General features: G+C 43.1%; 1 protein-coding gene across 1 annotated transcript; it reads left to right on the plus strand.

Annotated features, from left to right (window-relative positions):
• The first annotated feature begins 16,283 nt into the window (after nucleotides 1-16,283).
• Nucleotides 16,284-43,815, plus strand: Riok3 (RIO kinase 3). Its single transcript, XM_008847612.3, has 13 exons — nucleotides 16,284-16,524; nucleotides 24,499-24,614; nucleotides 25,391-25,536; nucleotides 25,630-25,737; nucleotides 25,933-26,042; nucleotides 28,652-28,795; nucleotides 32,286-32,413; nucleotides 36,825-37,022; nucleotides 37,570-37,729; nucleotides 39,550-39,630; nucleotides 39,723-39,812; nucleotides 40,657-40,764; nucleotides 42,228-43,815. The coding sequence occupies exons 1-13, from the start codon at nucleotides 16,462-16,464 to the stop codon at nucleotides 42,333-42,335; spliced, it is 1,560 nt and encodes a 519-aa protein (XP_008845834.1). The 5' UTR covers nucleotides 16,284-16,461; the 3' UTR covers nucleotides 42,336-43,815.
• Nucleotides 43,816-60,823: the final 17,008 nt, after the last annotated feature.

Raw genomic sequence — 60,823 nt, forward strand, 5'->3', positions numbered from 1 at the left:
AATGTTCCTGACACACCCATAAGCTACCTTTTGGCCTCCTGGTCTGTATACACGAGGGGCCTTAGGGCTGACCCCACTCACCCCATCTTGGACACTATGCCCAGTGACCACCTGGCTGCCCCAGCAGTTTGAAGAAGGATGTCCATCATTTGTTTGTTTTTTTCTTGGTCTTTTTGAGACAGGGGCTCCCTGTAGCCCCCGCAGCTGTCCTGGAACTCACTGTGTAGACCAGGCTGGCCTCGAGCTCACAAAGATCCACTTGCTTCTGCCTCCCAAGTGCTGGGATAAAAGGTGAGTGCCACCACGCCCGACTTCTTAAAATATTTTTAAAGAAGTCAAGCTGCTGAGGAAGACACTAAGATGACTAGGATTTCAAGAAAAATTCCATTGTGTTGAAATATCAGTAAAGAGATCTTATCTGGATGTGGGCCTGGAGGGCTGTGATCCCAGTCCTCTGGGTATGGAGGCAGGTGCTTCAGATGATCAAGGTTCAAAGGGGCCTGGCGGCGCATGCCTTTGATCCCAGCACTCAGGACGCACGCAGAGGCAGGCGGTCTCTGTGAGTTCAAGGTCAGCTTGGTCTACATATCAACTTCCAGGCCAGCTGGAAATACAGGAAGCCCCTGTCTCAAAAAGACCAAAAGAAAAAAAAAAGATTCATCCCCTGCTACTGCTACATAGGGAATTTGAAGCCAACCTTGGTTGGGTACCTGAGACTTTGGTGGAAAGGGAAAGAGAGTGGGGTGGGGGCTCTTTTCCAAAGACAAGTTTTAAGCACAACTTCTATTCCTAGGATAGAAAATTAACCCAGGTTCTGACAAATAGTAGGAAATATACATGAAAACGTATTATTGTACTGGGCCAGTAAATAAAAGGTGCAGGTGGGCGGAGAGATGGCTCAGCAGGTAAAGAGCCTGAGGCCAAACCTGATGACTTGAGTTTGATCCTCAGACCCCACATGATGGAAAGTGAGACCGAATTTCACAGGCTGTCCTCTCACCTCCACCTGTGCACTATGGCACACAAACATAAAATTTTAGAGAGAGAGAGAGAGAGAGAGAGAGAGAGAGAGAGAGAACTTCTCCAGCATAGACGTACACAGGTTTTTTTTTTTTTAAACACCTATCTTCAATCTTCAATCTTTTCTCTCAAACCATACATGCATCCACATTGTGAACCTCAGTGTAGAGCTGTGGATGGGAAAAGTTACACTTGGGTAACTTTTATATTTATCTGAAGGCATACTCTGTTTCTCTTAACTCTCTCAAGCAGCATAGAAAAGCTGGCTTCAGCCTGTCTCTTTGAAATCTCATCACAGAACTGCACTTCCCATTTTTCCACAGGTCTCTGCCTGGACCTAATCATTGGTCATGGGAAGGGACCAGGAGAGAGATGGAGGTGGACCTGGTTACCCATCCCTATGCTCCCTGCCCTCTTCCTCCTTCAAGCCATCTGGACAAATTGTACGGGGTGGGGGGGTGCAACTGTCTTTACGTTATTAAAAAGAGGAAATACGGAGTAGGCAAAGAGGAGATGAAGCTTAGCATGCACTTCATTTTCCTTCCCGAAGCGCACACACAATGGAACTCCCTTCACAAAGGCACGCTCACTTCCCACTTGATAGGTGAAAGTAGGCGATGGATGAATCCGGTTGCTAGGGAGAAAGCACCAGGACATAGATAAAACTCCATCGGAATAGAGTTTATTAGCAAAGGAACACATGAGACAGAGAGTCCCTCCCCGGCCGGGAAAATGTCTGCCCAGGTCGTGAGCTGGGGTCTTTTTAAAGGGGGAGGCTTCTGGGAGGGGGGTACAAAAGGGGGAAGATATATTTTTTTAAAGTTAGGCTGGGGGTCGCGTGACTGTTAAAACCTGCTCCCTTTAGAGATCAAAGGGGAAGCCTGCTGTGTTGGCCAAACAGTGGAGAAAAGTCTGCTTCACTTAACTTCAAAGACCAGGGTGCTTATCAACTCCATTCCCTTTTCTCAGGGGCTTGTGAGGTTGTGAGGCCCAGTTGGTGAGGGGGCGGGGCTATCTGAACCTTAACACCACTCATCAGTTTAAGCCACAGATTTGTGCCTCCCTCTCCAAAACATCAACCTTCAATAATAAGAAGAAAAAGGTTATTGGGCTAGACGTAGTGGGTGTGGTGGTTTCCATAAGAAATGTCCTCCATGGGCTCAGGTATTTGAACACTTGGTCTCCAGTTTGTGATGCTGTTTGAGGAGGTTATGGAACCTTTAGGAGGTGGAGGTTTGCCAGAGGAAGTGCATCACTAGGGGTAGGCTTTGAGGGTTTATAGCCTCATCCCACTTCTAGTTTTCTCTCTCTGCTTCTTGAGTGTGGCTAGAAATGTGATTAGCCAGCTACCTGCTCTGGTCACAGCCTGCCATGCCTCCCCCAGCATTATGACTCTCCCTCTGGAACCACAAGCCAAAGTAAACTTTCTTCTGTAAGTAGCTTTTGGCCATGGTGTTCTATCATAGCATCAAAAAGTAACTAATACAACAAACATTGGTACCAGGAGACATGAGTTTGTTGCTATAAAAAACCTGACCCCCTTCCCATCACTGGGGTTATAGACACAAGCCATGAGCCAGCATACTCAGCTTTTACCATGATGCTTGGCACCAGAACCTGGGTCCTTGTGTTTGTACAATAAGCACTTTATCAGTTGAGCTATCTCTCCAGTCCAGGATTGAATTTTTTGAGACTGAGTTATAGGGACTTTTGAGGTTGTACTAAATACATTTTGCATGATATGGCCAGGAGTGGACTGTGATGGTTTGAATGGGGGCAGGAGCTCGTGTCTTTGAACACTGGTGGTGCTGTTCGAGGAGGTTATGAACCTTTAGGATGTGGAGCCTTGCTGGAAGAAGTACATCACTAGGGTGAGCTTGAGAGTTCATAGCCTCACCTCACTCCCAGTTCAATCTCTCTGCTTCATGTTTGTGGTTGAAGATGTGATCTCTCATCTTCCTGCTCTTGCCACCATGTCTGTAGCTTATTCCCCCACTAGGATGGATTAATATTCTTCAGGAACCATAACCCAAAATAAACTTTCATCCTTAAGTTGCCTTTGGTCATTGCATTTTATCACAGCAACAAAAAGTAATACAGTGGAACACTTCTATAATTTCAACTATTTGGGAGACTGAAGCCAGTTGACCTCAAATTCAAGGCCAGCCTTGGCAACATAGACTCTACCTTGAAAAAATTATAGAAGACTAGAAAAAATGAAACTTTCCAAACCGCATGAAACACATGAAGAAATAAATCCAACGATATATGAATGGAATCTTAAAATGTCACCACACCATGGGCATGAAACAAAATATTCCCATACCATGGCATCTCTCATAAAATATTACCTTTAGAAGGTTTGTTAAAAGGATAAAATGTCTGCAATCAAGACTTAAATCTCATTGCTAGGAAACACTGGCTTTGATAGAATCCTGTGGTATTTTCTTTCTGTTTCCCTTTGGCCCAAGCCTTGTACAGTACTGCCTGAAAAACAATGGATATGCCAGCTTAGTTCCTTTTTAAAAGGGAACATTGAGGAAGAGGGGGGCAGAAAGAATGTAAAAATCAGATAGGGAGCAGTGCTGTGAAACGCTGTCTTGTGGAAATGACACTGCTACTGTACTCATAAACCCACAGAAGCTATGGTTATTTGCATAAGACCCACACAAGATTAAGCCAACAAGATCAGTCAGCATTCTATCCGGCAACACTAATTGGACTCAGTGGGCAAAGAAAAAAGATATGAAGGTGTGAAGGAGACGTGTTAAAGGGTGTCCAGGAGGGGTGAGAGTGGATAATTGGGGAAGGATATGATCAAGGTACATTGAATACATGTACTAAATAGCCAAAGAATAAATAAAAGTATTATTTTAAAATTTGTTCATATGGTATTAAGTTTAATTTCTGCGATAGTGTCAATTGTCAACCTGATGGAATCTAGAATCATCCAGGGGGTATAGGTCTCTGGGCATGTCCATGGGGGATTATCTTAATTACATTCATTGAGGGGAGAATATCCACCCAGTATGGGTGACACCAATCCCTGACTGGGATCCTGGACTGTATAAGTGGAAAAGGGGAAGGGTGATGGGGAGATGGCTCAGTGATTAAGAGCACTGACTATTCTTGCAAAAGACCCAGGTTCAAGTCCCAGCACCCATACAGTGGCTAACACGCATCTTTAAGTACAGTTCCTGGAGAACAGTTCCTGGAGATCTGAAGGCCTCTTCTGGCCTTCACAGGCATTGTATGACACAGATTCACTTACATCCATGCAGGCAAACACTCATACACATAAAATTGAAATAAATGAATAAAAATAAATATTTTGATCTTTTTGAGACAGAGTCTCCCTGTAGCCCCAGTTGGCTTGAAACTTGTTATGTAGATCAGGCTTGCCACCATCTCACAGAGATCTGCCTGCTTCTGCCTCCCTAAGTGCTGGCATTAAAGATATATATCACCATACCTGACTGTAAATAAAAATTTGTAATGGAGAAGGGAGCTGTGCTGCAGCTCATTATTCTGTTCTTGGTTGTGTGAGGTGACCAGCTGCTTCAATGCCCTGCTGTCCTGATTTCCCCACAATGAAGGGCTTCATCCTTGGACCATGAGCCAAAATAAACCCTTTGTCCCTTAAGTTGCTTTTGTCACAGTATTTTATCACAGCAACAGGAAAAGAAACTAAGACAATCTCATTTCTGTTATGCATTGTCATGAAGATACCAAAGAGTTTTAGTATGTGGTTTAATATTTTAGTGCCTGATTTTATTTTTAAGGATCACAGTAATAAAATAATTCAGAATCTGGACCTGGCTTCTGGTCAGATGCAAAAAAATGCCAACTAAATATTATTTATAAACAAATGTTATGGAAGATCAATGTTGTTCCCAAACATGGCCAGAAATTCTAATCAAGTCAAAACAGAGAAATTGGGAGACTATGCTGGTTAAGAAACTTTCTATCACATCAGAACATACAACACATACTAGCTTAAATAACAATACATTGATTCGTGCAATTGAAAAGTCCACTAGCACTGGAAAAGGGAAAAAGCCCAGAAATCAATCAAGCTTCAAGTATAGTTTGATCCAGGTGTTCAGCAGTGTCCATAGGGTGTGGGGTATCACTGTGAACTAGAGTGAACACAGATGCTGACTTCACTAAAATAGTTATGATTTGGTTTTGTGGTCACATAGTTCTTTTTTTATTTTTTATTTTTATTTTATGTGTATGAATGTATTGCCTGCATGTATGTAGTGCACCCATGCCATGCAATGCCCACGGAGGACAGAAGAGGCTGTTGGATCCCCTAGAACTGGAGTTACAGACAGTTGTTAGCTGCCATGTGGAATGTATTGCCTGCATGTATGTAGGTGCACCCATGTTGTGCAATGCCCACGGAGGACAGAAGACACTGTCGGATACCCCAGAACTGGAGTTACAGAGAGTTGTTAGCTGCCACGTGGGTGCTGGGATTTGAACCTGGGTCTTCTGCAAGAACAGTCAGTGTTCTTAACTGTTGAGCCCCAACTCACACAATTCTTAACAGCAACCTTTTCACCCCTATGGGCTTACTGGTCTGGATGATAAATTGTATGGTGATCAACACTATTAGCTTCTCCATCACTGTAACAAATAGCTGAGAAAACACTTTACAAAGGAAAGGTTTCTTTGGGCTTAGTTCAGAGGTTTCAGTTCACCATGGCTGGGAGGACACAAGCAAGGCCAGGAAGCACACAGAGAAAGAATGCCTGCCCTGGGGAGCCTCTTCCTTCTTGCCTCTTTATTCCTTTCCAGCCCCTGCCTAGTAGGTGATGCTGCCTGCCTTCCCCTCCCCTTAGCTAATCTTCTCTAGAAATATCCTCAGACATACGCAGAGGTGTGCATTACTTCTCACCCTAATAAGGTCGACAATCAATGTTAATCATCCTATCAGGCCAGCAAGATGGCTCAGAAGGAAAAAGGTGCTTGCCCCATAACCCTGGCAACCTGAGTTTGATCTCTGGAACCCATGTAAAGGTAGCAGGAGAAAACTAACTCCCACAAGTTGTGCCACTGACTTCCACATAAATGTGCACGCATGCGCACGCACACACACACACACACACACACACACACACACACACACGAACCCAGTTTCTTCCTGTCCTCTGTTGAGAATGCTTGGGTTCCCATGAGATTGTTGCTGTCATCAGTGACCAGGGCTGCAAATCCCTTCATTCAGCCTTAGAATAGAAAACTTCTTTCTCCATTTAACAAACTATAATCTTGTTCTTCAAAACCAGGCATCTCTCAAGACAAATGTCCATCTGGAAATGACCACATCTAAGACAGTTTGATGCATTGACTTCTTTATGCCTGTTTATGACATATGTCATGATTTGGAACACACACAACCAATAAACAAAGAACCGTGGGCCGGGGAGATGGTTCAATGGATAAAGCACCTGCCATAGAAGTGTGAGGATCTGCATTCAGGTCCCCAGAATCCACATGAATCCAGACATGGTATTGCACATCTGTAATTGCAGAACTTCTAAGGCAACATGGGAGACAGAGACAGGAGAATCCACAAAATCTCACGGAGCAGCTAGTCTGTTGTACACAGCAGCAAACAACAAAAGATCCTGCCTCAAGGCAGAAGGCAAGGACTGGCCCGTGAGGTGGTCGTCTGCCCTCCATATGCATGCCACACACAGACACATACACATCACACACGAACCACCCCCCCCCACACACACAAATTAGTAACGTAATCACTAAGCAAAATTGGTTGTCAAACTGTACTGTCTAAGCAAATCCAAGATATAGTCAAGATGGTTAAGATAAACAAACTAAAAATTACTTCTCCTGGTAGTTATTTAAGGAAATCTATTTCAGGGCTAAATAGTCCTTACAAAGAACATTTTGATCTAGCAGAACCGGCTGGAGGCTAATGATTAATGTTTACCGGAGATTTTCTAAGCTCTTTCAGTAAATGAACAAATTCAATTGATCCTGCATTGTTTCCTAGGTATTGCTTATCTTATTTTCTTTTAGAGAATTTGCTTATCAAGCAGAAACTGCCAGAATAGTGAAGAGCAATGCAAACAGAAATTGATGTTAGCATTAAATGTGCTGATAGATCTTGCCAGAGTTGTTGACTTTTCTAAAACTGTATTATTCTGCTCCACAAAGCAAACAAAGTAATAAAATCAAATAAAAGCAAAGTCAGCAGCATTGGCATTCAAACGACAAGCTATTATGTGTGAGACTGAGGTAGACCTACACACATGAAAAGAATGTTAGACTTTTGAGACTCAAGTTAGTATTAGTTGGTTTTCTTTTAATTTTTAAAATTTTATTTTATGTGTATGCGTGTATTGCCTGCATGTAGGTAAGTGCACCCGTGCCCTGCAATGCCTGCAGAAGACAGAAGAGGCTGTCAGATCCCCTGGAACTGGAGTTACAGACAGTTGTTAGCTGCCATGTGGGTGCTGGGATTCAAACCCGGGTCTTCTGCAAGAACAATCAGTTTTCTTAACCACTGAGCCATCTATCCAGCCCCAGTATTAGCTGTTTTTTAATAATGCATCCATAAGGGCCGGGCGTGGTGCTGTACACCTTTAATCCCAGCACTCAGGAGGCAGAGGCAGGCGGATCTCTGTGAATTCAAGGCCAGCCTGGTCTGCACAGCGAGTTCCAGGACAGCTAGGGTTATATAGTGAGACCCTGTCCCAAAAATCCAAAAACAATTTTAGGGTTCTAGGTAGTAGTTCAATGCCTACATTTGAGACCTGGCTAAAAAGAGGAGTTTAGATAAAATGATGTCTTGTGTAATTTCCACTCTCAAATATTTTTAAAAAGTTTTTGATTACATTTTTTTATTTGGGGGTGTGTCTGTATGCACATGCACACATGTGTATGTGTATGGATGTGCATGTGGAGGTCAAAGGACAATTTGTGAGAGTCCATTCCCTCCTTCTATCATGTGGGTCTCAGGGATTGAACTCAGGTCATCAGGTTTGGCAGAAAGTGCCCACTGAAACGTCTCACTAGGCCCTTAAATATTTTTAATGAGTTTTTATGATAGCACATGTTGATGGATGAAAAGACTCAACAATGTTACCATGGCAGTGTTCCCCAAACCAATTTATAGACTCTGTTCATCCCTATAGGTTCCAGCGGCTTTGCTTTCTTTGCAGACATTAACAAGATCCTAAAATTCAATACACCCATTATAGTCAAAAGCCCTGAAAAAGAGCAAAGGTAAAGGACTTGAAATTTGGGGGTTCATAGATTACTACAAAGCTACAACAGCCAGTCTAGTATAGGATTGGTATCAGATATACATATTGATCAGTGGAATCAAACTGATAGTCCAAAAATAAACCCTCACATTCACGGCCAATTGATTTTGACAAGACAACCAAATGAACAAAGAATAGCACTTTTCAGCAAATGGTGCAGGGACAACTGGATCCATGAAGGCAGAATGAACGGAGACCTTACCTCATACATCAGGGGAGAATTAAATGTAATGGAAATGGAAAAGGCCAGTCTCAAAAGCCACATATTGTATAACTATATTTATATTAAATATCCTTAATAGGCAAATCTACATAGAGGAAAAACAGAATAGTAATTGCCCGGGATTGGGGAGGGGAGTAGATTGCCTGCTAACAGGCAGTGTTTCTTTATAGCATTGATGAAAGCACTACGTGTTGATGGCTACACAGCTTAGTAATAGTCTAAAACTCATTGAATTGGACACTTCTGTTCTACTCATTTTCTATTGCTATGATAGAACTGTGACCAAAACCAACCCAGAGAGGAAGGGATTTATTTGGCTTACACATTCCAATCATAGTTCATTCTTGAGGGAAGCCAGAACAGGAAGTCAGGGCAGGAACCTGGAGGTAGGAACTGAAGCACTGACCACAGAGGAACACAGCTTCTGCCTTGCTCCCCTGGTTTATCCTCAGCCTGCTTTCGTATACAACCCATTGTCCACAATGGCCTGGGCCCTCCCACAGCAATTAGAAATTAAGACAATGCCTCACAGACAGACACAGGCCTAACTGCTAGAGGAAATTCCCCAATTGAGGGTCCCTCTTCCCAGGTGTGTCAAATTGAAAACTGACGCAATCCAGCACAGCTTTAAATGAATCAATTTATATGGCGTGTGAATTATATGTCAGTACCATTATTTTTTTTGTTTGTTTGTTTTTTAAAAAGCACAGCTGGGGCTGGAGAGATGGCTCAGCAGTTAAGAGCACTGACTGCTCTTACAGAGGACTCAGGTTTGATTCCCGGCACCCACATGGTGGCTATGAACCATCCTTAACTCCAGTTCCAGGGGAATCCGATGCCCTCTTCTGACCTCCACAGCATTACACAACTTGGGTGCACTCACATACATGCAGGCATATACTCATACACACAAAATAAAAATAATAAATAAAATATTTTTTAAAAAGCACAGTCTGTGAGATGGTGAGATGGCTTAGTGGGTAAAGGCACTTGTGCGCCTCAAGGTGGCAAGAGAGAACTGACTTCCTGAGAGTTGTCCTCCAACTTCAACAGACTCTTGGTGGCACACACCTACAAACACGAGAGAGAGAGAGAGAGAGAGAGAGAGAGAGAGAGAGAGAGAGGAACAGGGGCCTAAGAAATGGCTCAATGAGTAAAGGCACCTTCCACCAAGCTTGGCCTCTGCCCTCATTCTGTGACACATCTGTGTCCATACTCTTATATACATACATACACAAATAGAAATGTAATAATTTTTTCAATTTACATTTTATTGAAATTTTGTGCATTTCATACATCTTAATCATATTTAGACCTACTCCCCTATCTGCACCCCCCATATACTGCCCACGATTTCATGTATTTTGTCATATATGTTAAGGCCTATTGAGTCAAGTTTGTGTACCCAGATGTCTCTCAGTATTGAACTGGCTCAGCAAACTTACCTAAGTTACTCCATTTTGTTCAGAGCCATTTTAGCAACAACTTTGCTCCACACCAAAAGGAAAAGGGGGGCAACGTTGGGTCTTGGGAAACTGTCCTAGCCATGAACCACGGAATGTGCTAATTCCAGACATTTTACATCTTGGCTAACTGCTTGTTTTTGCTTCTGTAACTTGCTTGCTATTTTAGGTCACCTTGACACAAAGTATAAGACCACCCTGTTATTGTATGACCACCCGGTAACTGCTGATTTCAGCTGTCTTACTATACTTGTTCTGGCTAGAAAGTTGACTAATTTTAAAATTACAAAGTTGACTGCCAAGTTATATGACTATCACTTGTCTGTATAATGACTGGTTGTTGAGTAATAGAGTCAAAGTTCTGCTATGTTGTACAAACATCATTGGTTCACAAGTGTCCTGTTTGAATGATATTTCTGAAATCCTATAAAAACTCTGACACAACAATCATCAGGGCTGCTTCTACTCCCAAGATAGACAGCCCGGCTGGTCGAAAAATAAAATTTACCTTGCTACTTTTCTTAAAATGGTGTTGGTGATTTTTTGCAAACTCCGTCCTGTAACAGGTATGAGTTCATTCACTTGAGCCTTTTCAGCCTAGGGTCACTACCTTAAAGAAGATAGACTCTCCCTCAACCAGCAATGATCAGCTGCCAATAGTTCCTCAGCTATGGTTGAGGCCTCCTGCCCATTTCCCCAGTTCTATGCTGGTTTATTGTCTGAGTTTGCATGAGTCTTGTGCATGCTGCCACTACTGTTGTAAGTTCATATGAGCAAGTTTCCAGAAAAATCTGGAAGATTCTGTTTCCTTATGGTCATGCACCACCTCTGGCTCTTCCAGTCTTTCCACCCCAAACATGTAATAAAAATTAAAAAACCAACAACAGCAAAAAACCCAAAACCTTTAGCAAAACTAAGGGGCAAAGGGGCTGGAGAGATGGCTCAATGGGTAAAGGTACATACTGCTCTTGCAGAGGACCTAGTTTCCATTCCTAGCACCTATATGGTGGCTCTCAACCATCTGTAACTGCAGCTGTAGAGGATCCAATGTCCTCTTTTGGCCTCCATAGGCATTGCATACATGTGGTGAATATACATACATGCAGGCAAAACACTCAAGTACACATAATAAAAATAAATCTTTTTTTAAAAAACTGAATACTAAGGGACAAAGTAGATTATGGCTGCCCTTAATGGTGGCCATGACTGTCATTACTGTCCCGGGTATAAATGGTATTTCCAGGGGCCTGGCAATATTCAGCTTCTGATTGGGGTGCTGGCTCCAAGGTGTGCCCATGTGTAAATACTCATTATGGCTTACGCTTATTATTTGGAATGTACATGACTTATTTTAATAAAAATCTCAGATCACAAAAAGGCAAAGATACAGAAAATAGGAAGTAAAAGTTAAGGAATAGCAAAATGGTTCAGCAGGTAAAAGGGCTTGCAGCCAAGCCTAACAACCTGAGTTCAATCCCTGGGACCTATATGGTGAAAGGATAGGACTGACACCTGTAATTTGTCTTCTGACCTCAACATGTACTTGTGCTCTCTCTCTCTCTCTCTGAATGAATAAAATGTACATTAAAATTTTTCTTAAGAAAATAAAGGTTAAGTCAGGCATAGTGACGCACCCCTTTAGTCCCAGCACTCAGGATGCAGAGGCAGGTGGATCTCTGTGAGTTCAAGGCAAGCCTGGTCTACACAGTGAGTACCAGGCTAGCTGCAGCTACAGGGAGACCCTGTCTCAAAAAACCAAAAAAGAAGAAGACGAAGAAGAAGGAGGAGGGGAAGGAGGAGGAGGGGAGGAAGAGGAGGAGGGGGAGGAGGAGGAGGAGAGGAAGAGGAGGAGGGGGAGGAGGAGGAGAGGAAGAGGAGAGGGAGGAGGAAGAAGAAGAGGAAGAAGAAGAGGAGGAAGAGGAAGAAGAAAATAAAAATTAAGAGTCTAAGAGTCATGGAGATAAAGTAAGAAGGTGTGCCCTTTTTTTGGTATTTTTGAGACAGAGTCTCCCTGTAGCCCCAGCTGATCTGGAACTCACTATGTAAACCAGGCTGACCTCAGTCTCACTGAGATCCACTTGCCTCTGTCTCTTAAGTGTTGGGCTTAAAGGCATGTACCACCACGCCCAGCGACAGGTATACCCATTTTTAATTTGTGTTCCATAAAAAGAGATGTGAGTGATGCAGTTTCCCCCAAAAACTAATGTAAGGCATGAATCCTCAGAGACAGGGGACAGTGATCCTAAGCAAACTAAATGAAATAAATCAACTCGGACATACCTACAGGTTCAAATATATCTTTATCATAGTAGCCACATACAAAATAAAACTTATCACCTTAATATATAAGGGCACAGTGAAATAATTCTACCTATATATACACTGAATTGTATCAAGCAAGATCAGGCAGGATACTGGGAGTATACAGGAAGCAGGTATTTTATTTAGGCTACATCCTGGTCCAGCGGGCTTAAGTTTCAAAATCTGGGCCCTGAAGGGAAGTAGCACATACCTTTTATACCTTAGGCATTGGGTTACAGTGAGCAGGAAACTTACAGATTGATTGGGTGTGAGTAAAGTCTCAAACCAAGCAAATTATAAATTTAGGAAAGAAAAAAAATGCTAAAAAAAAAAAAAATCCTGTCTGAAAGTCATTGCAGAAGCCTGAGGTAGAAAGAGGAACCATCTGTGAAAAGGGGACTAAAACCATAGGCTAGAAACTGCTAGCATCCCAATCACTAGGCTTGCCAGCAAACATCCTCCTACACATTGGTATAAACACATGAAGAAAGAGAAAACAAGGATTAAAATCCTTATTTCCCTTGAATACATCATCAGACTCTACATCAAAATGAAAAATCTCTAAAGTATTTTTAAACTAATGGTTTTTTAATTTTTGATTTTTTAATGTGTATGAGTGTATTGCCTGCATGTGTGTAAGTGCACCCATGTCATGCAATGCCCATGGAGGTCAGAAGAAGGTGTTGGATCCCCTGGAACTGGAGTCACCGATGGTTGTTAGCCACCATGTGGGTGCTGGGGATTGAAACCTGGATCCTCTGCAAGAGTACTCAGTATTCTTAACCGGTGAGCCATTTCTCCAGTCCTGAACTGTTTTTTAAGATTTATTTTTATTTTACATGTATGTTTTTTTCCTACACATATGTAAATGTAACATGTACATGCAGTGCCCATGGAAACATGAGGGTGTTGGATTCCCTGGAACTGGAGTTACAGATGAGATGCTTGTTAGCTGCCATGTGGGTGCTAGGAATCAAACCTGGGTCCTCTGCAAGTGCAGCCAGTGCAGCCCAGCATAGTGGTGCATGCCTTTAATCCTAGCACTCAACTCCAGATGCAGAGGCAGGAGGATCTCTGTGAGTTCAAGGCCAGCTTGGTCTACATAGTGAGTTCCAGGCCAGCTGGGGGTACAGGAAGAACCTGTTTCAAAAGACCAAATAAATAAATAAATAAATAAATAAATAAATAAATAAACAAATAAATATCTCATACGTCTTTTCCACAAAACTTTAGAGGTATTGTAAGGGACTAAATCCTTAATAAGCAAACAGGGTCACTGAGAAGTAATAAGGATGGCACATTTCTGTTTCTTGGTCTCTGGCAAGAAGGCCTTATTTTTAACTCCAACCAAGCCCCTTTGACTTCCGGGCTTAGAGTCATGTAGCCCTGGATATCTCCTCTTGGAGATGTGACTGATCAGCCTTCTCTTCTGTGTTTAAGTTGACCCATCCAAAATTATGGGTGGGAAACCACTACCACCCACAAAACTCAGATCCTTCTGGGGGATGCTGGATTCCAATTTCCAGCTCCCCTCTTCACTTGTAGGGAGCTTTATCTCTGTGTGAGTGTGTGTATGTATGTATGTATCTCTGTGCGAGTGTGTGTGTGTGTGTGTGTGTGTGTGTGTGTGTGTGTGTCTTTCAATAAAAGCTTGTTTGCCTGTTGCTCTTTGCTGGTCTGAGAATTTTTTTTTTTTCCTGCCTTTAATTCTTGGCTGAGAAAATGAACTGAACCTTACCCCCAGATTGATGATGTGCCATTGGCAATAGTATCCTAGGTAGTCAAAAAAAATTTTTTAACAGCCTGAAGCAGCAATTTTGAAAATAGATTTAAATTCATTTCAATAGTAAAGACTAATGAGTCTTATATATGCTCTCTTTGGAAACCAAAGAATCTGCTGATCCCAGGTGTCTGGGCACTGCAATTTTGTGAATTGTTGTTTCAGCTGAGCTCTATTGGGTTCATCAGCAGGGAGGGAGTAAAACCTCCGGTCAACTCTTTAAACATCCTGTTTACTTCCCGTCACAGCAAAATACCCATTACTCCATTCAAAGACTGACTGTTAAATCACACAGGCCTAAAACTATCATTTCGTATACTACACTCTTCCTACTCATATGCGTAAATGTAAAAGAAAAAAATTATAAGTATTTTAAGTCTGTCTCTCTTTTTAGGGAGCATGTAGTTGGCAACATCGGATGCTAACATACAAGCATGAAATTATTTAGTCTAAAAAACCTGTGCTAACTGGGAACCATGGTGAATTAAATCTTGTTCCTGCTGCCTACCTTGCCAATTTGTCTGAAGTAGTTTTTGAGCATCCTCTGAGACGATTCGCTTCCCTCTGGTGTTCAGAGCAGGGGATGGGGTACTTCTTGGCTCTCTTCAGCACAGCTCCCAAGCCATCCCTCTTGCCTGTTCAGGTAAAGAAGTCTCCTATTGAGTCCCTGACCACCCAGTTATCGGGATTGCTAAACCCCTCTCCCCGATCAGTACTGCCCCTACCGACTTCTGGGACATAATCTGCATGTTTTCTGAAGACCATGGCAGCTGCACCCTATTCCAAGTCTTGCCATCCTGCTGTGTGATTTCAATGTCCATCTAAAGCCTTTATGCAATATCCTGACATTTTATCTAGGTCTCATAAGCATCCCAGCCTCAAACTTACCTCTGCTTCACTGTGGTTTCCCTTCAGTGGGGAATACCTTGTATTGTTTGACCTCTAAAACTCTTAAAGCAGTTCATTACTAATATGTGACTCTCAACCCACATCTTAGAAATAAGAGAAAGGAGATTAGAGTTGGAATATGCAGTCACCTAGAAGAAATTTGTGAAAGACTTAAAATTAGACAGAAGATATTAACACATATAAAAGCTGTGTCAAGGCAAGTCTATGCAATCCTCATTGATGGCCTGTCTGGTTTTCTAGTCTCTAGCCTTACCCATGCTGCTCTATCCCTCACACAGCTATCAGAAATATCTTCCTGGTAAGCACACCTGCAAGCATTACTCTCTCTTCTTTCAATGACGCTTTACTCTTAGCTCTTGCTTCTTTGTTATATCAACTACCTTTCAATTCTTTTAAATTCTTAGCGCTTGTAATTTGAATCTAAATGTCCTCCAAGGCTCATGTGTTAGGTTAGGTTGCCACTTGGAGGGGCTGTATGATCTCTAAGCAAGATACTTTACATGACTATGCCTCAGTTTCATTTTTAGTAAAATTGAGATAAAGATAGAATCTTGTCGGGGTTATTTGGAGAATAATTGAAACATTGAACAGTGCAGGGATATCATGGCATGTATTGTTTATGTTTATCCAGTCCCTATTTTCAAAAAAATATTTTATTATGGGTGTATTGCTTGCATCTATGTGAGTGCACCCACGCGTACAATGCCCGAGGAGGTCAGTGGAGGGCTTTGGATTTCCCTGGACGTGGAGTTAAGGATCGTTCGTAGCCTCCATGTGGGTGTTGGGAATCAAACCCTGATCCTCTGCAAGAGCAGTCAGTGCTCTTAACCGCTGTGCCATCTCTCTCCAGCCCCACTTATCCAGTCCCTTTACAAGTTTCTCAACAAAATACCGAATCAAAAATTTTATTAAGCACTTATTTTTGCTTAATGTTATATATTTTGTAGCTTTTCTCATTCCACACCCTGTCCGCAATAACAATAGTTTTCTTCCTTGATTCCTTTTCCCTCTTTAAACTTGCCAATTCAGGTCCCCAAATCCGTTCCAGTTTGGAATTACCCCGAGAAATCTGAATGAACAGAAAGCCCTGCCTGTGTGAGGTCTAACCAGACTAGGGGGCAGCGAGGAAGGGCACAGAGCCAATCAGGCCACCGGAAGCCACACCCAGCCCCGACCTGCCAGGCTAGGTGCCCACACGCCGCAGCCGCCAGGCGACTTTTGCACCCGAGCTGCCCACTGCGCTGAGACCGGAAGTATGGCCCTCACGAGGGCGGACAGCCAATCAGAAGCGAGGAGAGAGCGGAAGAGACGCGGTCTAGTTCCGGATGCGGCCTCCGTAGCTGCCGCCATCTGTCACCTCAGCTCCGGCAGCAGCAGCGGGTCTTCCGTAGTCCGCTCCTGTACTCGGCCGAGCCCACTCCCTGTCGTGTCACCTTTCGGCTGCGCTGTTGTCCCCGCCTTCTTTCCTGAATGGACCTGGTGGGAGTGGCTTCTCCTGAGACCCGGCCGGCCGCAGCCTGGGGACCCACTAAGGTGAGCGGGGGTCGGGGTGGCACACCTGTCGGGCGCTCCACCCGGGGACAGGTGACTCGGACCGGGGGGGGGGGTTGTCCCCGGGATTGGGGCCCTGAGGCCGCCCTGTGTGCTCGGGGTCCGGCTGGATGTGTCTGCGGCCTGCGTGTCAGCAGAACACCCATCCAGACCCTGACGGCCGAGGGGAAGCAGCACCGCCCTTTCATCAAGTCGGCCTCGCGGAAAACTGGTCTAGGAAGCCATTTCCTTCATCCAAGTGCAGTTGTCCCTGTAGGTCATTTCTTGGTTTCGAGGTGTTAAAGATACATGCCTAAACGCGGCCATCCGCCTCCATCTAATGCTGAAGTGCTGTAAAATGGGTATGAGTTTTCATGATCCGCCATAGCACCCCCTCGGATGACAACCTAAAATCCTTCATAGTCAACGTCGGATTTTGAGCCTGCGTCTCCTCGTGGTACTTTGATTAGAAGGATGCAAAGACCTGTGGCACTTGCTGACAGCAGTGCTTCCGTTGCGGTTTGTAGCCTTCAAATTAAGGTCGGGAAGGGATCCAGCCCTTTAAACTTCATAATTTACCTTCTTGTGCTAGCACAGACTACTCGTTTCATTTAAAAGGTCATCTGTTAATTTTACTGAGCCTTCAGACTTGGTCTTAATAGAAAAGGAGATAAGTAATTATTAAGTTAAACGTGTTAATTTTATGTTTATGCACCTGTAGGAAGAATCTAATAGTCTGTTGGTAAGTATACTTAGATCTTCATGTTATTTCATCCATTATGTATATGAGTGCCCGTGAGCACACACAGGTGTTTTAAGACCTTGTAGATGAGGTCAAGATCAACAGATGTAAAGGACAAAAATCAGAGACCATAAAAATGCAGATTAAATTCCTCCCGTTCGTTCAGTAGAATACCCACAAAGTCCAAATAAGGAAAGTCAAATGAAAACTTCTTAACCTCAGAACAAGTTTTACAAAATAATGCCTAATAAATAGTGTCAGTCACTCTCATTTAAGTGTATATCAGAACTCTGAAAGTTCATTTTCATCATTGAACAAAATATGTGCTCCCAGGGTTTATTGCATAGACAAGACTTTGAGAAAACGATCAAAAAGAGGCCAAAGTGAGCACCGAAGCCAACATAGAGGAGGTAGAGATGATCAGGGTCTTGAAAAGTGTAAAGGAATATATAAGGCCAGTGAATCTAAAACTTTGTTAGGGCTTTTTTATACTCTTAAAAATTACTGAAGACTCCAAAGAATTTTTGATAATTATGTCAGAGATTAAAACTGAGAAATTAAAGATTAAGCCATTAAATTACATTAACATAAAAATGTTATATTAAACAACTTTCCAAAGAAAACAAAAGACAAAACTAGTGGAGAGACTAGGTTTTTGTTTATTGTTTTTAAGACCATGTCTCCCTGTTCTGAAACTTGCTTTGTAGATCAGGCTATCCTTAATCTCACAGAGAACTGCCTGCCTCTGCCTCCCGAGTGCTGGGATTGCTCATTGTTGTTCTTTTCTTTTAAATCTCTTTAATGTTTGGCTTAATAGAAGGTAGCTCATTCTTGTATCAATTTGTTGTAATATATTTTTGGATTGAAGTGTATGGGAAAAACCCATCTTCACAAATATAAGGATAGCAACTATCATTGAAGACAGTGGAATACAGTAGAGAGAAATAAAATTGGGTTAAGTCTCTAAAAGTGCACATTTATATCCTAAATGTGCTACCTTAGAGCATTTTAGAAAGCATGAATATGCAAGCATACATTCCATTAGCCAGCAGAGTGATGATGCCATCTTGTCTGATGTAGATGCTGGAAAACTCTGTACTTGAGAGAATGAGGATTAAAAAGACAAAAGACATCTCAGTACTTTGACCTCATAGACCCTCAGAAAGAGTCCTAGTGATACCCTCTCCTAAGGAACCAGTTACAAAATGGTGAAGTGCTATTATAGGCAAAAAGTTTTAGGGCATAGTTCAAGAAAGGGGGATTGTCAGACTTTACAAAAGTGAGGAGGTATCTCTTTAGAAAGTGAGTTGTGAAAAGATGAGCTAGTAGTATACCTCCAAATTGCCGTGGTCATCAGAGAGTGCGAGAAACCCATAACCAAGAGGAACTTAAGGAAACATGACAGCTAAATATAATGTGATACCCTGGATGCAATTCTGCAGTAGGAAAAGGACATTAGGTAATAAGGACCTCTGAATAAGTATGGCCTTTGGTTAACTATTGCTAAGATATTGCCAGACATGGTGGTATGTGCCTATAATCCCAAAGTAGAGGCAAGAAAGCCAGTTCAAAGCCAACTTGGGCTACCTATTGAAATCCCATCTCAAAAACAAACAAACAAAAAAATATTGATCCACTCGCTGCGCCTGATGGTACACACCTGTAATTCCAGCACCGGAGAAGCTGAAGCAGATGGACTGGGGGCAGGTGGTAATGGGGGTGGGGTTCAAAACCAGCCTGGGTTACATAGCAAGACTCTTAAAAAAAAAAAAAAGTTCATTCATTGTGACAGACATGCGATATTAATGCAAGGTGTGACTCATAGGAAAAACCCAGGTCACTGTTCCCAAAGACCTTGATTTTGAGATGTAAAATGACTCAAATATGATTCTTGGATTATTTGGTTATGAAAAAAGATCGTCCTGTGAGTTGTGGATTTTCTTGACAAAGTAGAGGGCTGAATTTTTGTTACTATGTGCCTCTTCTGTGTTGACTGTTTTTTCATTTTTACTTAACTCTCCCCAGCTGTATGGTCAGTAAAACATGAGATGAGCAGCTTAGGGACACCTCATTAAGGAGCTGAAGGGAAAGGTTGGTTTCCTTCCAGTCTGTAGTCAGCCAGAGGTGGGAGAGTGTGGCCGTGGTCAAGAACTTTGGGACCAGAGTTCAGTGATGGCACTTCAGCAGAGGAGAGGAAAACAGGAAAGGTCTCAGGGCTGAGGACTCAGGAAGCGGGCTGTGGGTTTATTGGAGACTTTGTTAGTTCTATGATGCTGAGCCCCAAACCTCTGAGAGAACAACCTGGTAGGAGGAAAGTCTTATTTTGGCTCATGATTTAGACTGTGGTCACTTGGCTGTGTGTTTATGGGCCGGTTGTGAGGCAGTACATCATGGTGGGTAGGGGCTTGTGATTAGGAAGCGGAACAGAACTTTTATGGTCTAGTTGTCTCTGAGAACACCCTCACAGACACCCAGAGCTGATTTTTTAATTGAGGCATTTCTTAATCTAGTCATATTGATAATTGTGATTGACTGCAAATGCTCTTAGAAAGGATTATGTACTGTTTCTCATAAGATCTTGATGTTATGTGTAATTATGTTGATGAACAGTATAGTTAAGGAATGACTTTGGATAGAACAAGAGTCTTATTTTTCACCCATTGCCTTAGATTTATTACTTCACATTAAAGTTTATTTGTGGGTGGGTGTGTGGGTGTGGTGGGGTGTGGCACATGTGCCACAGCATGTGAGCATGTTGAGATGAGAGGACAACCTTGTGGAGTCAGTTCTTTCCACCTTTATGTGAGTTCTGATTATCCAACTTGGATAACCAGGTTTGGCTGCAAATGCTTTACGGCTGAGCCATCTAACTGGTCGAGCCATCTAACTGGCCCATTACTATGTAAACAATAAAAAGTTTGATTTACTAAAGACTCACAAGAGATTGACAGATTCTCCACTATATATCCCTGGTGCCTGTTCATAGGAAAAGACGTCAGTACATTTTCCAAGTCTCCTTCTTTGGGATGAGCCACTTTGTGGGATAGAGACTGTGCATGAGGGTCTGTCTGTTCCTTGGAATGAGCCACTTTGTGGGATAGAGACTGTCCATGAGGGTCTGTTCCCTACCCCAAAGCTGTCCTTTACAGAGCCCAGGAGAATTTATGGAGGGCTTTTAATAGCTAGTTTGAAATGTTTGGAATTGATTTCAAAATGTGGGAGTTGGTAGCCTTTCTGAAATCTTGACTTATTACCTATCCTGAGGACGTTGCCTCAGTGTGTAGTGACCCAGTTGAGCTGATTTGCAGATGAGGGAAGTGAAGCTCTAGAGGGTGAGGCTCCACAGAACAAGGTCAGTGTGTGTGGCTCTTAGGCTGTTTCCCCCTTCTATCCTAATCTCTTGGGAATAGGGAAATCTCCATCTCAGAATAACAAAATTGCTGCCTGATATTTTTTCCTCTTCTGAGAAATTTTCAGCTGTTTACTTAATGTCCTTGTAGAATCAGACAGCAGAGTCAGGTAGACCAGGAGCCTTAGAAATAGGTAGGCAAGATGGAGGAAAGGGTTCCAGAATAAAAGGGTTGTTACAAGCACCAGACCTCTGAAGCTTGGCTACCTTCCACTAACTTTGCATTGTTTTCTTGAGGCATGTGTTATTCTCTGAGTATTTGAATTCTTCTGTGTCCAAGTTCTATGCTGCGTGCAGTGCTTGAGAGGGCCCTACCTCTCAAGGGGCTTTCTTTGCCATGGCTGATGCATGAACCTTAGTGATGATTCTGCGCTAAAGGAACTTTGCTTTGTATCAACAAATTAAAAAGAAAAGACTTATATTTGAGGAGAAAGCATAAACATTTACTTCATGTTAATTAGTAGAGGTGATAAACATTACCACTGAAATCTACCTGATGACTTTATATCTATACTCTGGTGCCAAGGATCCGAGTGCAACCGACTGTGACTAGTAATAATCAGATATATAGAGATTAAAGACACATGTGCAAACATCTAAGCGTTAGTAGCATTAAAAATGTAGGAAACAGCATTTTTATTTATTTATTTATTTTTTGGTCTTTTTGAAACAGGGTCTCCCTGTAGCCCCAGCTGTCCTGGAACTCACTGTGTAGACCAGGCTGGCCTTGAACTCACAAAGATCCACCTGCCTCTGCCTCCCAAGTGCTGGGACTACAGGTGTGCGCCACCATGGCCGGCTGGAAACAGCATATTTTAAAATGAAATGGAGATCTTCTTTAAAGGTTAAAAACTCAATTTTTAAAAATATTTTTTTTTATTTTATATGTATGAGTGTATTGCCTGCAATGTATGTGAGTGCACCTGTGTTGTACAGTGTGGAGGAGGTCAGAAGAAGGCTTTGGATTCCCTTGGAACTGGAGTTAAGGACGGTTTGTAGCCTCCATGTGGGTGCTGGGAATCTGACCCAGGTCCTCTGCAAGAGCAGTCAGTGCTCTTAACCGCTGAGCCATCTCTCCAGCTCCCCGCCCCCCCAAATCATTCAATTTTATGTCTTACAGGGTTTATACTGAGTTCAATATTGTATAACTGTATTAATTCAACTGTGAAAAATTTACAGCCACTTTTGAAAGAGATGTATCCTTGCTCTGGAAATTGCTACTAAATATGTTAAAGCTGTAATGAAATGCTTCTAATCGTGTGGTTATTAAATTTAAAAAATGGGGATGTTATTGCAGCTACTCAGTTGTTGTGTGATTTAAATAACCTAGAGAAGTTTCGTATGTTCAGTTAGCTAAGTGACTTTAATATAGGGACTATTGAAATGTTATCTGTTAGGCTGGGAGTGTAGCTCAGTGACAACAGAGTGATTGCCTAAAATACATGGGGCCTTGAATGCAGTCCTTACCACTATACAAGGAAAGGAGGGGGTGAGGGAAGGAGAAAAGAAAGGAGAGAGCATGTTATTTGTTAGCTAGGTGTTGTAGCATTAGACCTGTAATCCTAGCACTTTGGGAGGCTGAGATAGGACCATGTGTTCAAGGCCAATCTGGGCTACATAGTGAGTTTGAGGTTAGCTTGGCCTAAACAGGGAGACCCTGTCTCAGAAAAAGAGGAGAGGGAGAAGGGAATAGAAAGGAGGGAATTTCCTCCTCACTGTTTACTGTTAGTTCTTGTCATATGTGAGTCAGATGGTGACTGAGAAAATATATCTGCCTTTTGGAGCCTGGACTTTGGAACTTATCAGACCGTGAATTTCTAAGCTAAAGAGCAAAAGAAGTCAGCAGTTAGAAGGCCAAAAGATAAACTAGGTTCTATATTTTACAGAGAACTTTGTTTTATTTTGCTGGGTGAATTCAAGTTGCATCAAACCTTAAAGAAACTTCTTCTGTCTAGGTGAGGCCTTTTATGAGGATAGAAAACTACAGTGGTTACTATAGGTTGTCTGAGGGGCTAGGTGCGTCTCCTCTGTCTCAGGCTGAGTCCAGACTAAACTTGATTCAGGTTCTCTTAGGCATAAATATAGTTATCATTGTTTATCACTACCCAGACAGCCTACCCAAGTCAGTTCTGACACCCCCGCCCTGGCCAGTTCTGATCCACACAGGGTTTTGGAACCTAGTCATGGTTCTTTTGTTTAGTTGTCTTGAGTCATACCAGTTAAATCTCCTGTGCTGTCTCCCCTTCATTAAATATGTTGTGGCTAATATTACTGTGTGTTAATTCTATATTAGACACGAATTAGGGAATGAGCTCAGACTTTATCCAAAGGCAGGGAAACCATGAAATATTTAAATAAGGGAGTGTAATAAAATCTACATTTTCAGAAAAACACTGTTGTGACAAGACAAGTAGATAGAGGCGTTAGAACTTTTAGGAAAATTGTGAAATAAATCTAGAATTTCTATTTGAAGGACACTGAGACAGTGGTGTCATTGAGGGATGCCAACGCCAAAGAAGAGTCTTATGGAACATTACTGTGAGCGTACTGTGTTAAGTCTTTCAAATCCTCAAGGTCAGAACTAGAACTTTGTGTAGCTTGTTCTTGGTTTTGTTTTAGCATAAACTAAGATATCTTAAGAGGGTTTGACACTTTTACTACTTAGCTACAGCATTATGCTTAATTTAGAATAAGGCATAACTTCTAAGCAGAATTTGAACGGTACTGGTTGGTATCTACTTTTTCCTTTTTGAGACCACCTTATTCTGCAGCTCAAGCTCACTCATAGCAGTCCTCCTCCTTCAGTTTAGGTGCTGGAATTAAGGGGTTAGCCATCATGCCTGGTGGTATAATCTATTTCATAAGAAAATCTAAGGTGGGGGGCTGGAGAGATAGCTCAGTGTTTAAGAGTATTGGTTGCTCTTGCAAAGGATCCAGGTTCAGTCCCCAGCACCCACATGGTGACTAAAAGAAGAGCTGAGAGGGGGATGGGGGTGGGGGACGGGATTGGCTCAGTAGTTAAGAGCACTGGCTGCTCTTACAGAGGACCTGGGTTTGATTCCCAGCACCCATGTGGCGGCTAACATCTGTCCATAATTCCAGTTCCAGGGGGATCTGACACTCAAACACAGACTTTTAATCCCAGCACTCTGAAGGCAGAAGCAGGCAGATATCTGTGAGGTTGAGGCCAGTCTGGTCTACATAGCAAATTCTAGGCCAACTCAGGCTACGGGGGCGGGGCAGGGGGGAGGGGGATAGGGGAAGAGGGGAGAGAAACACTAATCATAAACAGAAAGCTGCATATGGTGGGCAAGGAATTGGAACAAAAGGAGTTACTTGAAATCCTTGCCTGGTAGGATAATGCTGTAATAGCCTGCTTCTTTCCTCAGCCATAAGAATGTTCCTGCCAAACAGGCCAGAAAGCCTGGCTATTTTAGTTTATATTTATCCTCAAGATTTGAGGTGGGGGACTGGCAAGATAGCTCATCAGGTAAAGGCGCTTACTGCCAAGCCTGATGTCCTGAGTTGGGTCTAATCCCAGGACCCACATGGTGAAAGGAGAGAACCATCTACCACAAATTGTCCTCTGATCTTCACTTGAGAGTTACAGCATGCATGCATGCATGCACAAATAAATAAATAAAAATGTGATAAACAGTTAAATATATTTGAGCTGGAGCTGAGCTGGAGATAGTTCTTTTTAAGATGAATTTTGCAAATAGCTTGTCATTTGTTTGGGTCAGTTTAACTAGTTTAAGTCTCTAAGGATGACTTCATTTATGAGTTATTTCATTATTATGAAGTGGATTTTTTTCTCTTTAAATAGTGCCCATGGGCTACGTCTCAAAACACAATGTCCTGTTCATTGACTGATGTGATGAGTGAAGAGTTGGCTAAAGAGTTGCAGTTGGAGGAAGAAGCTGCTGCTTTTCCTGAAGTTGTGTAAGTGAAGTTCGCAGAGCCATTGCTTTGTCTAGCAGCTTACTGTGACAGAGTTGTAAAGTCTGATTAGTGATCATTATGGATGAGTAAGAAATATTTAGAAAATCAATGCAGAAGAAAGCACCATACTAAGAGACTATCAGTATTTGAATTTTGGTTCAATTCTGTGACTAGTTCTCAATAGAGATTGAGTATTGCCTAAAGTTTTGGACACTCAAAAAAGCACTTAGAAATGTTCAGATTTTGGAGTACTTTGTATTAGAACTTTTAGATTATGGATGCTTAACTGGTAGTCTGTGTTAATTCCAGAATCTGAAAACTGCAGAATCAAAAGTACTTCTGGTCCTAATAATTTCCAATAAGAAATACTGAGCCTATATTATCTTATACAAACCACTATTTCTCTGGGTTTTGTTAGTTCCTGTTAATGCAACAATTGAACTACTTGAGATACAGTTTTCAAATGTTTGTTGTTTGTCTTCATGATTTTTTTCTCTCCTTTGATTAGCACACAGATGAAATGCATTCTGGGTCCCGGTGTGGATTTTCTGATAGACCTTTCAGTTTCTCTCCTGGCTCTCTAAGTCCAAAGTGGGGCTCTCCTAGAATTGGCCATTGGTCTTGAGGCTAGCTGAGCAGCAGGTGGTGAATGGCCTGATAGAGTTCTGACCCATTCTCCATATGCTCCTAACACTGCCAGACACTTCTACTCTACTGTCAGTAGGCTCTCTTCCATCAGCACATTATATCAGTTTGTATTGCCTTATTTTGAATAGTGTTGCTGAAAGACCATTTATTTCTGGAGAAAACATTGACACTTCCAGTGACCTAATGTTGGCTCAGATGCTACAGATGGAATTTGACAGAGAATATGATGCTCAGCTGAGGCGTGAAGAGAAAAAGTTCAATGGTGATAGCAAAGGTACTGTGACCTTATTGTGACACCTCCATTGGGTGGTAGAAAATGCTTGTCCTATATTCCTACGTAAATTGCCAACTGTTTTTGCCTTTTAAGTTTCCATTTCATTTGAAAATTACCGAAAAGTGCATCCTTTTGAAGACAGTGACAGCTCTGAAGATGAGGTTGATTGGCAGGACACTCGTGATGATCCTTACAGACCAGGTGCTTTGAATTTCTGGGGGTGCAGTCGGGAGGGTAGAGGAAGATGAATTTTCCCTATGAGCTGTTTAGCTTTATGTTCATATTTTAATTTCATTTGGTAATTTTGTCAGATTCAAATCTCTCTTCAGACAATGTTGAATGTAGGAGTTTACTCTCAATCCTTTTTATATCTTGGCTTTTCTTAATCGCTTTTAGCAAAGCCAGTTCCTACTCCCAAAAAGGGTTTTATTGGCAAAGGAAAAGACATCACCACCAAGCATGATGAAGTAGTGTGTGGGAGAAAGAACACAGCGAGGATGGAGAACGTAAGTGACTGGAAGTGCGTCTCTCAGTCAAGAGCTCTGTGTGCATGTGTGGGGTTTTTTTTTTTTTTTTTTTTTGGTCTTTTTGAGATGGTCTCCTTGTAGCCTCAGCTGTCTGGAACTCACTATGTAGACCAGGCTGGTCTTGAACTCACAAAGATCGCCTGCCTCTGCCTCCCAAGTGGTGGGATTAAAGGTGTGTGCCACCACGCGGTATCCTAAACATGATGCATTTCTAAAACTTTGTTTTTCTAGGATTCACTTTATCTTTTTCTTTTCATACAGGATCTCTCTCTATAGCTCAGGCTGGCCTCCAACTCATGCTCTTCCTCCTTCCTCTGTGCTGGGAGTACAAGTGTGTACTGCCATACCAGGCTCTGGAGATGCTTTAGATGACAGTGTAGCAATGCCATAGAAACCCAGCCACTAAGAGAATATGAAGTACCTCAGAATCAAACCCTGTGCTGATATTTTTAAAACTAATTTGATTTACATGATTCTAAAATTAAGAAATAAAGCAGGGCATGGGTGGCATGTGCTGAGATCCCAGTACCTAGGAGGTGGAAACAGGATCAGGAATTCAGGGTCATCCTTGGCTACATAGTAATTTCAAGGCTAGCCTGGATTACAGTAGAAAACAGAAAGAAATAATTCTTTTAGCATATTTTTTATAAAATAGCATTTCTGAGCTGGGCATGATGGCGTACTCCTTTAATCCCAGCACTGGGAGGCAGAGGCAGGCTGATCTCTTGAGTTCAAGGCCAGCCTGGTCTACATAGCGAGTTCCAGGCCAGCTGGGGCTGCAGGGAGATCCTATCTCAAAAAGACCAAAAAAATAAAAAATAACATTTCTACAGGAAACAATAACTGGGACTAGAACTTGAAGGAATAAATGCTTTTTACTGTGTAGCCTTTTATAGTTTTGATACTTTGCTTTGTAGTGCTGGGGCTCAACCCCAGGGCCTTGTACATGCTGAGCATAGCCACTCAGCTCCATTTCCACCTCATGCTTTTGGAAGTTTTCCTTACCTTTTGCCTGAACTACCTCTGCAATATAGGGAATAATAATTAATTTTTTAAAAAGTATTTTCTTCACAAATATTGCAGCTAGTATAAAACATGTAGACCTGTGCATGCATAACAAAAACTCAGCATGGAGGGGGAGGAGGGTGAGAAGCCCAGCCCTAGCTAGGATCTATGGGCAATTGATGGCTACTGGGAGAGGGAGATTGCAGTTGTCTTCAGGGGTATGAAGCTGGGTAGGTTGACCAGACTCTGGGAGATAGACCTCACCCAGGAGCATTTGGGGACCACAGAATAGATTCAATAGGACTTAGGAAAAAAAAAAAAAAAATAGGGGCTGGAGAGATAGCTCAGCAGTTAAGAACACTGGTTGCTCTTGCAGAAGACCCGGGTTCGAATCCCAGCACCCACGTGGCAGCAACAACTGTCTGTAACTCCAGTCCCAGGGGCTCCAACAGCCTCTTCTGTTCTCCCGGGCATTGCATGACACGGGTGCACTTACCTACATGCAGACAATACATATACATAAAATAAAAATAAATAAATCTTTAAAAAGAAATAGGGGGAGTGGGTCTGAATGTGAGCAAAACACATTATATGAAATTTCTGAAGAATCAGTTAAAAGGTGCTTTTTTTTTTTGTTTTTGAGACAGAATGTCTAGCCCTAGGCATCCTAGAACTTGTAGACCAGGCTGGCCTTAAAACTCACAGAGATCCACCTGCCTCTGCCTCACAATTGCTGAGATTGAAGGTGTGCATCTGACCCAGTAAAAAATTTAAAAGCCATGTAGACCTTAACAAGTGCTGTTAGATATCATGTCATGTCTAGAAATAGTCCATATCTGACCTTAGAACTGTGCTATGTGGTAGAGATTTGTGATAATGGAAAGAATGTCTGTCTCTATTTTCTAACATGGTAGCTATATTTGCTATTAAGCACTTAAAATTGGTGCAACTAAGGAACTGAGAATTCGGGTTTTTTTGTTTTGTTTTTTTCCTTGAGACAGTGTCTCCCTGTAGCCCCAGCTGACCTGAAACCTACTATATAGACCAGGCTGGCCCAGAACTCATCTGCCTGCCTCTGCCTCCCAAGTGCTGGGATTAAGCATGCACCACCACACCCAGCATATGAAATTGAATTTAAATATCCATGTGGTGGCTAGCAGCTACCTAACTGGACTATGTAACTTGAGAATATAATTGTCATAGATACGACTGGTATAGTTTACCAGCTTAGTCCTCAAAAATAATTTTGAAATTGTATTTCTTTGATAAGTTTGGTATAGCCTTTACAATATAATATTGTGTTCTTTGGCATAAAAATAAGGTACAAAGCATATTACAGAAAGACTTTAGTTTTAGATGTGATGAGATGTCTTCTGTGCTTAGAATAAAGCCTTCCTTGGGCTGCAGTTTCTCTGGCAGTGTCGCTCTTTATATCAGTGGGTTGTTTTTCCCTGGAGTGCCTGAGGGCTCTGTTTCTTTGGCATGATCATCTGTCAAGTAGGAAATCTGTTCTAAGTAAAGACCAACTTTTCACTCATCCCCATCTAAAAATGTTTAACTGCTACTCCTTTTGTCTTTGTCAGTTTGCACCTGGCTTTCAGGTAGGAGATGGAATTGGAATGGATTTAAAACTGTCCAACCATGTTTTCAATGCTTTAAAACAACATGCCTACTCAGAGGAGCGTCGCAGTGCCCGGCTTCATGAGAAGAAGGAACATTCTACTGCAGTAAGCATTCTTAGATTTTTCCCCCCCCTCTTTAAAGGAAAATTTCATATTAAAAACTTTGGAGGAAAAGAGCAAAACAAAACTTCATGATTGCTTTTGTTTTCCCCCTGAGATTGACTTTACATATCATCGCCACCCAAGTCGTTTTATTGGCTTTTTAGACTTAACATAATAGTTACTGAAAACACAGCATCATTGGGCTTTTCATTTCTAGAAGTGGTGCCACCAGGCACTTAGGATGAGGCATATTGAAGGCAAAGCCACTCTTTCCATATGGCCCTTCTAGCCAAGTGGGTCCCTCAGATAAGAGCAGTGCCCAAGACAGCACTGCCAGTAGTTTAGTCTCCAGCAGCAGCCCCACTGTCTGCAGCTGGTGTGACTGTGGGCTCTGCTGTTAGGCATATACTGGTCTATGCCATCACTGGAGGCTTCAGTGGAGGTAGTAATATTGAGCCTTCAAGGCCTAACATAATTTCTCAGGACCCTTAGGGAACCCAGCTCGCTCAGTAGCACCAGTGTGTCTGCCCTTGATTTCATGAGGTAAAACAGTTTTTAGAATGTGGCCAGCGCAAAGGTTTTAGTAAAGTACTGAAGCGGTGCAGTCCTGCAGATGGATTAGTCTGATCAGAAAGTTCAAGTTGAGCTGGTTGTGTGGCTTATACCCATAATCCTAGCATTTTGGAGGGTGAGGCAAGATTGTTGCCATGAGTTTGAGGCTAGCTTATGGCTACATAGTGATTTCCTGACCAGCCTGGACTAATGAGACCTTATTGCAAAAATAAAGGGTCAGGCTGAGTAGTACATACCCTTAATCCTGGCACTCGGGAGGCGAATCTCTGTGAGATCGAGGCCAGCTGGGGGGATCCTGTCTCAAAAAATATTCATAAAAATAAAGGAATACAGGTGTATTAGTTGCTCTCTGGGCTAATGCAATTGAAGAAATATTTGAAAATTGAGTCTGATTACCAGGTTTACAAAAAAAAAAAAAAAAAAAGAATTCATGATGAAAGGGTTTAAAGCTGTCTTGTTAGTAATATTACTGCTTTAGAATGCCATGACTATCAGGAAGATTTCAGAGATAGAATATTTGGGGCTGGCAAATGATTATATGGCCTCCTTAAACCAACTAGGTGAGAATATTTGTGAATTGACTAGAATAAAGGGATTTCCTTCCAAAAAGTTACATTTTAGTGCTCATAATTCAGAGTATACAGTATACTGTATGTTCCCAAATTTTTTGAAGTTTTTACCTATTACATTGACATTTGTAACTTAATAGCCTCTTTTTTTTTTTTTTTTTTTTTTTTTTTTTTTTTTTGTGTGTGTTTGTATACCTGTGTATGTTTGCAAGTGTGAGTGCAAGTGCCCTTGGAGTTCAGAAGCATCAGACCCCTGGAGTTGGAGTTGCAGGCTGTTGTAAGCCACCCCATATGGGTGTTAGAAACTGAACTTGGGTCCTCTACTAGAGCAGTACAAGCTCTTAACAACTGAGCCATCTCACCAGCCCCTCTAATAGTTACATTAATGAAAATAGTATCTATCTTGAAAATAACAAATTCACTAGACTTCTAGCTGGCCATGGTGGGGCACGCCTGTAGTCCTAGCACTTGGGAGGCAAAGGCAGGCGGATCTCTGTGAGTTCAAGGCCAGCCTGGTCTACATAGTGAGTTCCAGGATAGCTGGGGCTACAGGGAGACCCTGCTTCAAAAAGACAAAAAAAAATTTTTTTTGTATTAATGAAGATAATGTCCACCATCTTGAGAATAAATAAGGCCATTTGCTAACCCTTTAGATAAACTAAAAGAATACTGAGCTGTTTAAACTTTGGTGGGTAAAATAAGATTTTTAATCAAACTTTTTTAGTTTTGTTTTAATTTCCAGTTTATTTTTTTAATATTTATTATTTTTATCTTATGTGTATGAGTGTATTGCCTGCATATATGTGAGTGCACCTGTGTCGTGCAGTGCCATGGAGGTCAGAAGAGGGCATCGGTTCCCCTGGAACTGGAGTTAAGGCTGGTTCTTAGCCGCCATGTGGGTGCTGGGAATTGAACCCGGGTCCTCTGCAAGAGCAGTCAGAAAGACCTCTTTTTCAAGACAGGAAACTAGTTGGGAACCATATAGGGCAAGATGCCTCAAGTTTGGTCCTGGCTTGGGGCTAGAAGGGAGAAGTTCTTGTATCACGGCCTCCCAAAGCATCTCTGCATTGCATGGGTTCTGTCATCATAGAAGACAGGAACGGAATTGGTGGCCCTTGGTGGAGGGGATAGATATAACATCAGTACATGCCTGCCTGGCACCCCAGTACCCACCACTTACTACCTGCATCCACTGCCCCCTCATCACAGGTGTCTGCTGTAAATTTGGATTCAGTCCAGGCCATAGTCTGGGGGTAGGGTGAGGGGATGACACTGCTGTATTGGGAAGGAGGCAGCAGGTATTGCCACCCTCCCCTCACCTGTAATTCCATCTCACCTCTAGTCCCTTCTATCTCTGGAGGAGAGTTGTGGTGATGCTTCCCATTCAATTTGCCTTTCTGGGGCATATTTATCTCTTGGGACAAAATCGGGGGACCAGAGGTTGGGGGAAGGTTCCAATGAACAGGAGTTCTGAATAGTGCCACCTGGGACCCATCACTGTCTCTGTACCTTGTCTATTTTAGTGCCCTACCTGAGAGGAGGGGGAAGAGTCAGTGGGCACAAATGCATGATGCAAGGTCCATGGCTTGCTTTTCCTTAGATAGCCTCCTTTCCAGACCCACATTATTTCTGTCCATGAAGTGAGGCAACAGCTGGGGAGCCAAGAGTGCTATGTGAAGCACGATGAGGCTTGTGATCTGGCAAGTGCTCCTTTTTGAGGCTGGTCCTCCTGAGCACCTAGGGGTTCCTTCCTTCAGAGTCTTCCAGAACACAGAGCTTTGTGTTGAGGCCCATGGGGAACTGGGAGAGAATGGGGCTGACTTATCCTCAGAGGTGAATGTGGAAACACAGCAGATGACCACTCATCCTCAGGCACTTTAGTGATGGTGGGCCTGGCCAGGGAATAGACTGGGTCACTTGTTCTCTACACTCAGAAATGCTCCATCTCACCTACTCCATGCCATCCCATCTTGGGAGTGTCTTTTGTTGACTCTTCTACCCTTTGGACATCAGTTACTGTGGCTCTGCTGTTTTAAAGGTTTCTTTGGGTCTACCCCCTTCAAAAAACTGAGTCCTGAGGTTGTGTGTCATAGAAATAGTGACCCCATGGCCACTTGAGATTGTCACCAAACCAGTTTTTTTGTCCTCATGGCTGTCTGGAGCTGAAGTCCAGGGGCCCCAGAGAAATGAGTTGTATGTTGGCAGCACTCCATTCTCTAAGAACCTGTTTTGCATTTATCTAGGTGATTCGTAAGTAAAGTTTAAAAAAAAATTACTTTGAATGTTACAAATGCTCAGAAAATATTTATGATTAACAGTCATTTTCACTTATAGTGCTTTATCTCTTACAGGAAAAAGCAGTCGATCCTAAGACACGTTTACTTATGTATAAAATGGTCAACTCTGGAATGTTGGAGACAATCACTGGCTGTATTAGTACAGGAAAGGAATCTGTTGTCTTTCATGCATATGGAGGGAGGTAAATGAGCAAATACAGTGCCATCATGTGAACACAAACATAGCCCTTTCTCCCCAGAACTGATGGATTTACATAAAATCAAAAGTTAACACTACATAGCAAGTACCCCAATTTAAGAACTGTTATTGTAGAAAAGTCTAGACATTACAGAAGGTATTTATTTTGTACTTAGAAGGATTCAAATGACTACTCATCAAGTTCTCCGCCTTTAGTTTTTTAACTGTTTATGAGATCCTGCCTGAAACACAGTGGAAGGTAAGAACCAACACACAAGGTTGTACTCTGACCTCCAAACATGTGCCACAGTGCACACACACCTTCACTCTCACAAACATGCACACACATACATGCACATAAAGAAAAATTTTCTGTCACACCAGTAGTTAGAATCTTTAGTATCCAAGAGGAGAGCATCACAGCAAGAATCGTTATGGCCAGTGAAAGAAAATGACATAACAAACCATACAGTTATGTAAGAGAGACCTGACCTGCAGCAAGAGACACAGAACAAGGTCATTGCCCAGCACATTCAGGAAAGGCATCATAATACAGATGGATCTCAACCTGCATTTTAAAAATAGGCACCACCCCTCCCTCACAAAAACCAAAAAGAAACAATGTTGACAGCCAACCCTAGATGCAGAATATACCATGTCATCTACAACTGTTATCTGCATAGATATTTCTGTATGTCTTTCTAAAATATTTTTGAGATGGTGTCTCACTATGTAGCATTGACTGGCCTAGAACTTGCTATGTAGACCAGTCTGGCCTCAAACTTAGAGAGATCCCTCTGCCTTTGCTGGGACTAAAGGTGTGTGCCACCATACCCAGCTAGCTGTATGTGTCTTTTAAAGAACACTAGAGGGACTGGAGACATGACTCAGCAGTTGAGCGCTCTTGTAGAGGACCCAGGCTTGATTCCCAGCACCCACATGGCAACTAATAACCGACCATAACTCCAGTTCCAGGGGAATCCAGTGCCCTCTTCTGACCTCCATGGGCATTGTACAACATGGGTGCACTTACATACATGTAAGCAATACACTTACATAAAATTTTAAAAAGGTCTTTTAAAGAAGACTACAGAAATACTGCATTTTAATGGTGTTTGCCTCTGGAGACAGGTCTGGAATGAGTCTACCTTAGGGATGTAGTCAGAAAACTTTGGCTCTATCTGCAATTTTTTATCATAATTTAAATTTTGTGCTAATAGACAAATGTGTACTTATCTAATAGTAAATGTTAGACGTATTGGGAATAAAACTTTATATGAACACAATAGAAATTGCTAAGGAAGACCCCTACAACCTGTAGTTCTAGCTTCTTGGGGATAAGACAGAAGGGTTAGTTGAGCCAAGGAATCTGCAGTCAGCCTGGGCAACAACAAGACCCTGTACTAAAAAGAGAGAGAGAGCTGGGTATGGTGGTGCACACCTATAATCACAGCACTTAGAAATGAGGGCAGGCAGATCAGGAGTTCAAGGTCATCCTCTCAGCTAGTAAGTTTGGGACAAGCCTGGGTTACATGAGTCCCTGTCTTCAAAACAAAACATGAGCAGAGGACTGAAGGGACATGGAATTTGCTTAAGACACAAATTTTTACTAGGAAAATGATGAGATGAATTGTTTGAATTGGATTATATGTTTTCTATGATTTTGTTGTTGTTGTTGATTGTTTTTTCATAGGGTCTCCCTAGTCACAGCCCACCTGGAGGTCATAATGTGAAAGAGGGTGACCTCAGTCTTGCCAGAGATATCCACCTGTCTCTGCCTCCTGAGGTCTGGGATTAAAGGCACACACCTCCATGCCTGGCGTTTTCTATGATATTTTTATAGGTTTCATTTACTGTGTGGTTAAACTATTCCATTGACAGAAAGCTTATCAACCCATTCTGTCTATAGCATCTTTAGGTTATTATTGGAAATTTTTCTTTGTGTAGTCTCTACTCTTTCTGAAATCTTCTTCATCCTTTTGTCAAATATTTGAGCAGTTAGCATGTGCTGGCTATTCGTCTAGGTCTTAGAGGTCCCCAAACAGGACAAGGAGGGTCCCTGCTCCAACAGTACATGTTTTCCCATCACCAACCCTTCTTCACTTTGTTATGAGTAAAAAATGTCAGATATATGCTGTGAAAATAGTTTAAGTGGGGTTATGTCATAGTTTTGATTAGTAGAATAATCAAATTAGTAGAAGAGGGAAATTGGATGAAGTGACATTGAAGGGCACATCCAGGATCCATCAAAACTCGGTCTGAAGGGCATTTAGACTAAAGACCTAATGCCTTAAGCAGGTAAAAGCTTGGCTCTTTGGGGGAATACATGAATGGCAGGAGACCAGAGCATAGTGTGTGCAAAGGAGAAGCAGTTGGGAAGCTGCAGGAGTTAGGATAGGCAGGACTGTGAGCCAGGAAAGGATTTATTGTTTAACGCAGTGAGAACCAAAGATGGGATTTTTATTTTCAAAAAATGGCTCAGGCTGCTAGAAGGAAAACAAATTATAGTTAAGTCCGGGCTGTGGACACAGTTGAGGAAAGAGTACTTAGGTAGCATGCAGAGCCCTGGGTTCAGTTACTGGTACCACAGGAAAAGTCTTTGGCAGTTTAAACTATGGAGTGATTTGACCTCAGAGTGGCAGTAAAGTGAAGAGCAAGAAACAGGGTGTTTTGAGAATGTAATCCAGAATGGGGTGCTCATAGCTAATATTGGTACTGTTTCCTGGGGTGAAGGGTGAGAGAATTTGGGGATTAATAGGTCTAGGGAGCTGTCATCGAGTTTATTGTAAACATGAAAAGCTGAAACCTGCTAGACATCCAAGTAGGGGTTGAATAAATGGACCTGCTGTTCTCAAGGAAATCAAGATGGGATAGAAAGCTGTGTGTCGTTTGTAGATAGATGACATGTTAAAGGCCTTGGACTTGGCATGGCATAGGAAAAGAAGGGAGTTCATAGAGCCAGCTAAAGGATTCAGACCTTTTGAGGCTGAATGGAGGGGAAGTCAGCCAGGAGAATATAATAGAGAAGGAAGTTGATAGTTAGGTTCCTATACTGTTCTCTGGGAACATCTTTTCCAGATTAGCATCCCTTGAGGTCTTAAAGGGAAATACTGTTATAGTTCCATCTCCCTTCTTTCCTTCCCAGTTAACCACCATTCAAGCACTCTGAATAACTGAGTTGTTATAAGACTATTGTTGTAGCATCTTGAGTCAGCCCCAACCTCTAGCCACCATTGCGCCCTCCTTTCCTGACACTGGTGCACTTGACCTTCATGAAATGTGTTTGAGAGTGCCATGCTCATAAGCCCTCAGGATCCTTGGTACCTTGGGAAACATGTCCAAGCTCTTTGTAATCTGCTTCCCTTCCATCCTTTCATCTCCACCTTTTATTTCCTCTCTCTAACCAAGACTTAACTGCAGCCTTTCTGTTCCTCAGACACGTCCTATGTCTTTCGTTAGTGCTGTTCAATCCTATTTGTTGTCCAGGTTCTTGTTTCAGGTATCTAAAGCCTTGCTTGCTCTTCCCCATGCAGAGGGAGCTGTCCATTCAGGCTGCCCATGTTCTCTCCTGCCTTCTTTGCAGACTCAAAGGACAGGGACTCCATTACCTCTTTATATATCTTCTAAGAAGGAAGGAATTATTTTTAAAAGGCTGTTCTGTGTGTTGCTTCTGTTGCATATTTTCCCCCATTATTTCTTAAGCTTGATTCAGTTGTCATGAAACGAATAGCATTATATTGTGGATTAATCAAAACTGATAATTTATTTGAAAGAATGCTTTATTAAAACAACCAGCTAATTGCTGGTGTGGCTATAGTCCCAGATTCTTTGGAAGCTGAAGCAGGAGGATCACTTGAGTTCAGGATTTCAAGGCCATACTGGGCAATACAGGGAGAAGTGTGTCCCCCCCCCCCACACACACAATCTTAATGTTTTATTAAACTAAAAAACTTGAAGCCCAGCATGGTGGCACAAGCCTTTAGCCCCAGCACTTAGGAGGCAGAGGCAGGCAGATCTCTGTGAGATAGAGGCCAGCCTGGTCTACATAGTTCTAAGCCAGCCAGGGCTACAGGGAAACCCAGTCTGAAACAGACCAAAAAATAAAAATAAAAAAATGGAAATCTTAGCCAGCTGTGGTGGTTGCACACCATTAGTCCCAGCACTTGGGAGGCAGAGGCAGGCAGATCTCTGTGAGTTCAAGGCTGGCCTGATCTACATAGTGAGTTCCAGGGCAGCTGGGGCTACAGAGAGACCCTGTCTCAAAAAGACCAAACAAAATAGAAACTTGAAGGCATAAAAAATGAAAACTGGTTACTTTCAAAGTAGATCCCATTGAGTGTAATTAAATCTTTGTTTTGAAATTGTTTTACTGAGCTAGTAACTCATAGTGACTTAATTTTCCTTCTTCCCTTCAGCCTGGAGGATGAAAAGGAAGATGGTAAAGTTGTACCTACAGAATGTGCCATCAAGGTATTTAAAACAACCCTTAATGAGTTTAAGAATCGTGACAAATACATTAAAGATGATTTCAGGTTTAAAGATCGCTTCAGTAAACTAAATCCGCGTAAGATCATCCGCATGTGGGCAGAAAAAGAAATGCACAATCTTATAAGGTAAAGAAAACATGGTGCTCCAAGTGATCTGGGGAATTCCTTTTGTATCAGGACTTAGCCAGGCCAAGTCCATGCTGTCCTCTATAATGATTTACAGAAAGAACAAAAGACTTTGAGATTCTAGTGCTTCATGAGGCTTATCCATGTATAGAACCTGAATTAATACTTTCTGGATGAAAAGGCCATTTTCTTTTTCTTCAGTGACATTTAAGAGAAACCAAAACCATGTCTACCTAGACATTCCAGCAAATATCTGAAGGCTTTCTTTTAAAATTGTCTTTCTGAGGAATAAAGTTCATGCAGGGTGCTCACCCACACATCTGCCAAAGCATGCCTCACTTAGGCTGCTCTCTCCCTGTCTCTTGACACAATACCACTCTACCCATCCAGTTTCCTACTGGCAGAGGCTGTCTGACGCTTTTGTATTCCCACATCTCCAAAACAGCATAGTACCAGCTCATTGTAGGCCCTAGTTAGATGTTTGTTGAATAAATGGCATGTTGTCTCCTTTTAATTTTTATATTTTTAATTCTTTCTTTCTATACAGAATGCAGAAAGCTGGAATTCCTTGTCCAACAGTTGTACTGCTCAAGAAACACATTTTAGTTATGTCTTTCATTGGCCACGATCAAGTGCCAGCCCCTAAATTAAAAGAAGTAAAGCTTAGTAGTGAAGAAATGAAAGAAGCCTACTATCAAACTCTTCATGTAAGCTCTGCTTTTAATATTCATGCACTCACTTTTGAAAAATATTTCATCTAGCCAAAGGTGGAATGTGCCTGTAGTCAGGCTACCTGGGAGGCTGAGGCAGGGGGATTTGAGTTCAGGTGTTCAAGGCCACCCTGACCAACATGGCTCAAGATTCCATCATAGTACTATTTCAAGGTGGCATAAGAAAAAGTGAAATTTGTGAAGGAATGCTGACGTTGAAGGGTTGTCTTTAAGCCAGACATGAAAGTGCACACCTATAATCCTAGCACTTAAGAAGGCAGGATAGCTACATGTTTGAAGCCAACCTTGTCAACATACCAACTTCTAGGCCAGCTATACTATAAAGCAAGACAATGTCTCAAAAAACCAAAAGCAAATAAATGAATAAATAAATACACAGCTGTCTACAATCTTTTACATTGTTTTAATGGAACAATGGAGAAACTTAGGTGCATTTTATATAGTCTGCCTGGAGCCATTGTGCCATACAGAACTGGTGTGAATATAAAAATGAAAAAAAAAAATGCTATCCAGTTACTTTGTTAGGATACAATTAGAGGGATGGGGAAATGGCTGAGCACTGACAATCACTTGCTGCTCTTGCAGAGGACTGGGATTTGGTTCTGAGTACCCACATGGTGGCTAACAACCATCTGTAACTCCAGTTCTAGTGGCCTTCCTGGGCACTGCATGCATGTGGTGCACTTACATACATGTAGGCAAACCATATAATTTTTAAAGATGTACTTAGAGAGGGCTGGGGAAATAAGTATTTTGGTGCAAGCATGAAGCCTGAGTTTGAGTTTCCAGGACCCAAGTAAAAAGCTGGACACTGGCTTTAATTTACGTGTACCTGTAATCCCAGCATGAGAGAGAAGACAGAAGAATCCTCAGGGGCTTGCTGGTCAGCCAGTCTAACTGAATCCATGAGTTCAGGTACACTCATACCAACACACACATGTGCATACACATAAACATACACACGAGATGTAATTAGAAAGATAAACTACCTTCCACCGCCTCCAATAGAAGAACAGTGAAAGGAAAATTCAGTCTTTGCTGGCTCTTTTGGGAAGGAGGGTAACTGAGAAAGAGAGAAATTGTTAGGGATGGCAAACAAGTGCATTGCTGGTTTCTATCATGAAGTTAGGGATTACCATCAATGATGAATATGTGATGCTTCTTGATTTAAAATACTCCCTGTTAGCCACATATGCTACATACCAAGAACCCTTAGCATTTGGAAGCTAAGGCAGAAGGCTCACAAGTTCAAGACTAGCCTAGATGACATAGTCAGACACTGTCTCATAAATAAACATCCCTTTCCCACTATCTCTGGCAGGAAATACTTTTTCCTTGGAATTGTTTGTGTTCCATGGAGGTTTTGGTGGAACATTTGTCTTCTTACAGAGAGAAGTGGCTTGCCTTGACTCCCTGGTTAGGCACAGACACAGTTGCTAGCTTACCCTTGTGGGAATCTAAATCTGACCCTTGGCCTGATTCTGCTGTCAAAAGAGCACGGAAGCAGTGTTATACACCGGTCCATCCAGTGTCCTGCTAGTCTTCATCCTGCCGAACAGCAATAGCAGCAACGACTAAAGCCCGGCCCTGGATTATTCAAAATAAAGAGGAAATAGGATCTGGGGCTGGGGTTGTAACTCAGTTATGGAATGATTGTATAAGTCCTTAGGTTCAATCACCAGTGCGGCAGAAACAAAAAGCTTTTTTAAGCTTGTTTTTCTGGGAAATATTTGTTATGCTTGTTTTAATTGCTGAGATAAGTTAGAATTGTTCCTTCATTTCCTCCCTCCCCACAGTTGATGCAGCAGTTATATAATGAATGTACCCTTGTGCATGCTGACCTCAGTGAATACAACATGCTCTGGCATGCAGGGAAGGTAAGCCCCACACTGAGTTACTATTCAGATTCAATTACTTGATGTCAAGTTATTGAATGTAAACACTTCAGTTTGTGCTTTATATTAAATAGGTCTGGTTGATTGATGTGAGTCAGTCAGTAGAGCCAACCCATCCTCATGGTCTGGAGTTCTTATTCCGTGACTGTAGGAATGTCTCCCAGGTAGGCATGTAAACCCGTCTGTCTTTTTTAGAATGTAACAGATTCAAGTATTTTTCTGACTCTTAAGAGGACCATTTTTGCAGAAATGGAAAGAATAGATACTGGCTACCTTCAGGACAAGGATATAAAGATGAATTTGTCAGAATTCATTCCTTTTTAGCAAGAATTTTAGTCCATCTCTCACATCTGAGCCAAATTTCCAAGAGATAATGTTTTTATTTTGGCTCCTATAGTTAAAGCCTTGCATAGACATGTAATGCATGCATATTGCTTAAGTGGAAGCTGGAATGTGGTGAGCCTGTGTGCTCACTGCCATTGTGAGTACTGTGACAGGAGGACAGCCTCCTTGAAGGAACAACCGCCCGATCACTGTCACTTCCAGGTAGAGTGAAAAGGTCAGGGAGCTCAAACTCAGCAAGCACTGAGCTGGCTCACATCCAGTTGCCATTTCTAAGGAAAATGACTTGCTTGTTATAGATTCAGATGGAATAATCTTTCAGAAGAATATAATGACTTCGGATTAGAAGTAACTTCTGGGCCTGCTTGAAATTTTTAATTCATGGGATTTAGTGAACGTATCTATTCATCCAAAGCATTGCCAAAGAAATTTCTTACAGCACACCTTTCCGTAGCTGAAGAAGATGCAGTGTAGCAACCTAAACCCAGAAGACAACAATTATGAAAGACAGGACAAAATCAGAGAGAGCCTGGGCAGAGTTAAGCTTGAAAAGGGAAAATCAGTGGTTAAGAATGGGAAGGAATTCAGTGGTACCTTACGAGTATATGGTTTAGTTTGTAAGAGAACCTTCCTAATGTCTCTTACTGAGTTACATGTCCTTACTAGTTTTTCCAGAAAGGAGGAGTAAAGGAAGCCCTTAATGAACGAGAACTGTTCAATGCTGTTTCTGGCTTGAACATCTCAGCAGATAGCGAAGCTGATTTCTTGGCTGAGGTAAGTAGCCAGCTCTTCACCTTGCTGCTATTGACACAGAGCTCCATAGAGGAAACTTGGCTAATCTCATGCTCGCGCCCCAAAACACAATTAGAGAGTTTTCTTCTCTTGATATACTTTTGGTTCTTTTCAGCCATAAAACATATCACAACACACAAGCAAGAACACTTCTTCACAGAGTGCATAGTAACGTGGACTGGGCATGGTGGCACACACCTTTAATTCCAGGCACTCTAAAGTCTGGTGGATCTTTGGGAATTCCAGGCCAGCTAGGGCTACATAGGTAAAACTATGTCTCCAAAAAAAAAAAAAAAAAAAAAAAAAAGGCAGGGATGGGTAGCAACACATTTCCAGCTTAGTCTTATTTCTCCTTATTTTGGGGGGGGGCGTTCTTTTTGAGACAGGGTCTCCCTGTAGCCCCAGCTGTCCTGGAACTCACTATGTAGACCAGGCTGGCCTTGAACTCACAGAAATCCACCTGCCTCTGCCTCCTGAGTGCTGGGATTAAAGGTGTGTGCCACCACACCCAGCTATTTCTATTTTTAAAAAAATATTTATTTTATGGGTTTGTGTGTATTGCCTGCAAGTATGTGAGTGCACTCGTGGAGGTCAGAGGAGGGCTTCGAATGTCATGGAGGTCAGAGGAGGGCTTCGACTGTCACGGAGGTCAGAGGAGGGCTTCGAATTCCCCTGGAACTGGAGTTAAGGACGGTTCGTAGCCACCACGTGGGTGTTGGGAATCAAACCTGGGTCCTCTGCAAGAGCAGTCGGTGCTCTTAATGGCTGAGCCATTTCCCCAGCCCTTTATTTCTCCTGTTTTAAGAATGAGAAGTTGACTAGCGAACTGGAGACCGCTTTGGTGATATTAAGAAGCAATTGCATGTGGAACTGACCCTTAACAGCACAAAGAGCTAGAGTAGCCATAGGAGAAATACTCCCTCATTATAGTACCAGAGTCACAGGAACATTAAACAGAGAGGAAACCAAATTTCTTCAGAGACCACCTCTTAAAATATTAAACAAAAGCTAGAGGGTGAAACAGCAACTCGTTCCCAGCATTTCCCCAGAGCAAAGCGTGATTACTGTTCCAGAACCCCAGTGCATGATTTGAGTTTGGCCACACTCTGGTTGGAGCCTAAGGCCAGGGGAGGTATAGGTCTAGCATGGTGTGGTGGCTCAGTCAGCTGGGCTGACACTGGTTGCTGGAGTTTACTGTCTCCTGTTCCTGGGAAGCTTTATAGAATATATAGTAAAACCGATCAGATTCTGCTTGCTGCTTATAGAAATAATCAGTACTGACCTTAATAATATATCAAGTGAAAAGCATACACGTATGTACCTACGTCACACACAGTAATTCTAATTCAGCATGTGTTATCATTAGGAATAACCTGTTCAGGGAATAAAAATGCCACTTCAGTTTCATATGAAGTAGAAACTTGACAAATGGGTTCTATCTGTAGATAGAAGCTTTGGAGAAAATGAATGAAGATCATGTTCAGAAGAATGGGAGGAAAGCTGCTTCCTTTTTGAAAGATGATGGCGGTCCACCTGTGCCATCTACTGACTAGCACCAGCCCCTCTGCTCTCCTTGTCAGCACAGCAGCGCACCAGCTGCTGGCAGAAACAAAGCATGGGTGACTCGAATACCAAAGCAGGAGGAGTGTACATCGGTGCTTCTGTGCGTCCTACTTGTAACCTATGTGCCAGATGTGTGGAATTTTTAACTTGGCATTGAAAGAATAAAATGTCACTACCTCTCATCTTATGAAAAGGATAAGAGAGTTCTTTCATAGGTGCAGCTTCTAGCTGAAGGAGATTGAATTTTACACAACTCATGATATAAAATGTCTTGGTGAGCGTTTTTAAAACTTAAGCAGTGTTTCTAAATATGGGAGGAAAGGGGAGATGTGTTTAGGAGGAAGGTTTGACGGCAACACCTGCTTTCACCTCCAGCTTTCTGTTGCATCCTCCTTCAAATAATCATTCTAAATTGGTCCTCCACTATTTTCCAAACTATGGCTGTGGTTCTAAAGGAGAATTTCTTCTCCATAGTGAGTGTTCTAAACAAGAATTGAGCTTCAGAATGATGGAACAAGAGTAAGGAGTGGACATTCTATCAGTACATCATGCAAATGAATGGAATTTGACTTTTTCCATTTCCTAACCAAAAAAGACATCATAGGTTTCTGAAAGAGATAAATATGGACAGATTTCTTAACTAACCAAATTTAAATTTTTAACTTTTAGGTTTTCTTTGTTTAGGTTAAATGGTTGTAATATAACTCATCTACATTTATAATGAATATGTAAATTATCTGGAAGGGTAGAATATAACACTTATATTTGACATTTTAAGAAGTCTGTGAAACAGATTTCAGTTTACATTTCACTAAAACTATATAATACTGATTTCTGATTGGTTTGGAGAGAAATGGAGGAAACTAATTAGATCTGTTAAATGAGCAGAGGATGAAGAGTATATGAAAAACATTTTGGGTACCAAATTAACCAATCACTATGAGCCACCTGGCCTCATGTTTAATAGTCTTAACACTGGCTGGATATTGCTTTGAAAAAGCAAGTGCTGTCCTGGAAAGGTCTGCTGGCTTTGTTAGGATTAAACTCCATTAACTACCTAACCATTCCTCCAGTCCCGGAAGGCAGATTGGAACCACTAAACAGCAAAAGTTTCTGTCTGGTAGTAAAAAAGTAAAAATCTTAAAACATAATTTATTTTGAAAGCTTTTAATGTTATTGTAAAATGCCAAATATGTTCTTTCTAGGAAAGTATTTATTTTTGTTTCTGTTACTGCTTTTAGCTGCATTTTAGAGGAGTGTGACTTTGGATAGACTCGTGTTTCTGAGGTGTTTACTACTCTGCAACAAAGATTTAAATGATTGTTAATTATTGGCTTTACAGAAATTCCAGAGAATTCATTTTTCAAACATTTAAAACTTTTGTCTTTTGACATACTCTTTGACAAAACATTGCTTGGAGTGTGCTGTGAACTTGCCTTTCAAGAAATTAAAAATGGAAAGATCATTTTAGAATTGGTTCATTGTGTAGTTTCTTCCTATTCCTTTTTTTGGTTTTTTTCTTTGAGACGGGATCTCCCTGTAGCCCCAGCTGGCCTGGAATTCACTTTGTAGACCGGGCTGGCTTGAAATCACAGATACCCGCCTGCTTTAAGGCATGCACCACCACGCCCAGCTCCTATTCCTTATTTTAATGTCCTGGCACCACAACAACCTTTCCAGATAAAATTAAGCAGTACTATTTTAAACACACCACCCTTTTACTCCTGGATGGTCTACATTACAGGGTTTTTTCCCTCTTGTATTCAGAGTACATTTTTTCACATAGTGGGAAAATAATGTAGAAAATGTTGGTTTCATAAGTAATCCAGGGGTGTGTGTGTGTATATAACTAGGTATATTCTGCTTCACTTTAAATGACTGTGGCTGTAAATGACTATAAAAAGTAAGTTATCAACATAAGAATGCCTGGAGAGAATTTTTATTTCAACAAGATAATTCATTACTAGTTTCCTTTATATTAAAAATTAGGATTTTTTTTTTTTTGGTTTGCAAGACATTTGAGTTAAATATTAGAGAAATTTAGGAATATTAAAGGCCAAGTCCCTTATATTCTAAAAAGCAGTGCAGCCCTACATCCCTGCCAAATTCCTTCCCTCAGTGCTGTGAACTCACTGTGCCCGAAGCAGATGGGCACCTTTGGCTTTCTACAGGGTCAGAATTTATTACCAAGAAGTTCATAAGCTAGCCAGTTTCACTGGCTATAGTTTACTAGTGCAGATTTTCCTTAATCTTGGCCATCCCAGCAAACACGGGTTTTTAAAATCTCAATCTTAGTTACTAATAGCTCTTTCTCCCTCACTCCCCTCTCCCATCCCCCCTCCTACCCCCTCCAGTGTGTGCATGCGTGTACCTGTGTGTGTGTGTTTGCGCACATGTGCGTGTGCAGGTGGACAGCTGCTGGAGGGTCTACAGGGTCCCAGGTCCACTCAAGCCACAGGGTTGAGCCTGCAAAGATGCAGAACCCAGTCCGGAGGTGGATGACAATTTGGGTAATTAAGGGGTTGGAACCAAGCTGAGCTTGAAGCCTGGGGATGTCAGATGACAGGTTGGTGAGGCTACTGGCATGAAAGTGTTAAATAAGTTGCTTCTCTTTATAGGGAGAGGGTATTGCACCATTTACTGGTCTAGTGTGTTCAATACATTCTCAGGCCTGTTTTTTTTTTTTGTTTTGTTTTTTTTTTTTTGGTAGCTTTAAAAAAAAAATCTGTATGCCCATATGTTCCCAATCTATTTTGATAAGTTTATAGGAGATACCTTTTTACTAATTTTAGGAATAAGTTATCACTCCACCTCATGGTTGGTGTTGGACAGATGGTGTTGGACGAGATGTCTGCCTCTCTTCAAATGGAGCCACAGTGCTGCTTTGTAAATGGGATCACTTTTACTGCCTGAAAGCCACTGTTTTACACAATAGAGTAACTTGGAGCAGAGCTTAGCCTAATCTCCAAATTCAGCATGTTATTAGGGTTTCAAACAGCAGCAGCTCCCCCCACTCCCCAACAGGGACCTATGGACTTTGGATTTTTCAAGCCTGAAAAAGGCAACTGAGCTGATAAGCACCTTGGCCTTTGAAGTCAAGGGAAGCAGATTCTTCTAAGAGGCAGCCTGCCTTTCCTCTGATCTCCAAAGACAAGATAAGCAGATTCTGCCTGTTAACTAGAAATTTTAGGAGCTGTTTGGCACAGCAACTTTTCCCTTAAGAGGACAAAAAAGTAAACACTTCCTGACCCAGATCCTGGCTGGCAGATGGAATGGAGCCAGGTTTACAAGCCCTGCTTTTCCTGCTTCCCCCCACTTGATTTTTCCCAGAAACTCCCCCCCCCGCACCCTGAAGCCCCCATTATAGTCCCAGCTCACAACCCGTGGGCTGACATTTTCCCTTCCCTGAGGTGAACGTGTCCCGTGTGAAATAAAGCTCTATCCCGCTGAGAGTTTTATCTGTGCCTCACTGCCTCCTCCTCCATTCGCTCGTTCTCCATCAAATTTTTACCTATCAAATGGTGCCGAAACCCGGCTCTTACTTCGAGGGACCTCGCACGTAAAACATTTGGACTCGCTTGTCATTGGCTGCTGCAAACACCACTGATTCAGCATTAAGGTACACTTCCACCCTCTATCTCTCTCCCCGCTCCCATTCCCTTTCTCTATCCCTCTCTCTCTCCCCTTTCCCTTCACTACTCTCTGGCTTGCCTCCATTTTTCTTTTCATCTCCTTTCAAATCAAATTTGGTCACTCCCGGACCTCACCCAAGGCCACTGGACAGCACTGGTTTCCATGACCATTGAATTGCCCGGCACGGTTACTGTGCCTACCCACACCCACCTGGGAGTCGGACCTGCCACCCCGTCACACTCAAATCCTTTTCCCTACCTCAGTTCCCTTCCCTTCCTCGCTCCTGCCATCTTTTGCCTTACCCTAACATCTAGTCTTCCTTTTCTCTCTCTCTCCCCTGCCCCCCGTTTACTGGCTACTCTGAGTTCCAGCTTGGCCTCCTGGCCCACTACCTCCTTTCCTTGTACTTTAGCTCCATCTACTGGCTGGTTGCACACCACGTTGCAGAACCTCTCCTGCTCATTTTACTCACTCGAAAGCATACCGGTATGTGGGAGGTTCCTTCCTGCCTTTGAATACAGGACACTGTCTTCACTGACAGGGACACACACAACACACACTCATATTTCCCCTCCCCAGTGATTGCAGGACACTGCCCTGGGGCTTCAGGAATTTAACTTGAATCCGCAACGATAAAAAAGAATGCTTTTCTTTTGTTCCCTGGTTCTTCTCGTTCTCGTTTTTACATGACCTAAGCCAAACCTTTCTCTTCCTGCTTTCTCTTCTCTCTCTCTTTCTTGTATGCTACTCCTTCCTGCCCTGACTCCTGACCCCGCCTCTGTTCCCTCAGGGCAAAAGATCCTCTTCGTTCCCATCTGCTGAGGTCTTTATCTCCTCTTTGCTCTGCATGTAATCCATTGCTATGGGAACCAAGCACTCAAAGTCTCAAGGTCTCATGCCTCTTGCTTGTCTTCTTAAAGCCTTAAAACAACTAGGACTGTCAGGCACAATCAGGGTGAAACGCCTAAAATTCTTGTGCACTACTTCCTGGCCTCGGTACAAACTAGATAATAACTCTGTTTGGCCAAACACTGGAACCTTAAACCTCAATATTTTAAAAGATTTGGAAAACAACTGCCAGCGTAACAGCAAGCAGTCTGAATTACCCTACATCCATGCCTTTCTTGATCTCCATGCTAATCCCTCCTTCTGTGTTGCATGATCTTCCCATCAGGTCCTCCTGGCTAAGACAGTCTCACCAGATCCTGATCCTCCAGGGGCTTCTACCCCTCTCCCTCCTCCCTACCCCTCCGACTCTGTTTTTGATCCTTCCATAGCTGATAACCTGCGTCCTATTAGAACCCAGCCCCAACCCCCCCACTCCCAAGGCTGAGGCACAGCCAAGTCCTCCCCCTGCCCTCCCATCACTATACCCTCCCTTGCCTTCCAGTCCAGGGGCCAGCCCGACTCCCCTCCCTTCTCTGCCTCAAACTCTCTCTCCACAACCTTCTCCCTCCCTTCCTCAGCATTCTGAGTCCGACACTCACTCTCTTGACTCTCCTTTATTCCAGGAAATCCAAAATCTTAAACATGTCCTTACCAAATATTCCCTAGTCTCCCCGAGTCTGACTTCTACCTCAAATACCCCATTTACCCCTCCTGTATCTGCTTCTACTTCAATTCCAGACCCTGCCTCAGATACTCCTGCCCCTACATCCTCTCATGGACAAGACACCGTTCTCACCTCTCCCACTTCAGCTTCCTCCCAGAATTCCCTTTCTCCTCTTCTACCTCCTCCCAATCCCTCTCTCGTGTCAAGCCGTACTCATTCCCACACCCAGTCTCAGCTCCCTTCCCATGGCATCTTTCCCCTCAGGGAGGTGGCAGGCATGGACGGGGTTGTCAAAGTCCACGTGCCTTTCTCTCTTGGAGATCTATCTCAGCTCGAGTGCAGAATAGGCTCTTTTTCTACTAATCCTACTCACTTCATACAAGAATTTAAATATATTACTCGCAGCTATGATCTAACTTGGCATGATCTCTTTATGATTCTCCAGTCTACCCTCATCCCTGATGAGAGACATATGGTCTGGACAGCAGCACAGGAATATGCTAATGAGCTTCATTCTGCTAACCAAGCTCACCCTATTGGTAGTGAGGCAGTTCCCCTTCACGACCCTGGGTGGGATTACCAACCCCCACCAGGAGGTCAGGCAGGACCTTCCCCAGGTAGAGCAGCCAGGGACCACATGATCACTTGCCTCCTGACAGGTCTTCAGAGAGCTTTGTCCCCTAAGGTAGTTAATTTTGAGAAGCTTAGATTGATTACTCAGGGCTCTGCTGAAACCCCAGCTCAGTTTATGGACAGACTTACTGACGCCCTGGTCCAGTATACCAAGTATGACCCAGAGTCTGCAGAGGGACAGCTTATGCTTCACCACCACTTTATCTTATAATCAGCTCCAGATATTAGAAGGAAACTTAGGCACTTAGACAAGGGCCCTGAAACCGCCACTAGAGATCTGTTGGACACGGCATTTAAAGTCTTTTATAACCGAGAGGAACAGGAGAAGGCAGACAAGCTTACCCTGTCCAAGCTGCAGTCCTAAGGGCTCCTCCCAAGAACACTTCAAACACCAATGGGGCCCAACGACATCCGCCAGGACCTTGCTTCAAGTGCGGAGTGACTGGACATTAGGTAAGGCAATGCCCTAACCCACAGCCACCACCTGGACCCTGTCCTTCCTGTGGGCAACAAGGTCACTGGAGAGTCTATTGTCCTTTGCAACACCATGGAAGGCCACTCACCTCCCAGACCCAGCCTCATTTACAGGGTTCAGTGAATGAACTTCTAGGCCTGGCGGCTGAAGACTGATGATGCCCTGTCATCTTGGCCCCCACTGCTTCTATGATTATTACAATGGAGGAGCCCAGGGTTTCAGCCATGGTGGCAGGTAAGATTATTCATTTTATTATTGACACTGGCACGTCATGGTCAGTTCTCCCTTCCTACTCTGGTAAAGTTTTTCCCTCACAGATCTCTGTGGTGGGGGTTGATGGGAAGCCTCACAACCCCAAATCAACAGGACCCTTAGCCTGTGTATTCTGGAAGATGCCTTTAACTCACTCCTTCCTGGTTATGCCCAACCCCCCTACTTGGCAGTGATCTCATGCAAAAGCTCTCCCTTTCTATTTCTCTCCCATTCTCCACACTCTCCTTTCCCCTGTACCTTCTCCCCAAGCCAGATCTTTGCCCCTTCCCCCCCACTGAAGTAAATCCCAAGGTCTGGGACACCTCAGCCCCAGGACTGGCCTCTCATCATACTCCTATCCACATTCTCTTGAAGGACCCCTCCCTATCTCCCAGCAAATCCCAATACCCAATTGCACTCAAATGCCGCTATGGACTTAAGCCCATAATTCAAAGGCTTATGAGAGCTAACCTCCCACTCCCATTCTTCCGGTCCTCAAGCCTCAAGCTCCTACCGTCTGGTCCAGGATCTCTGGCTTATTAATTCAGCAGTTATTCCCATTCACCCAGTTGTTCCCAACCCCTATACTCTCCTTTCTCATTTCCCCTCTTCCACCACCCACTTTTCTGTATTAGACCTTAAAGATGCTTTTTTTCTCAATACCCTTACACCCCGACTCTCACAACCTCTTTGCATTCACCTGGGAGGACCCTGACACTGGGATGTCTTCCCAACTAACCTGGACTGTCCTGCCTCAGGGGTTTCAAGATAGCCCTCACCTCTTTGGACAAGCTCTAGCCCGGGATTTAACTTCCCTAGACTTTAACCCCTCCACCATCCTACAATATGTAGATAACCTACTTCTTTGCTCTCCATCTCTCTCAGTCTCCAAGGCCCACACAATCAAGCTCCTTAATTTTCTGGGGTACAAGGGATATAGAATAAGGCACAGCTTTCTCTCCCTCAAGCAAGTACTTGGGGTTCCTCCTCACACCTACATCCCACCATTTAACTATAGATAGAACTAATTACCTGAGGTCTTTAAAGCCGCCCATAACCAAGGAGGAAATTCTATCCTTCCTAGGCATTGAAGGGTAACTGCGCACCTGGATTCCTAATTTTGCTCTCTTGGCAAAGCCGCTCTATGAAGCCTCTAAAGGAAGCTACTCAAGTACTTGGGGTTCCTCCTCACACCTACATCCCACCATTTAACTATAGATAGAACTAATTACCTGAGGTCTTTAAAGCCGCCCATAACCAAGGAGGAAATTCTATCCTTCCTAGGCATTGAAGGGTAACTGCGCACCTGGATTCCTAATTTTGCTCTCTTGGCAAAGCCGCTCTATGAAGCCTCTAAAGGAAGCTACTCTGAGCCCCTTGACCCCTTAAGGGCCTGTTACAGCTGCATTCCACACTATCCGGGAAGCCCTCTTAAAGGCACCAGCTCTGGCTCTCCCCAACCTAGAATGCCCATTTCTTCTCTACACAACTGAGAATAAGGGCCAGGCATTAGGGGTTTGGGGACAGATGAGGGGACCCACTTTTGCCCCAGTAGCTTATCTCTCTAAACAGCTGGATACCACCATCCAGGGGTGGCAACCTTGTCTCCGGGCTCTGGCAGCTGCAGCACTCCTGGCTCAGGAAGGATTGAAGCTTACTTTGGATCAGCTGATCTCTGTCCTTTCCCCCCACTGGCTTAAGGATTTATTAACCAATGCATCTCTTGCCAGTCTAACTCCCTCTAAACTACAACTCTTTCATGTTACATTTCTTGAAAACCCCTCGCTCTCCCTTGATTCCTGTCCTCCTCTCAATCCAGCTTCCCTCCTCCCTTCCAGTGAACCACTCACTCGTGCCTGGAAACTCTTCAGGAACTCTCCTATCAGGATCCCTTAATCTCCCCAGATCCCCTGCCATACCCAGCCCTGACTTGGTTTGTGGACAGGAGTTCAACTCTCACCCCAACTGGGTCTCGCAGGGCGGGGTATGCCATAGTGTCTCTCACTGAAGTCATTGAGTCAGGACCCCTGCCACTTGGAACCACATCACAGAAAGCCGAACTTGTGGCACTCACCAGGGCTCCGATTTTAGCCAAGGAACAGACGTTAATATTTTTACAGACCCTAAGTATGCCTTCTGCATACTCCATCACCACGCCTCAGTATGGAAGGAAAGGGGTCTCCTTACAACCAAGGGAACCCCCATAACCAATGGCCCTTTGATTCTTAAACTCCTAGAAGCTTCCTACTTCCCAACTAAAGTGGCTGTGATCCACTGTTGGGGGCATCAGCCTCTCACTGATCCCATAGCTAGAGGCAATGACCGAGGAGACAAGACAGCTAAGGAAGCCAGTATGACCCTCCCCCCTTCTGATGGCTTACACTTCTTGGCACCAACAGGAATGTCCCCCTCCTATCCTGCACAACAACGCAGAAGTCTGGACAAAGGGGCCACTCAGGGCCCAGGGGGATGGCTTCTTCTATCAGACAAGTATTGCCTGCCTGAGGGACAAGCTTCCTCTATTTTAACCCATTTACATAATGTTTTTCATGTAGGTGCTCGCTCACTCTACAAATTCCTGGAGCCCCTCATCTATTGCCCTAAACTTTTTATGCTTCTCACAGAAGTCACCAGGCAATGCTCCACCTGTGCCATTGTCTCCCCGCAGGGTGGAAGCCACCCTCCTCCATCTTTCAAACCTCACCAGCACTGGGGGGGTCCTCCTGGAAGTCGACTGGCAGATAGACTTCACTCACATGCCTACTCACAAGAAGCTTACTTAAGTATCTCCTGGTTTGGGTAGATACATTTTGGGATGGGTAGAAGCTTTTCCCACAACAGGTGAAACAGCAGATATCGTGGCTAACTGTTTACTTCAAAACATTCTTCCTCGTTTCGGTCTTTCCCTCACCCTCCAATCAGATAATGGCCCAGGTTTTATCTCCAAAGTAACTCAGGCAGTCTCTCAGTCCCTGGGAATAACCTGGAGGTTACATGTCCTCTACTACCCTCAATCCTCAGGGAAGGTGGAACAAGCTAACTCCCTTCTTAAGGACCACCTTACTAAACTCTCCCTAGTTACACCAATCCTGGGTGACTCTTCTGCCCCTTGCCCTTACTAAACTGAGAGCCATCCCAAGGGCTCCTTTCTTCCTCAGTCCTTTTGAACTTGTGTATGGGAGACCATTCCTTCTCAACAACCTCCTACTCCAGCACCCCTCCCCTCTACATGACTATTTACCTGCCTTCACCCTTCTAAGGAAACTACTCAGGGAACATGCTGACCGGATTATTCCTCAGGCTTCTAAAGGGCACCTTTTAAAGACCACCTACTTCAACCTGGAGATCATGCCTATCTGCAGGTGCACACGCAACAGAAATGAGTGAAAGACATTCTCCAGTCACGGTGGACTGGTTCTCACCTGGTGATCTTGTCTACCCCAACTGCAGCCAAGCTCTCAGGACAACCTGGTTGGATTCATCTCTCCAAATTAAAACCGGCCAAGGAACACAGCAAGTACCAGGCCACCAGTATCGGGCCTCTTAAGTTGAAAATCTCGAGGATCCCTCCCTTAACACCAATTCAGGAATAAATTTTACCAACAGTCATCTCAATGGGATATTTTTACAGGATTAACTCCTTGGCTTCTGCCCTTACTGCGCCCCCTGCTTTCTATCACTTTGGTGCTAACTATTGCTCCTTGCGTTGTCAGATATTTTCAGGACCAGATCCGAAAACTAACACATACTAATTTTAATCAGTTGTTACTTTCCTTCCCTTCACATGTATACGAACACCTGTCAACCATCGAGGACCCTGTTCAGATGCATTCAGCCAAGGCCACTAACCAATCCCAGAGATGCCACTAAGCCCAAAGCCTGATCCTAGGCCCCTAGGCCATACGGATCCACTGGACTGTCCTGAGCCCCTCTACCCCTCCCTTGATCCTTTTGGGAGTTCCCCTTGGCCCTGCAAGGGCCCCACCCAGGCAGACTCTCAGACCAATCCGTTCTGGGCTCCCTCTGCCCTTCCCCCGTACAAAAGAATATTGAGCTGATAAGCACCTTGGCCTTTAAAGTCAAGGAAAACAGACTCTGCTAAGAAGCAGCCTGCCTTTCCTCTGATCTCCAAAAACAAGATAAGCAAATTCTGCCTGTTAACCAGAGATTTTAAGAGCTGTTTGGCACAGCAGCTTTTCCCTTGTCTTAAGAGGACAAAAAAGTAAACACTTCCTGACCCAGATCCTGACTGGCAGAAGGAACAGAGCCAGGTTTACAAGCCCTGCTTTTCCTGCTTCCCCCCTACTTGATTTTTCCCCAAAACTCGCCCCCTTCTGCACCCTGAAGCCCCCGGAAATAAGTCCCAGCTCACAACCCATGGGCTGACATTTTCCCTTCCCCGAGGCGAACATGTCCCATGTGAAATAAAGCTCTATCCCGCTGAGAGTTTTATCTGTGCCTCACTGCCTCCTCCTCCATTTGCTCGTTCTCCACCAAATTTTTACCTAACAGTTATCCTTCAAACTAGAGCCAGGCATGGTGGCCCATGCCTTCAATCCCAGCACTTGGGAGGCACAGGTATGATAGGTAAAAAGTTGGCGGAGAATGAGTGAATGGAGGAGGAGGCACCAGGACACAGATAAAACTCCATCTAAATAGGGTTTATTAGCAAAGGAACACATGGGACAGAGTCCCTTCCAGGCAGGAAAAAATGTCAGCCCGGGTCTTGAGCTGGGGTCTTTTAAAAAGGGAGGCTTCTGCTTCCTGCAGAAGTCGGGAAGATGTATTTTTTTTAAAGTTGGGGGCGGGGTGGGAGAGCCGGACTGTTAAACCTGTTGTCTTTAGAGATCAAAGGGGAAGGCTGCTGTGTTGGCCAAATAGTGGAGAAAAGTCTGCTTCTCTTGACTTCAAAGACCAAGGTGCTTATCAGCTGGGTTCCCTTTTCTCAGGAGCATGAGAAGTCCTTGGGATGGGATCCCGTTGGTGAGAGGGCAGGGCTATCTGAACCTTAACAAGGTAGGCATATCTATGAGTTCAAGGTCAGCCTGCTCTTTGTAGTTAGCCCTTGTCTCCACAAACTAAAGAATTAGTCATATACCTATAATTTCAGCACAGGTAAGGGGGGGTGGTTAAGAGGGAAATTAAGCAGGAGGATTGCTACATGTTTGAGGCCTGCCTCAGAAGACCTTGCCTCACAAAACAAAATCAATGAATTTAAGCAGGATAAAGTGAGGCAGCTTATGGGGAGATGTGTATGGCTGACTGACCCCTTTCAAACTGGGGCCCTAGGATGTGTAAGAGGAAGTGCCTCTCCACTGTTTCCTTAGGCTCTGGCCCTCAGAAGAGACTGCTGTCTGTCTGCACATTTTGAAGTTCTTAGTGCTTTAGAAATGAGAGGGAGCTCATTTGTACTTTTAAGCCTTGGCTTATGGAGAAGTGCCTTTTTCTATTGGATTTTTGTAAGATTTACATAAAAGTTTTTGGGCATGGTGGCACATGCCTTTAATCCCAGCACTCGGGAGGCAGAGGCAGGCGGATCTCTGTGAGTTCAAGGCCAGCCTGGTTTACATAGTGAGTTCCAGGACAGCTGGAGCTACAGGGAGACCCTGTCTCAAAAAGACCAAAAAAAAAAGTTAAGATTTCAAGGCTCGAGGCTCCCAAGGTGGCTTAGTGGTTAAAAGCACGTGCCACTAAGCCTGATGATCTTATTTCAGACTCTGAGACCACATGGTACAAGGAGAGAACACACACACTTGAAAAATAAGTGTAATTGTAGGGGTTGGGGATTTCTTTTTTTTTTTTTTTTGGTCTTTTTGAGACTTTTTGAGACAGCTCTAGCTGTCCTGGAACTCACTATGTAGACCAGGCTGGCCTTGAACTCACAGGGATCCGCCTGCTTCTGCCACCCAAGTGCTGGGACTAAAGGCTTGCACCACCATACCTGGTGGGGTTGGGGATTTCATTGCAACGTAGCAAGCAAGGCCCTGGTCCTCAGCTAGGAGGCAGGGGTGTCATTGTTTTTTAATATCAGCTGAGCACCATTCAAAAGGCAGATTGGGAATGAAGAATTCACCTTCAAAGTGACCCATTCACATATGTAGGGGAGGCAATTTAAAAAAAAATGTCTTTATTACAATTGTTTATTTTCTGTGGTGGTATAATGTACATTATTTTAGTAAACTGCTGTGTGCTATTTGAGCTCACTGAAAAGCTGTCTCTGGAAGCAAGTTCCCCTCCCAACACACTTAAGATCCAGGCATGCTGGTCTCTCAGCATCCTCCAAGGCCCCTTGTCTGAGAATGAACTGCCCCCCTAATTCTGTGACAGGGAGGGAAAAGAATAGCAAAATAGCCCAAGAGGAAAAACACTGTGCCCTTGAGAACAGCTAGAAGGTAAAGTGTTTCAGCCAAGGTTACTGCTGTTCATCCCGTTGTAAAAGAGCCTGCAGTGGGAAAGAGAAGCCGGAAGTTCAGCCATGAGAAAAAGCTCGACCAGGAACTCCAACTGACTGCCCCAACTTCCTGTCAGTTTTTGCTGGATGTTGAGTGCCCAATTTGATGATGCCACCTTTCTCCTATTATTTGTTCTTTTTCTTGGAAGTCTCACCCAAGGGGACACTCTGCTCTGCCCGGAACTCTCTCTAGTGAGAGAACTCTGGCTGGCTGCCTTAAAGGGAACACCCCAGTCAATTTCTACTGGATGTTTTGAGCAATGTTGTACCTATCTACCCATCCATTCATTATCTATTATTTATTCTTTTACTTCGGCTTGCAATATACTTAATAAACTCACTAATTCAAAACAAACTATGGCTATCATGGATCTCTGGGCTTTGCAAAATGGGGAGGGGGTGCTGGAGAGATAGTTCAGCAGTTAAGAGCACTCACTGCTCTGGCAGAGGACCCGGGTTTGATTCCCAGCACCCACATGGCAGTTAACCATCTGTAACTCCAGTTCCAGGGGATCTGACGCCCTCTTCTGACCTCTGCAGGAACTGCACGACATAGGTGTATTTAAATGCAGGCAATACACTCATACGCACAAAGTAAAATTAATATTTTTTTTAAATGGGGAGAGGGAACATGTGAAAGTCAGAGGGCATCTTGCTGGAGTTTGTTTTCTCTTTCCATCATGTGGATCTTCAAAGTGGAACTCAGGCCATCAAGCTTGGTGGCAAGTGCCTTTACCCCCTGAGCTAACTTGTTGCCCAGCTGACAGATTTTTTTGAGGCAGCACCACATACACAATATTCATCACTAAGTAGTACTTTAGTAAAGACTATTAGGTTGGAATTTAGTTCAAATATCTGGTTTTAAAAGGCAGACACAAATTCACTTTCTTTCTCCAAACATGGCAACCAGTCAGCCAGTTTATTTCTGCCAAAATTCTCTAGTGTTTAAAGGCAAAATTGAACTAAGTTTTTTCTTCATGACACCAGGCATATGAAACTTATTTCTGGGCACAGGGCTTCAGGGAGAGGCAAATTTTTATCTCTGCCCTCTTAGTGTTTGGTGGTAGGGGGTGGTGATCTTGACACTCAAAGTGACATGTTAACAGAAGAAAAGCATGCCTGTTTATTGAATGTACATTTTGAATGACACACAGCCTTCAAGAAATGAGACTCAGCTGGGCCCTCTTCCCCACTGGCACCTTCCATAGCCCCCCCTCCCCACTGGAATTCATACATTCTGTCATTTGTGTTAAGGACTGTTGTGTCAAGTTAGTGTCCCCAGACATTCCACAGTCAAGTTCCTCTACTGAGGTCTAGTCAATCTATCTTCCCTTGCTTTAGGAAGACCAGCTCTTCCTGACCTAACAGTAATCAGCTGCCAATATTTCTTTGACTAAGATTGGGGGCCTGCTGTCCATTTTCACAGTTCTGTGCTGGGCTTTTGTCTGGTTAACTAATTAAACTTGATTATAGAGAGGTTGGAATGTTGCAGGTCCAGAGTCTAATTATAATTTGTCCAGAGCTATTTTTTTTTAACTTTAAAAAAATTTATTGAGAATTTCATACATGCATATAAGGTGTTTTGATCAAATCCATGCCCACTCCCTCCCCTCCAACTCCTCTGTCCAGGGGCTATCTTTGGCCCACTAAATAGCCATTCCTTGCTCACCTCTATCTAACCTAGCATCCTGTGACTACAGATAAACTTTTGGGAATATATCAGCAGCAAAACACTAGATTCTACCAACCAAAAAGCTAAGTGTCATCAGATAGCATTGGTGGCCTATAGAGGTTTCCCTGCTTTCCTTTAACCACCTATTTAATGTTTCCACGATACATTAATGTCTTGATTTTTTTTTTTACTTTCTTTGTTGTTACTATAAAAACCATGAAACTGTTTCCATGTTGGAACAGTTTCCAATTTGGGGTAACCTAAATCTGTGTTCCTGGATCACTCATATTTGGCTTCAGAATAAACAATCTCTTAACTCCTTTGAGGCAAGAGTCCTGTTTTTTGGTATCAACATCACCTAACTCTGGAGGGGAATTTTATTGTGTAATAGTAAAACACTTTTGGCACATGGGCCAGCCCTGTGCAACTTGGGAGTCCCTGCACATCTAAGGCCATGCGTCCTATGATGCAGAAGCACAGAAAGCCGTGTTGCTGCTGGTTTCCATGGTTCCTGTGATTGCTCAGTTACTACCCATCACTCCATTTCCTCTTCCTGATCTGTGTCTTTGGAGAACTTACCCTTTTTCTAACACAATTTACACATTTGTTTATACCCACTATACATTAAGCCTCACTATAGCAGGAGTTTTTTCCAGCCATATTCATTGCTGTATGTCAAGAATCATTGTGATGCCTGGCACATTTGAGTTGAAGCTCAAATGTATTTCAAATATCTGAAAGGTTGATTATAACTGTGTAGCTCAAAAGCTTAAAACTGGGGACACCAGGGTAGATAGTATATAGGATCTAGTTGTTTTTTTGTCTAACTGTCCAAGAGGAGAAAATGCTCTGTAGCAGGAAATGAACTCTTTCCTTCCTGAGTTATTAATACAGGGACTGGACACCCTTGGAGTGAGTTTGTTATAGACAAGCATGAAACGAATGGTTGGCTAGATCAGTTCATTCATATGGATCTTTCTATGTCGTCTTTTACTTTTGTAGCTACTGTGCGGCTCCAGGTTCATCCTCTGAGAGTCCCTTATGGGTCCAGGAATTATGTTTTTTATAAATGTTTATCTTTATTACTTTTATGTATGTGTGTGTGTACTACATGTGTGTCCTTGAATATCATAGATGTTCTATCTGGAACTGGAGTCATAAGCAGTTGTGAGCCACCCAAATGGGTGCTAGGAACTGAACTCCTGTCCTCTAGAAGAGCAGCAAGTGTTCTTAACCACTGAGCCATCTCTCCAGCCCCCAGGATTTAATTTAACATATTCTAGAGGAATAGGAAGAAGCATACAATTTTACATTTTACATGGCACATGAGCTTGAATGGTAATGAAATCCCAAAGAAGCAAGTAGAGTCCACTACTGCTATGCTGAATAAGACAAAGGATAGTAAGGAACTAACTTCTGTAAGAAGGCTTAAAATATGAGGGGTTTTGTTTGTTTTTTGAGACAGGGTCTTACTATATAGCTCTGGCTGACCTGGAACTTGCCATATAGACCAAGCTGGCCTCAAATTCACTGAGATCCATGTGCCTCCTCAGTGCTGGGATTAAAGGCATGTGCCACTATGTCAGAACTTTTTTTTTTTTTGAGACAAGATCTCAAAAATGGGGGCTGGAGAGATGGCTTAATGGGTTCTCAGCACCCACATTGAGTGGCTCAACTGCCTGTAACTCCAGCTCAAGTGGATCTGATGCCCTCTTCTGATCCCTAAGGGTACCTGCACTCCCATAAACTTACCCACACATAGGCACACATATACACTTTACAATATTAATTCTTTTTTCATAAAGAAAGTCTCTGTGTAGACCACACTGGCCTCAAACTTGAAAAATAAATTTAAAAAATAAATAGATGAGTTATTTTCAAAAGGTCTGTATAGAATTCTTGTAGTCTCAATTTCTCCAAAGATAAGGATGTTGTTTTTTTTCTAACATAGATGACTTTTTGGGGGGAGTGGGGACAGGGCATTTTTTACATGGAAGTTTCATTTCTTGTTTTTAAGAAATAACAGGAGGAAGGCTAGAGAGATGACCCAGTAGTAAAAGGGCACGGGCTGCTCTTGCAGAACCCACATAGCTGCTAACAACCATCTGTAATTCCAATTCCAGGGGAATCCAATGCCCTCTTCAGACATCCCTGGGCATTGCATGATGGGTTCACTTACACATATGCAGGCAATACACTCATACACATACAATAAAAATTATATATATATATTTTTAAAACAAAACAAATAGGGGCTGGAGAGTTGGCTCAGTGGTTAAGAGCACTGACTGTTCTTGCAGAGGACCTGGGTTTGATTCAAAGCACTGTAGCCCCAGCTGTCCTGGAACTCACTATGTAGACCAGGCTGGCCTTGAACTCACAGAGATCTGCCTGCCTCTGCCTCCCCAATGCTGGGATTAAAGGCATGGGCCACCACGCCCGGCCTAAAAAAAAATTTTTTTTTTTTAAAGAAATAGATGGTCCTGCCCTCACCTCCCTTTGCTTCCTGGGCTGCACAGCCTCCAGTATCTTGGTGCCAGCACCTTCCATGGGTAAGTCGAGCATGCCCACCACGCCTTGACTCCTCCAGCCTCTTTCACCTTCCCAGCTCCCTCACCAAGTCTCTCCTCCTAGTCTGGGTACAGGCCCATTTCTTGTCTTGGCACCCCAGACACCGGGGCTAACCTCTCGGCCCAGAGCCACCACTGCTTCCTGATCTTTTGCATGCAGACCAACCTAGTTCCTCCTGCATGACGCCCCCCCCCCCACCTCCCTTTACTTCCCTGGGTGGCACAGCCACCAGCTTCCTGAGACCAGCATCTATCCTGCACCCTTCTCCCAGGCCAGCCCAGCCCCCAAATTCTTGAAGGCAGCATCTTTTCCTGGAGGGACCCAGACCTTAGGAGAAAGCCTGATATCATCTGAGCCTTATCTCACTTGGATGTCTGTGGGAACTCCTGAAGAAAAAAGCAATTAGGCCACTTCAATATAAAATCAAAAGAGAGAACCTGAAGCCTAGACCAACCAGCTAAACCACAAAAGCACATAAAGTTTACAAAAAGAAGCAGACCTAAATTGAAGGCTTGAGTCTCACACAAGAATCAGAAACTACAAAAGAAATTCACATGTCAAAATCACAGAGAAAAAATAAGAATGTGAAAAATCAAAGTAATATATCCCCACCAATTACCAATAGTGCTCTAGAGGAGTACAGTGAGAACTCCCTAGAGATAACACAGGACATGGAACTCAAAAGAACAATTATAAACATGATAAAAGAATTCAGTGACTTTAAAGAACACACAAAAATCAAACTGAAGGAAGATAGGGATAAACTTCTGAATGAATTCAGAAAAGAGTTAGAAATAATTGAAGAATACTCAGGCTGAAATGAAGGAGGTGAAACACTCAGTAAGCCAATTAGAAACAACAGGAGAAAGCCTCACCAATAGGATGAATGAAATGGAAAACAGAATATTAAGGCAGAAGATAAACTGGATGAATTAGACCACTCAAGCAAAGATTATGAAAAATTTAAGAAAACACAAGAATGGAATATGCAAGAATTGTGTGACACCATAAAAAAAAAAAAAAACAAAAAAAACAACACCACCAAACTTACGAATCATAGGCATACAGAAAGGAGAATCTCAAGGCAATGGTATGGAACATATCTTCAACAGGATTGTAGAAGAAATTTTCCCAAAATTAAAAAAAGACATGCCCATACAAATCAAGAAGCACATAGAACACCAAAAACACAAGACAAGGACAGAAACTCTCCACAGCATATCATAGTAAAAACACTAA

The sequence above is a fragment of the Nannospalax galili genome, unplaced genomic scaffold (genome assembly GCF_000622305.1).
Source record: "Nannospalax galili isolate Female #2095 unplaced genomic scaffold, S.galili_v1.0 scaffold162, whole genome shotgun sequence".
Lineage (NCBI taxonomy): Eukaryota > Metazoa > Chordata > Mammalia > Rodentia > Spalacidae > Nannospalax > Nannospalax galili.

Coding starts and splice junctions, on each gene's coding strand:
- Riok3 (XM_008847612.3), top strand. CDS start 16,462: ATGGACCTGGTGGGAGTGGCTTCTCCTGAGACCCGGCCGGCCGCAGCC. Junction 25,537..25,629: donor GTTCAATGGTGATAGCAAAG/GTACTGTGACCT, acceptor TTGCCTTTTAAG/TTTCCATTTCATTTGAAAAT. Junction 37,023..37,569: donor GAAATGCACAATCTTATAAG/GTAAAGAAAACA, acceptor CTTTCTATACAG/AATGCAGAAAGCTGGAATTC.